This window comes from Eulemur rufifrons, chromosome 24 (assembly GCF_041146395.1).
Source record: "Eulemur rufifrons isolate Redbay chromosome 24, OSU_ERuf_1, whole genome shotgun sequence".
Taxonomy (NCBI): Eukaryota; Metazoa; Chordata; class Mammalia; order Primates; family Lemuridae; genus Eulemur; species Eulemur rufifrons.
Genome location: NC_091006.1, coordinates 14,970,993 through 15,032,521, shown reverse-complemented (window position 1 = coordinate 15,032,521; position 61,529 = coordinate 14,970,993). Strand labels below are relative to the sequence as shown.

Below are 61,529 nucleotides of genomic sequence, written 5' to 3'. Positions count from 1 at the left end.
ACTCATCCCCACTCCCACCCCAGTATCATTTCCAGACCCATAAATCCACAGGAGCAACTGTTTCTGAGAACAATGATTTAATAAATTATGGGATAGATGGGAAAATATATGCAGATGGGAGGTGAAGGGAGACCTCAGGCAGAGGAACTCCCCCCCCCCTCCCCAGGTCATAGAAGACTGATTTCTTTCTTTCTTTCTTTCTTTTTTAGTAGAGACGGGATCTCGCTCTTACTCAGGCTGGTCTCGAATTCCTGAACTCAAACGATCTGCCCACCTTGGCCTCCCAGAGTGCAAGGATTACAAGCGGGAGCCACATGGCACCCGGTCTTGATTTGTTTTCTTTTCTTTTCTTTTTTCCTTTTTTCTTCTTCTTCTTCTTCTTCTTTTTTTTTTTTTTTTTTTTTTTTTTTTTTTTTTTTTTTTGCGGCAGAGTCTCACTCTGTTGCCTGGGCTAGAGTGCTGTGGCATCAGCTTGATTTGTTTTCTGATGTAAAGGCAGGGCAGGATCCTGCCTGCTCTTGCTCTTTGGGTAGCCAGAATTCCAGACTCTAACTTCTTCCTCCCTCAGCATCCAGGTTCCAGCCTGATTCTTGCTGCATCCCTCTCCCCCAGCTTCCTTCTCCCTCAAAGAACAGGAAAATCCAAGCTACCACCCTTCTCCTACAGCAGCTCTCCCTTCTCCAGACCCCCAGCTCCCACAGGATTCATGAGTGGAAGCAGACCCCTCTCCCCTGGAGAAACCGGAGTTCAGGCTCCCAGCACCCTCCTCCCATAGGGCCCAGGAGTCTGGGACCCCAGTCCTCCACTCCTCCAGAAATCTGGGCTCCTGTGGGGACCCAGAGCTTGAGTGCAGCTGGGCTGCCTGCTCAGCCTTCTCATAGCTTATGCCTCCACCTCCTGGACCTGGATGGCGGCCATGTTCTCGTAGACGAGGTTTGCTGTGTTCTCATACATCACTTCCTCTAGGTCTGAGTCTGACTGTTGGAGGAACCGCAGGATGCACTGGTGCAGGAATACGTACTGGGCCTGGGGAGGAGGCATGGAGAATGAGCGGCACCCTCCCCAAGCCTGGGCTGCTCTGAGCTGCAGGGTCCCACATCCTGCCCCCCACCTTCACCCTGTGTCCCTCAGGGGCTCCATCACCTCTGTCTGCACCATCCACGGCCGACTTTCTCTCATCTTCCTCACAAAGCTGAAGGGCCCTACGAGGCCTTCACACTCCAGCTGCCGAAGCAGGACATCCAGGGCAATGAGGGTGCCAGTGCGGCCCACGCCAGCACTAGTGGGACAAGGAGAGAGGGTCAGACCAAGGGGCTGGGTGGAGTCTGGAGCCCTGGCTGATTAGAGGGTCTGCTTTTGGAGTAATGACAACAACTATGTCTAGAGATCTTTGTGTCCATCAGACCCTGTTCTAAGTGTCTTATGTGCCTTTTTCACTCCTCTCAAGTCTAAGAAGTAAGATCTATTAATATTAGCACACCCATTTTACAGATGGGGAAATGAAGGCTGAGTAAAGTGAAGTCTCACATCCCAGGTTACTTAGCTGATAAGTGACAGAGTTGGGGTTCAAACACAGGAAGATGAACCCCTGAGGTAACAATTTTTAAATTCCTTTAAACATAAAATTAACCATTTTATTTATTTTTTTAGAGACAGGGTCTCACTCTGTCACCCATGCTGGAGTGCAGTGGTGCAGTCATAGCTCACTGTGATCTCAAACTCCTGGACTCAAGAGATCCTTCCACCTCAGCCTCCAAAATAGGTATGACTACAGTCATGGCACACTGCTCCTGGATGAATTTTTTTTTTAGACAGAGTCTCCCTCTGTCACCCAGCTAGAGTGCACTGGTATCATCTTAAGCCACTTCAACCTCAAATCCCTGGCCTCAAACAATCCTCCCTCCTCAGCCTCCCAAAGTGCTAGGATTACAGATGTGAGCCACCGTGCTTGGCCCAATTCTTAAAAAGTTTTTTGTAGAGACAGGGTGTGGCTATGTTGCCCAGGCTGGTCACGAACTTTTGACCTGAAGCAATATTCCAGCCTGGGCCTCTCAAGGTGCTGGGATTACAGGCATGAGCCACTACACCTGGCCAAAAATGAACCATTTTAATATGAAGAATCCAGTGACATTTAGCAGTCACAATGTTGTGCCACCACCGCCTCTGTCTACTTGTAGAACACTCTGATCACCTCAAAACGAGGCCCCATCCCCATTAAGCAGTCACTCCCCATTTCCCCCTCTCCCTTCAACCCCTGGAAACCACTAATCTGTTTCTGTCTCGGTTGATTTACCTCTTCTGGATAGTTCATATTAATGGAATCATGTAATGATATCAGCTCAACTCTGAAATGGGGAGGGGCGGTGGCTCCCGCCTGTCATCCCAGCCCCTTGGGAGGTCAAGGCGGGGAAACTTGCTTGAGGCCACTCGTTTGAGACCAGCCTGGGCAACATGGTGGGACCCTGTCTCTACCCAAAAACAAATAAATAAGTAAAATGGGGAGGAAACTCTTGTCATGCGGGTTGTCCCGAGGATGAGCGAGATGGTGGCTGTTCAATGTTCCACGATGTCCGCTAGCATTGAAACCAGAGCCCTAGTTTCAGAGGCAGTCACCCTGGACAGAGCAAGCTCCCTTCCTCATCCCCCGAGTGTTTGCATTTACGTGAAACCTGACCTAAGGGGCTTCAGCCTAAATATCAGGAGAGCAGTTGATGGGTGCAGCCCAGCAATTGAGCACCAGGGGGCGTATTTCAAATGTTTCAAACTGGCTGCGTCCTGCTCCTGCTCCCCCTCCTCCTCTTCCTCATTCATACCTTCTCTTCCTTTCCCCTTTCATCTTTCGTTCCCGTCTTTTCATCCTTATCTTCCTTCTCTCCCACCCCCTCTACAAGCCCCCCGGGACCATCTAACAACACCACTATCTGATCCCGAGGTTCTCCCCGGGGAAGGGGGTTCCGGCCCCCACCTGCAATGCACAATAGGCGGGCCTCCCTCCACCGCCTGGTCCAGCCACCACCGGAGCATCTTCCAGAAGGCCAGCAAGGGGTCTGGGGAGTGGGGGACACCGTGATCCGGCCAGGCCAGGTAGTGGAACTGACGCACAGATAGGGTCTTCTGCTCCTCCACCTGGATGGGGCGAGGGAGAGCACGTGGGTTCCGGAGATGGCAGATGTGCGTGGGGAGGGCTGTGGGGGTGGTGAGGGACTTACCTGCAAGACCTGTAGATCCCGCACTGCCCAGGTCTCTGTCACCTCCTCACCCACCAGGGTCACCTGCAGGTGCCCATAGGTGCAGGGCTGATCGTCCAGAGGCCAATAATGCTCACACTTCACCTGGGGGAGGATGGGGGTCAGAAAACAGAAGGCGCCTCTGCCTTGTGGCTCTCCTATTCAAATCTTCCCTGCCCTGGCAGGACCCACGGGCCCCTGGTGTAGATCCAAGAGGACCCCTCCACCCCAAGGTTAGTGGGATCCCCTTCACGCCTCATGTGTGGAGCAGCAGATGGCCTCAGGGTGGGAGGGGCCACACTGAAGATGGTTGCAGTCACACTGGAGCAACCAGTGCGGTCTCCACCGGGTCTCCACTGGACCAGTGCCCGGGGCAGGGCCATGGGTTGGAGCTCAGAGGTCAGCACCCAAGACTCTCCTCTCACCCGGCCAGACTCCATGCAGTTGGTCAGCATGACCAGGGTATGGCTCTGCTGTTCCCACACCAGGCGCCAGAAGTCGCCCACGGTGTTCGGCAGGGGGCCCTGGGCTGCAATGAACTCCAAGGGGCTGTGGAGACCCTGGGTGAGGAAAGCAGACATGTCAAGGGGGCCTGTGGATGGTCCCTCTGGCCCTTACATCTCCAGGCTCGCCGAGCACCCTCCGCTCCCAACCACAACCTTACAGGCATGAAGCTGGCGTTGATGTAGTCAGAGCCTGGTTCCCCACGGAGGGGATTCAGGGACACCCGGGACCAGTCATCTAGAAGAGGCCAGCGAGAGCGACACAGAGAGACCAGTGAGAGATAGAGAGGCAGAGACAAGTCGGAGACCCAGGGACAGAGGTCGTGCTGAGATGCAGACAGACACTGGGAGCCATGCAGGGACTGAGAGGGGCTGAGGGATCTCGGCTGGGGGAGGCAGGAAGACTCAAGGGACTCACGGGGAAACGAGTCTCTCACAGGGGGCCAGGGAAGGGGACGGGGTTGGGGTGTGGACCAGGTCGGGGCCGAGGACGAAGGCAGCGGGAGCCGGAGACTCACAGGGCAGCACGTTTCTGTAGCGGTTCTTGGCGTGGTTCTCTGGAGCTGAGGCCACGATCTGAGAGTGGCCGTGGCCCTCCAGGGCCAATTGCTGGGAGTGGAGGCAGAGGGGGCTCATGGTGCTGGGTTTTCTCTACCTCTCCTGGAGGAGACCCCCAGAACCGCCCTTGCCTTCTCTAGCATCACCCCTTGTTTATCCCTTGCACCCTGGGATTCTATAGCACCCAGAAAAACAGAACATAGGTGTGCCACCCACCCTGGGGGCATCTGGGAGGATTTAGGGAGCCATGGGGACTTCTTCACGTAGGTGAGAGAGGTGTGGGGAAAACAGACCCTCGCCAGGGTAGAGGGGGGTTACTTTAGCACTGACCCATCATTATTTTAAGATTTCAAGGAGCTGAAAAATAACCACGCCTGAGAATTTCTGCACCATGGAACAAGACATGCGTTGCTGCTTTTGCTTAAACCCAAAGGGTGCGGGAAGGTCTAGGGTGGGGTCTGGGCCACGCGCAGCTGAGCTCAGCCCCTCCATCCCCACCCACCTGGTACTCCTCTGCAAAGCCCCAATTGCCGTCCCTCTTGTTCCTCCTGACGTGCTCAGCGAAGTCCTTGGCCAGGATGTCCCCTGGGAAGCTGTGGGGTGAGGGGGAGAGGAGAAAAGATTTTAACCTTTAATCCTGTGCTCTTGGGATAAAAGAAAAGGTGTTTTTGATCTATCTGTGCCACTCCTGGGTATATGCCCAGAAGAAACGAGAGCGAGGACTGGAAGAAGTATTTGCACACCCGTATTCGCAGCGACATTATTCATAATGGCCCAAAGGTGGAGCAACCTAAGCATCCACGATGGATGAAAGGAAAACAAAACGTGGTCTCCACGTACAATGGAATAGCACTCAGCCTTAAAAAGGAAGGAAATTCTGACACCTGCTACAACACGGATGAACCTTGAGGACATTATGCTAAGTGAAATAAGCCAGTCACAAAAAGATGATTACTGCATGACTCCACTCACATGAGGTCCCTGGAGTAGTCAGATTCAGAGAGACAGAGAGTGGAACGGTGGGTGCCGGGCTGGGGGCAGGGGAATGGGGGGCTGTTGTTTAGTGGGTGCAGAGTTTCAGTTCTGCAACATGAAAAGAGTTCTGGAGGTGGGCGGGGGTGATGGTTGCACAATACTCGATGCTGCAGAGCTGTACGCTTAAAAATGGTTAAAATGGTAAATTTGATGTTTTTTTTTTCCTTGAGACAGAGTCTCACTCTGTCACCTGGGCTAGAGTGCCGTGGCATCATCCTAGCTCACTGCAACCTCAAACTCCTGGGCTCAAGCGATCCTCCTGCCTCAGCCTCCCGAGTAGCTGAGACTACAGGCATGTGCCACCATGCCCAGTTAATTTTTTCTATATATTCTTAGTTGTCCAGTTAATTTCTTTCTATTTTTAGTAGAGACAGGGTCTTGCTCTTGCTCAGGCTGGTATTGAACTCCTGAGCTCCAATGATCCACCCGCCTCGGCCTCCCAGAGTGCTAGGATTACAGGTGTGAGCCACAGGAGATGGATTACAGGCATGAGCCACCACACTTGGCCGATAAATTTTATATTATGTGTATTTTATCACAATTATATTTTTTAAAAAAGTTTTTAGGCCGGGCGTGGTGGCTCACGCCTGTAATCCTAGCACTCTGGGAGGCCGAGGTGGGCGGATCGTTTGAGCTCAGGAGTTCGAGACCAGCCTGAGCAAGAGCGAGACCCCATCTCTACAAAAAATAGAAAGAAATGATCTGGACAGCTAAAATTATATATATAGAAAAAAAAATTAGCCGGGCATGGTGGCGCATGCCTGTAGTCCCAGCTACTCCGGAGGCTGAGGCAGAAGGATTGCTTGAGCCCGGGAGTTTGAGGTTGCTGTGAGCTAGGCTGACGCCACGGCACTCTAGCCCAGGGAACACAGCGAGACTCTGTCTCAAAAAAAAAAAAAAAAAAAAAAAAGTTTTTAAAAGGAAAAGGTGTTTCTTCTCCCATTTGGGGCCACTCCCTTCTGGGCTCCGAGTCCACATCCCTCCCACCTTCTCAGGGGTTCCAGTGGCCTTTCTTCCCTCCCTTCTCTATCGATACCTTCTCCTTTCCCCCTTTAGCTTGTAAATGTGCTGATCTCTCTTCTGTATTTTTTTTTTTTTAAAAAGTCCTTAGACCTCATATAGCTGCAGCTCTTTCTCACTTTCCCCCCCAAAATGCTGTCCCAACCCAGTTTCGAGGCTGACCCGAAAGGCTGGTCAGTTCCCCTTCTTGAGGGGCCGGTTGAATCCACACCCCAACCCCCACCCCCCCACTGGGCTCTCCCACTGGGGGCTACTGTCCACCTGTCAGCCTCACACCAGGACCACGTGCCAGACAACCTGGCATCTCCCTGTGCCCCAGAGCCCGTGAAATTATTCAAACCAGCCAACCCTAAGCCCATTGCCCCTGCCTCACCCGTTCCCTCCCAAGGAAACCACACAAAGGGCTCCCACCCACAGTTCTCCCTCTCTCTCTCTGCCTCCTGGCCAGCCCTGGTGCTTCCTGGGCGACCCCTCGTGTTGGGACCTGTGAGTATAAAAAGCTTTTTTCAGTGGCAGTCATCTCTCCATCTGTCAGCCTTGCCATACCTAAATGATAAGAAAACCTATGAAGCCTGTAATCCTAGCACTCTGGGAGGCCGAGGCGGGGGGATCATTGGAGCTCAGGGGTTCAAGACCAGCCTGAGCAAGAGCGAGACCCCCTTCTCTACTAAAAAAAAAAAAATAGATATTAGGTGGACAACTAAAAATATATTTATATAAAAATTAACCAGGCATGGTGGCACATGCCTGTAGTCCCAGCTACTCGGGAGGCTGAGGCAGGAGGATTGCTAGAGTCCAGGAGTTTGAGGTTGCTGTGAGTGAGGCTGACACCACGGCACTCCACCCCGGGCAACAGAGTGAGACTCTGTCTCAAAAAAAAAAAAAAACCTATGAAGACACCCCTTTATATTCAAACTTCTCATGTGGGCCAGTTTTCTCCCCTTCCTTTCACCATGTCTCTATGATCTGTAGTCTATCCCCTCCCCTCGGGGAACATCTTTGCCCAAAGTCATCACTGGCCTCCCCATTTAGACGGTCACATCTCAGTCCACGCCCTGCTTGACGGCCCAGCAGCACCTAGCAGCCCCGGCTGTGCCTTCCTGGTCTTCCCAGCTCTGCCCTCTCCCTGAACACCCTCTCCTGGTTTGGCCCCCACCTCGCCGGCTGCTGCCTGTCCACCGCCTGGGAGGGCTTCTCGTCCTCTGTCCATCCTGAAAGGTAAGCGTTCCCCAGAGTCCAACCCCAAGCCTGTTTTCTCGCCGGACACACACTTCTTACAGGGTTTTGTCCACTCCTGTGGTTTCACTTTCCATGTATACCTATTGTGATCTCCAAATCTCTCCCTCTAATTCCTCCTTGTGGCTCTCCTGAGCTTCATAGCTATTTCCTACCTAACTCCTGGACGTGTCCACCTGGATGGCCTAGAGGGCTCTCACGCCAGGACACCCAGGAACACGTATTGGGGGTTGCTGGTCACAAAGTGCCCAATATGTAGACAGGGCCAGACTTCAAATAGAATCAATGCAGCAACACTAGTCAGGCATCATGGCTCATGCCTGTAGTCCCAGCTATTCGGGAGGCTGAGGCAGGACGATCTCTTGAGCCCAGAAGTTCGAGGCTAGAGAGAGCTATGATGAGGCCAATGCACTCTACCCTGGGTGACAGAGCAAGATTCTATTTCTAAATAAAATAAAATAAAATAAATAAGCAAAATACATCTAGATTCTGACCACCTGTTACCATCTTCTGGTCTAAGATGTAATCATCTCTTGTCTGGGTTATTAAAAATCTCTTCCTCATTCCCCCACTTCTGCCTTTGCTTCTTAAACATGTTAGATTGTGTCAATCATTGGTCTATCCAAAAGCTCCCATCTCAAAATAAACCAAAGTCCTTACCTTCATCTACGAGGTTCTATCTGATCTGGTCCCCACCTGCTACCTCTCTGACCTCATTTCTGACCACCCTTCCCCACATTCACGCTGCTCAGTCTCAGACATGCACAATACCATCTAAGTCTCCAGGCGTGCTACTGCCTCCGGGCCTTTGCACTTGCTGGCCCCTCTGCCTGGAATGCCTTTCTCCGGGCATGGGCATGGCCCTTTCTCCGCCTTCCTTTAGGTCTGTACTCAATGACTTCCTCTTAGTCATCTTCTTAGCAAGGCTTTTCCTGGACACCCTATCTAAAATCTCCTCTAATTTTAACACCCAAGCTAAAATACTTCTCTGCTTTGCTTATCCCCTCCTCTTGCTCTGTCTCTAAGTGTGTATCATATTCTTTATTTTCTTGTTTGTTAATGTCTTCTTGTGCTAGAATATAAACTCCATGAGGGCAAGAATCATGGTTTAAGTTACTGTTTCTTTGGTACCCAGAGCAGTGCCTGATACATAGTAGGTGCTCAGTTAGCATTTGTTGAATGATTGAGTGAATGAATGTCCTGGAGCTGAGACAGAATTGAATTCAAAGTCCCTGCCCCAGGCTGCCCAGGGAGCAAGTCACAGTGAAAGGCGCATGGTCCCTGCTGCTGAGGGCATTAGTCCCTCCTGAGACTTATGTGGGTGGATTCACTGATCCGCCCTCTGACCCCTCCAGTGGCCAGCAAACACCCTGACTTGACCAAACAGTGATTCTTCCAGTTGCTCCCCCAAACCGTCCGCTCACCTGAGTACCGGATCATTGGGGGGTGCTTTCTCTTGGCTCCTCCTATTCCTGGGGAAAGGACATGGGGACGAAAGGCTCAGGGAGCGAGGCCGGAACCAGCGATCCTCCTCCTCCTGCTCCCGCCCCCACCTCCAGCAAGTCAGTCCCACGCTGAGTCTCACCTCCTCTTCAGGAAGAACACCAGCAGGCCCACCAGGAGGAGAAACAGGAGGACGCCCACGATGGCTCCAGCAATGACGCCTGCAGGGAGAAGGCATTGGGAGCCTCAGCCCAGGTCTCGTCTACCGATCTCCCACCTCTGTCCTCGCCCGGCACTGGGATCAGAGCCTACAGGGTAGATGCTGAGGCTCGGGAGGGGAAGGGCGAACCCTCTGGCTAAAGCTTCAGCCTCCACTCAGCCTTCCCTCTTCCTCCCTCACTTCCCAGGAACCTGGTCCAAATACACTTGACCCTTGAACAACACAGGCTTAAACTGCACAGGTCCGCTCATACATGGACTGCTTCCTCCTCTGCCACACCTGAGACAGCAAGACTGAGCCTTCCTCTTCCTCCTCCCCCTCAGCCTACTCAACATGAAGATGATGAGGATGAAGGCCTTTATGGTGATCCACTTCCCCTTAATGAATGGTAGATATATTTTCTCTTCCTTATGATCTTCTTAATAACACTTTTTTCCTCTAGCTCAATTTATTATAAGAATGCAGTATATATTATACTACATATATATACAAAATGTGTGTTATTTCGCTGTTTATGTTATTGGTAAAGCTTCTAGTCAACAGTAGGTTATTAGCAGTTAACTTTTTGGGTTTTCTTAATTTATTTTTTTTTATTTTTTTATTTTTTTTGAGATAGAGTGTTGCTCTGTCACCCTGGGTAGAGTGCAGTGGCATCACCTTAGCTCACAGCAACCTCAAACTCCTGGGCTCAAGCAACCCTTCTGTCTCAGCCTCCGGAATAGCTGGGACAACAGGCATGCACCACTGTGCCCAGCTAATTTTTCTATTTTTAGTAGAGACGGGGTCTTGCTCTTGCTCAGGCTAGTCTCGAACTCCTGAGCTCAAGCAATCCTCCTGCCTGGGCCTCCCAGAGTGCTAGGATTACAGGTGTGAGCCACCATGCCTGGCCAGCAGTTAAGTTTTTGGAGAGTCAAAAGTTATACGCAGATTTTTGACTATGTGTGGGGGGCTGTTGTTCAAGGGTCAGCTGTACATCATATGCTCAGGTGAACTCTCCCCTTCCTTGGCCTAGAGCAGTGGTTCTCAACAAGGGTGATGTTGTCCCTAAGGGGACACTGGACAATGTCTGGAGACATTTTTGGTTACTACAACTTGTGGATGGGGGAGCTACTGGCATCTACTGGGTGGAGGCCAGGGATGCTGCTCGATACCTCTCTGTGTACAGTACAGCCCCCCCATGACAAAGAAGGACATAGCCCCAAATGTCTATATTGAGGAAACACATTGCTGGTTAAGAAACCACTGCCTGAGCAGGGCGTGGTGGCTCACGCCTGTAATCCTAGCACTCTGGGAGGCCGAGGCAGGAGAATCTCTCAAAGTCAAGAGTTCGAGACCAGCCTGAGCAAGATCGAGACTCCATCTCTACTAAAAACAGAAAAAACTAGCCAGGCATGGTGGTGTGTGCCTGTAATCCCAGCTACTCGGGAGGCTGAGGCAGAAGGATTGCTTGAGCCCAGGAGTTTGAGGTTGCAGTGAGCTACACTGACGCCATGGCTCTCTAGCCTGGGTAACAGAATGAGACTCTGTCTCAAAAAAAAAAAAAAAAATTATGCTCAGTGAAAGTGGCCATTCACAAAGGACCACATAATGTATGATTACACCTTTATGAAATACGCAAGATAGGCAAATCTTTATAAGTGGAAAGTAAATTAGAGATTTCTCAGGGTTAGGGGCCAAGAAATGGGGGAATCAAGGGGCTGATGGCTAAGGGGAGTGAGTTTTCTCTTTGGAGTATTGAAAATATCCTAAAATTGATAGTGGCGATGGTTGTGCAACACTGTGAATATACTAAAAGTCGTGGAGTTGTAACTTTCAGTGGGTGAATTGTATGTTATGAGAACTGTATCTCAATAAAGCTGTTTTAAAGGAAACAGGAACAAAAGACAAATAAACAAAAGAATCCCGTGGATTCCCTTGTCAGGGCCTGAGGGCCCCCACGGGCTGCTCACCTGCACTCTCCGTGTGGCAGGTCACCGGGGCAGACTGGGCCCTCATTCCGTCCCACACGGTGGTGATGGTGGCTGTGTAGGACCGTGCCGGCCCGAGACCCGACACAGGCACGCCCTGTCCACATGCAGACCTGTCCTGGGAGACCTGCTGATTGCCCACTTCCAACTCGAAGGCCTCGTAGCCCCCCGAGGGGCAGGACCAGGTCAGGATGACCCCATAGCCCCCGGAGGTGCTGGCGCAGGATATGATGGTGACCGAGTCTGGGGCTGGGTGAAGGGAAGTAGAAGAGTCAGTAGGAGCCGTCCAAGAGGGCTTCCCACCACCCTCCACCCACCACCAGCACTTGGCATGCCAGTCCTCTGGGACAAGCCAGCCCTTCCTCCCCCAGACCAAAATACCTCACCTTCCCCCACTTTCCATTCTCCTCAAATTAACACAAATAGGTCCTTGAAAACTATGACTCCCATGAGCCCTTAGGCTCTCCATAGTGCTGCAGCTTATGAGTTCCCAGCCCCACGGCCTGATGGGATTTTTAGTCCATTCATCTCCCATGGCCCTCCAGGTCTGACCTACGCCCAGGCCACCAGGTAAAGGAAGGGTGGGACATCTCACCTGTGGACGCCTGGAGGCTTTGTATGGAACTGGCGACATCATTCCTCACTGCCCACACGTTGAAGTTGTACAGAGTCCCAGGTTCAAGGTCCTCCACCTCGTACCAAGTCTCATTGGTGCTGGAGGTCTGGTTGGCCCAATCTCCTTGGGGGCTTTGCTCCCCCTGGGTGTTTCCCTCGCTGGCCCACTGGACCCAGTATATGTAGCGCTGAGAGTTGGGGTCTGCGGGGGCCTTCCACCACAGGGTGACTGAGTTGTTGGTCTGAGTTCTTTTCTGCAGATCTGTGACCCCACTGGGAGCTGAGAAGTGAGGGTAGAGGCCTGAAGGCAGATATCCTCAAAGACCCTCCTACCTGAGCCTGCTCACCTGCCCCTCACAGCAAAGCTGGGATGCCCATTATCCATGGCTTTGGAAGAGCGAACCGCAGAAAAGAGCCTAGAAACCCAAGCACTGTAGGGACCAGGATCGCCCTGGGTCCTGCCTGTCACCTTTTGGTTCCCAGCGGACATGAGTCCCTGAAACTACAACTCCCATGAGGCCTTGGACTCTCCATCAATGAAACTATAACTCCCAAAAATCCCATTTCCCAAAGGCAGAAAAGAGACCCCATAGTTTGGAAAGCCCTGGTTGCAGAGGAACGATGCTCCCTGAAGCAGGACCTACAAGTTCAAGCTCCAGCGAGGTTGGATAGGGTCAATGGGCACCCATCATCACCCAAGAAGCTCCCAAAGGCCCTTCCTCTTTTTCCTTGCCCCATCCCAATAGGTCCAGAACCAGACTGTCTCTCACCGGTTGCTACAGTAAGGGTCGTGGTATAGCCTCTGACTTCATTCCTCTCTGCCCAGATGGTGAGGTTGTACAGGCTCCCAGGGTTCAGTTCCTTTAGGGTGATTCCAGTGTCTGAGGTGTTTTGGGTCATAGATTCAGTAGTGTCCTCCTCGACCCATGAGACCCAGTAGGTGTAGACAAAATCATCTGGGCCCTCGGGAGCTGTCCAGTTCAAGGTGATGGAGCTGTTGGTCTGGTTTTGCACACTGAGACTAGTCACTGGGTTGGGGACTGGTGGAAGGAGAAGAGAGTCAAGATTTCCATGTTCCCCAGTCCCCAAGAGTCCAGAATACAGTGAAATACCTTGTCCATGTACAGCCCAGCGTGTTAAGAAACACTTCCCAGCAATGGGACCGCGAATGGCCTGGGCTCTTGCAGCCCCATGCCCAGCGGCAGGAGAAATCTGAATAGGTTCTCTGCTTCTGCAGGGCAAAGCCAGTCCCAGGTGCGGCTACGTCTCTCCTGTGGACTCAGGTAAGGGATTGTCCTGGCTCAGTGAAGCTGGGGAGACTATGGATTAAAGGGCCAAAGCATCTTTGCCAGTTCTTAACCTCTCACCAGAACAGAGTGTAGGCATCGAGGCCTCTCACCTGTGGAGATGCTGAGACTCTGCCCGGAGTCAAGCACTCCATTCTTCTCCACCCACACCCAGCATTCATATAAGGATCCGGGTTCAAGTCCGTCCACTGTGACCCTGGTGTCTGTTATGTTTCGGGTCTCACTTCTGCCACCTTCTCCAGTGCACTGGACCCGGTAAGTGTAGTTCTGCGTGTCGGGGCCCTCGGGGACCTCCCAGCTCAGGGAGATGGAGCTGTTGGTCTGAGCCTCCACTGTCAAGTTCCTCACTGAATTGGGAGCTGAGAAATTAGGAAGAAGATCCAAATTGAACAGGGGTACAGAAAAGAGAGGGGGCATGCAGTGGGCATTTTTGGTCATCACAGTTCCCAGTTCTCCCTCAAGTGCTGGTCCCAGTGGATGTAGGGCGTGTGGCTTAGACCAGTGCTTCTCAAACTCGAATGTGCATACATGTCACTAGGAATCTTGTCAAAATGCAGGTTCTGAGTCCGTAGGTCTGGGATGAGACTGGGATTCTGCACTTCCAATCAGCTCTAGAGGGCCACCGATGCTTCCCACACATGGACCATACCTTCAGTAGCCAGGGGCTGGGCCAGAGCTTTCCAACTGAACTTCTGCCATGATGGAAATGCTCTCCCACCTTCCAACATGGTAGGTACAACACCAGTGGAGGATGGAGGGGGGATTGGGAGCCCCTCATTAAGGTACATGAGATATACAACGGAATTTGCAATGCTATGCAATTTGGGTGGACTTAAATTTAAGTAGCCACATGTGACTAGTGGCTACCATATTGGACAACAATGGTGTAGAACAGGAGAGTTACCCAAGTCAGGGTGAGGGAACTGATGGTCTGAGCTTCCATCCTGAAGACAATGGAATACTTTGGAATTAGGAAAAGAGTCAGAGGGTCAGAGTGTCCACATGCCATAGCACATAATCCCTTAGAGCTCAGGCAGCATGCCTTGGTCCCTATACATCCCTGGTCACTAAGAAAAACACACCTTAGTACTATGGTCGAGAAAGCACCCCCCCAGACCCTAACTCAGAGGCAGGAGGGCCTGTGGACACCGTTTTCTTATCTCCTGAACCAAGATATCCCTGGGATATGGCTAGTCTCTCCTGCAGATTGCTGCAGGTCTGGCCCAGTGAGTCAGTCCTAAGGACATTTCTCCCACTGTGCCCAGAGCGGAGGCCAGAGGAATTGACACCTTCTCTCATAGGTTCTCAGCCATGCCCTACCACCTTCTTCATGAAGAGCAAAAGGGAACAGAACAGGGAGCGGATGTAGGTGCTTCTCACCTGTGGCCGCCACGATGGTCAGCTTGGAGCCAGGTACTCCATTCTTCTCCGCCCACACAGAAAATTCATACAAGGTCGCCGACGTAAGTCCACCCACTGTGTCACTGGTACTTGTCATGTTGCGGGTCTCATTTTTGCCACCATCTCCAGTGCACTGGACCCAGTAGATGTAGTTCTGCGTGTCTGGGCCCTCGGGGACCTCCCAGCTCAGGGAGATAGAGCTGTTGGTTTGAGCCTCCACTGTCAGGTTTCTGACTGTGTTGGGAGCTGAAAATCGAGACGGGAAGAGAAATCGGCTATAGGTTTTGGTCCTGAAATTTTTCAGCCCTTCCTTAACCACTGGGCCCAGCAGGGGCAGGCAGGATGGCCCAGACCTGTGCCCTCCACTGTGGCAGCCACAAATTCCACGTGACCTTTGAGCTCTCATGATGTGGGTCGTGGGAACTGAAATTGTGCTATAAGTGCATGATGCACGCTGAGTTTTGCAGAATTAATATGAAATTAAGAATGTCAACTATGCTGTTGATCCTTTTTTATATTAATTACATGTCAAAATGATAATAAATTGGATCTACTGGGCTACTGAAAATATCTCATGATAATTAATTTCACCCGTTTCTTTTTGCTACCTTGATGTGACTGATTGATAGAATATTGAAATTTGTATGAGGTTTTCATTATATTTCACTGGATGAGCTGCCAAGTTCTCCTGTCAGTTGTCACCCACCCCCTTCCGCCTCCCCATCCTTATTTTTTTAGAGACAGGGTCTCGCTCTGTCACCCAGGCTGGAGTGCAGGGCCATCATCATAGCTCACTGCAGCCTTGAACTTGGATGCTCAAGCGATCCCCCTGCATCTGCCTCCCAACGTGCTGGGATTGCAGGAGTGAGCCGCTACGTCCAGCCCCACCTCCCTTTAAGAAAGTTTAAAGCTGCTTCTCACCCGTGGAGGTATTGAGATACTCCACGGCGCTAGGGACTCCATCCATTTCCACCCATACAGAAAATGCATACGAAGACCCAGGTTCAAGTCCGTCCACTGTGATCCTGGTGTCTGTTGTGTTTTGGGTCTCATTTCTGCCACCTTCTCCAGTCCACTGGACCTGGTAGGTGTAGTTCTGCGTGTCGAGGCCCTCGGGGACCTCCCAGCTCAGGGAGATGGAGCTGTTGGTCCGAGCCTCCACTGTCAGGTTCCTCACTGGGTTGGGAGCTGAGAATTGGGAAGGAGGGTCCGGTGTAAACAAGGGGGCAGATCAGAACTGTCCCTCACGCTGCCCTGAGCTCTTGCCCCAAATCTAGAAACAACAGCTCTCATAGACCCTGACACAACCACCAGACCCCCAGAGGGATCCCCCTACAGAGGCTCACGGGCGCTGAGGTCCCACCTGAGTGGGCAATGGATTGGGGCAGGGGTCACTCACCAGTTGCCTTGGCCCCTGTCCAGCTGCACAGGCCCTGGTAAGACCCAGAAAAGAAGGAATCAGCCTCTGAGCCTCAACTCCCTTGACCAGAGTGACACTGGGGCTGGGTGGGGCAGTCACTCTGACAGCTTCTGTCCCGCCCCCCTGAGTCAGCCCTGCAGGAGGAGAGGAGGGAGACAGTGGCGCTGGGCTGTGACAAAGGTCACCCCAGTGTCCCTGGTTCCTGGGGGAGGAGGACAGGGAGAGGTCAGGGGCGGAGCTCCAGGGACCCAGCAGTTGGGTTTGGCTCTAACCGATAAGGCCCAGAGATAAACTTAATGGTTTCGTTTCCCAAAAATACAGCCTTGGAAAAACTGGGGTCTGGGAGCAAGCAGCAGACTGGGAAGAGAGAAAAAGACTGAGGCTGGGGACCCCTGGGTGTGAGGGAGGAGGGGCTGAGGGGACCCCTGGGTGTGAGGGAGGAGGGGCTGGGGGTATCCCTGGGTCTGAGGGAGGAGGGGCTGGGGGGACCCTTGGGTCTGAGGGAGGAGGGGCTGGGGATATCCCTGGGTCTGAGGGAGGAGGGGCTGGGGGGTCCCCTGGGTGTGAGGGAGGAGGGGCTGGGGGGACCCTTGGGTATGAGGGAGGAGGGGCTGGGGGTACCCCTGGGTCTGAGGGAGGAGGGGCTGGGGGGACCCCTGGGTCTGAGGGAGGAGGGGCTGGGGGGACCCTTGGGTGTGAGGGAGGAAGGGCTGGGGGGACCCCTGGGTCTGAGGGAGGAGGGGCTGGGGGGTCCCCTGGGTCTGAGGGAGGAGGGGCTGGGGGGTCCCCTGGGTCTGAGGGAGGAGGGGCTGGGGGGTCCCCTGGGTCTGAGGGAGGAGGGGCTGGGGGGTCCCTTGGGTGTGAGGGAGGAGGGGCTGGGGGGGCCCCTGGGTCTGAGGGAGGAGGGGCTGGGGTCCTGGGTGTTCCAAAGCAGAGCTTGTCTTGCCTGAAGTCAGCGTCTGCTCTCAGCAGACACGTTGTTTCCTAAGAGCACAGATGGAGGTGTGAGACTGCCCCACAGCCTCTGCCAAACCAGAAGCCTCCTGCTTCTCGGGGAATCACCAGCCCTACGGCCTCAGGACCCCAGCTCCCTCACCCTAAGACTGAGGCGTCCTGCTCCGAGTCCATGCCTCCCTTAGGCCCCGACTCTGGCCCTGGGTGGGCACTTACCAGCAGCACCAGGCTCCCCCAGGCCCCGAGGCCCCCGCCAGCCCTGGCCATGTCTCCAGACACTGCCGAGGGACCCAGGAGTCCCAGGCCTGGTCCTTCCACCTGCTGGACTTTAAACCCAAGAATTTCCCCTTTCCCAGCCCACTGGTGAGGCCAGAGGGCAGGGCGGGAAGGGGAGGAGGAGGAAGTGGAGGCTTCAAGCGTGAGAGCCCAGCTCCCAGCCCTGCCCCGGCCCTCACCTTCCTTCCTCACCTCTGCTTCTTGCCCTGCTTCTTGACACTGGAGACTCCTCTGATCTCGTTCCAGCCCTGCTTGACTCCTCGGCCCCCAGCCCACCCCACTTTGTCCCACGAGAGCTCCCTCTGCCTCACCCAGTAGGTCCCCACCTCCCGGCCTTTGCAGACTCTGTCTCCTGCCAGGTGCCCATGCCTGCCTTCTCCCAGAGCCTCCTGCTCCTCCTCCACTAGGATTCCTCCCAGATGTCCCCCCCCCCCCCCCCCGCCCCGGCTGCGTCAGAGGCCTTCTTAGCCCCGTCAGGCCCCTGTGCTGTGTCTGTCCCTGTGGCACACAGCAGACTGTATTTGCATATCCACCTTGCCACGTTCTACCTGGGACCTTGACCAAGTGACTTAAATTCACAGTGAATCAGATCCCTCATCTGTAAAGAATGGGCACAGCTCCTTGTAAACGTGCTGCAAGGAGTGGGTGAGTCGGTATGTAAAACGTCAGAGGATGATGCCCGGCCCATTTTAAACACTCAATAAATCTTAGTCATGTTTTTTGGTTCATCCTGGACTTTCAGCAGGGGCCTGGCGCTAGGACTTTTCAGGGTGTTTTTGTTGCCTTACTGATTACACACGCCCCCAGGCTGCCTTAACTTAACAGATACTATGGAAGTTAAGAATACAGATCCCAGCTGGGCACAGTGGCTCACTCCTGTAATCTCAGCACTCTGGGAGGCTGAGACAGGGGGATCGCTTGAGGCCAGGAGTTCAAGACTAGCCTGAGCAAGAAAGAGCAAGACCCTATCTCTACAAAAGATAGAAAAATTAGCTGGGCATCATGGTGGGTGCCTGTAGTCCCAGCTACTGGGGAGGCTGAGGGAGGAGGATTGCTTGAGCCCAGGAGTTTGAGGTTGCTGTGAGCTAGGCTGACACCACAGCACTCTAGCCTGGGCAACAGAGTGAGACTCTGTCTCAAAAAAGAATACACTGCCTGTGTTTTGGTTCTTACTTATGTGATCTTGAGCAATTCATTCAACCTCTCTATATCTCTGTCTCTTTGTTTTATAAAATGGACTTCAAATACTATCTACCTCAGATACAAAGCAGCTACCTGCTTCTGGCCAGTTCTGGAAACATAGATATCTCCAGGTCCCCAACTGGAAAAAACGTTGCCCCTTGGTCAGGTCAGTGGAGTCTGATAGAAGGAGGTAGGGGTCGACAGCCATACCACCCTGAACACGCCCGATCTCGTCTGATCTCAGAAGCTAAGCAGGGCCTGGTTAGTCCTTGGAAGGGAGAAGGAGGTGGGGGCCTCTCTGGGGTTAATTGTTACTATGTATCAAAGGGTTTGGAGAACAGTGATTGACATGGGAAGCACCTTCCTGGTTTATGAAAAAAATAGCTCAGTTATGCTCACCTACCACTGCCAGAAGGCTGTTTAGTGAATTACACAGAATGCACTGTATTGTGTATTTGTGCTTCATAAAAAACAAAATGAAAGAGACAAATATGCTCTCTACCTGAAAATGTTATGGTGAGTTATGCTGAGGCCATATATGTTTATTGCTGTGTAATAAACGAGACCCAGTGGCTTAGACGGTAATGAACATTTATTATCTCTCAGGATCCGTGTGCAAGGAATTCAGTAGTGGCCCAGCTGGGTGGTTCTGGCTCAGTCTCTCATGAGGTTGCTGCCAAGACACTGGCTAGGGCTGCTCCATTTGAAGCCGGGCTGGAGGTGGAGGGTCCACCTCCACGATGGTTCACTCATGTGGCTGTTGGCACGAGGCCTCAGTTCTTCACCACTTGGACTTTACCACGGTGCATCTTGAGCATCCTCACAACATGGCTACCGGCTTCTCCCAGAGTGGACGACCCAAGAGAGACCCAGAATGCCTTTTATAGCGCCACCTTAGAAGGCACCACGCCATCACTTCTGGTGTATCTTATTTATTACCCTGGTCACCCTATTCAGTGTGGGAGGGGACAACACAAAGGTGTGAAAACCAGGAAGTGAGGGTCATTGGGGCCATCGTGGATGGAGTTAGCTACCAAGACATATTTGCACACAGTAGTCATTCAATAAATGTTTGCCATGTTTACCATTTTCTGCAATATGCACCCCCATTTGTCCAGCACATGTTACAAAGGGGAAGGAAAGAGAAGGAAGTAACACTTATTGCACTGCCCTGGGAGCACCTCAGCTCTTTGACACTGTCCCCACTGCAGAGGAGGAAGCTGGGGCCCAGAGGGGACAAGGCAGGAAAATTCAACTTTTGCCTCCAGGGCTAGACTTTGCTTCCCCCATACTCTGTCCTCTTACACATCCCCTGAGATGTGTGGATTCATTTATCAGCACACATTACCTCAGGGCATTCCTGAATTTTTATTTTTTCTTTATGTTTTTCTCTGATTTAAAATTTTCATTAGATAAGCACATTTTGGCTGGGCATGGTGGTTCACGCCTGTAATCCCTGCACTTTGAGAGGCCGAGGTGGGAGGATCGCTTGAAGCTGGGACTTTGAGACCAGCCTGGGCAACATAGCAAGACCCTGTCTCTACAAAAAAAATTAAAATTAGCTGGGTGTGGTGGCACACGCCTGTAGTCCCAGTTACTTGTGAGGCTGAGGCAGGAGGATCGCTTGAGCCCAGGAGTTTGAGGCTGCAGTGAGCTATGATGATGCCACTGCACTCTAGCCTGGGCGACAGAGTAAGGCCCTGTCTCAAAAAAAAAAAAAAAAAAGCCCCAAAACAAACAAAATGAATGAATAAATATTTACCTTAACATTTGAGTTCTTGTTGGATCTGCCCGCGTCACCAGCCTCCTCTCCTGTTTTCGCTCCCTCTATACAGAAGTTCCTACTTTTTCTTCCAGGTACTCCAGGCTGATTCAAACCCCAGGGCCATTGCACATGCTGTTCGTCTGCCTGGCAAGTTCTTTCCCACTCAGCCAATGCCTACTTCTGTTGGCCCCAGATACAGCTGGCCACTCCCTTCTAAGTGTGGAGCTTAAGTAAGCAAATCTCTTACTATCATCCTCCTCACTTTGTTTGTGGCTTTGCCTATCTTTCCTTTCTTTCATCAGAGTGGGAACTTCTTCAGGGTAGAGACAAGTCTATTCATCTCCGGGGACACAGAGCCAACTCCACACCCAGGCGCCTATGAAAGCTCAGGAAATATCACTTAATCTGAATCTGATTACACACGTCAGCTTATCAGAGTCCACACCCAGGGATCCGGGTCTGCTTTTTCATGCTCGCTTACTGCGCTCCCACTTTCCATGGAATGGAATCTGGGATCCGATCTTTGATCTCGTGCTAGCGACCCAGTCCTGACTCCCAGCCTGGTTTTCCAGCCTGCCCACTCCGCACCCTGCCTGCCCCACCGCTCACTCCTCCACACAATCCAGCCCCTGTTTTTCTCCTTTCTGCCACGTCTATGGGGAGCCAGGGTGGAGAGAGGCAGGAAGTAGCAGGAGTCCCACGCGTCAGATTGCAAAGGACCCAGTTTCTCCTAGCTCCCTTCTCTCACTGGCTGAAGCAAGAAATGAGGTAGAACTCTGAGGACCCTGGGGAAGGGAGCTTCCTGGTGGTGGGCTGGCCAACGCAAGGCACACTTGGAGTGGTGACGTCACTTGCATGGCGGAGGATGTGCACGTTCACACATGAATAGGAAGAGCCCAGATCTGATGTTGGGGTCTGGACTGGAGATGACCCTGCGTGCCCGGGGGCTACTGCACTCTGAGTCAGGGTCTCAATGGGCTTCCACGTTGACGCCTACGCTCACCCACTCTCTACCCCTCAGTCCCTCCTGCAGCACGTAGTGCTCCCTGGACGTCTATTCGGGGGTTTGAAGGCTGAGATTACAGTGGGGGACAAGGACATGGCAGCCCCAGGCCACAAGCACAGAGACTATCCTGCCTCTGCCCCTTCTCAGCCGCAGCTGAGACCGATCCTGGCCGCCAGGAGCTCCCCCGCCCCGCGCCCAGGTGCTGTCCTTGGTGCTGACCTGGTTCTGAAAGTGGGTCCAGGAAGGCTGGTGTTGCCCCTGATGGGAAAACCCAGCAAAGCCACAAAGTACAGACTCAGGGGAGAGCACAGTACACATCCTTAGCGAGTGCCACCAACCCAGGGCCAAAGCCCCCTGCCCTGCACTCACGGTGAGCCCAAGGGGTGACACAGTGATTAGAGCACAGTGACTGTTGTGGGCTTTGCGGGATGGGCGAGGGTGGGGATGTCCTTAGCATCTCATAGGGGAAAAAATCCCATATTCTTCCAGGCGGGACCATCAAGACATTTTTGAGTCTTGAGTAAAAACTGAGAGAGAATCCCACCCCCAGCTGCTCAGAACCCAGGAATCTGGGCACCGCATGCATTTCCACGAAGACAGCACATTCATTTGCCACAACAAATACCACAGACCAGGGAGCTTTAAAAACAGAGACTTATGTCCTCGCAGTTCTGGAGGCTGCAAGTCCGAGATCAGGGTGTGGGCAGGGTTGGTGTCCCCTGAGGCCTCCCTCCTTGGCTTGCGGTCATCGATCTGTGTGTCTGTGTCCTTGGACACCAGTCAGATTGGATGAGGGCCCACCCTGATGGCCTCGTTTTCACTTAATTACTTCTCCAAAGACCCCATCTCCACAAAGAGTCACATTCTGAGGTTCAGGACTTTAACATAGGAATTTGAGGGGGGCAGAAATTCAGCTCCTTGCAGCAGGGGTGACCTTTATGCCCCCTGAAGAAGACATATTTCTCCAGGTGGGTTCATCCATGGCTTGTTTTTATTCCTTGAGTCTTAAGTCAAAACTATGGCAAGATCCCGCCCCCACCCCACTGCCCAGCATCCTGGGGTCTGGGCTCCACATGGCTCCCCATGGAGGCTTTAGGGACACCTGTCACCCTCTAGGGACCCTCCACTCATAGGCTGTGGCTGCTAATGTGCAGCGTGGCGTGGAGCCTGGCCCCGGGCGTCCTGAGTGCTCCAAACATCAGTGTGCAGACCAGCAGCTGTGTCTGCGGCCTCGTAGATGCCCTCAGCCCTCTCCTCCTGCACCCCACCCTGGGGGCTCGGCCAGTGCCTGCAGCAAGCGCAGGATGCCCCGGGGCCTGCAGGGAAGCAGAGAGGAGGTGAGGGTGGACCTCCACTGGTGGGGAGGTTCAGGAAGGGGGACTCACATGGACTCACCTCGCTTGGGCACTGGATGTGCTGGACCACTCACCTCTCCCTCTCCTTTGTCCCCTGGGCAGAGGCCCCCTGTCCCATCTTCCCTTACTTCCCGAATTCCTTAACCTGAGGGTGGGACCTGCAGAAGGACATGCTGGCCCTTTTAACTCAAGATGACGACTCCAATTTCTTTCTTTCTCTTCCTTCCTTCCTTAGCAGGATTTCAGGCACCTTTATTCACAGCAGATATTTTTGGTCAGGGGAGCCTGCCTTGGAAATCTACTACATAAGGGCTGGGCACGGTGTCTCACACCTGTAATCTCAGGACTCTGGGAAGGATCGCTTGAGGTCAGGAGTTCGAGACCAGCCTGAGAAATAGTGAGACCTCCGTCTTTACTAAAAATAGAAAAAATTAGCCGGGCATGGTGGCACAGGCCTGTAGTCCCAGCTACTCAGGAGGCTGAGGCAGGAGGATCGCTTGAGCCCAGGAGTTGGAGGTAGCTGTGAGCTAGGCTGACGCCACGGCACTCTAGTCCAGGCAACAGAGTGAGACTCTGTCTCACAAAGAAAAAAGAAATCAAAAACAAAAAAAAAGAAGAGCTAAAAGGAAAAAGGCTAACAACAACTATTTGCAAGCTCATGGGGCAAACAGAACTTCCCTGCATTGCTGGTAGGAGGCGAAATTGGTAAACTCCTTTGGGAAACGGTTTGGCAGTAACTACTAAACTAAGGGCACACTTACCATAAACTCAGCAATCCCACTGCTAGGCAGATTCTCGAGGGAAGTAACTGCTTGTGTCCTCCAAAAAAAATACGTACAGAAATGTTCACAGTAGGTTTATCCATAATAGCCCCAAACTGGAAGCAACCAAATGTCCATGCCAAGAGGGATGGATCAATAAATTGTGGTGTATTCATACAATAAAATACTACATGGCAATAAACATGAACTACATGCAACATGGATCGATCTTTTATCCACAATGTTGGGTGAAAGAAGCCAGGCTCAAATAACTCCATACTGTATAATTCTATTTAGATAAAGTTCAAGGACAGACAGTGCTAACCTGTGATGTTAAAGAGCAGGGTGGTGGTTACTGGGGAGGGGCATGAGGGAGCCTGCTAAGGTGCTGACAATATTCTATGTGTTGACTGCCATGTGTATACATGAAAAGAGCTCTGCTGATATGTATGCTTTAAGATTCATGCAATTAAATGGAAGTAAGCTGTATCTCAATTAAAAGGGGATGGGCAAAAAACTAGGGTAGGCTAGGACTCCCGGCCCTTTCCCCTTTTGGATGTGGGAGTTCGGGCTGCTGGGACAGTTCCCTCTCAGGACTCGGGAATCCAGGCCCCCTTCCCCATCCCCACTCAGATCCCAGGTTGAGGGTTCTGGCTCCTCACACTCCCAAGTCCTTTGACACAAAGTTCCTGGACACTGATGTATGCTGGCACAGTTCCAGGTCTGGTCTGTCATACACAGAGCCAGCCACATCCTCATACAGACCACCAGCCTCATCTACATCCTGCCAGATGTTCTCTCGCCAGTTTGCCACCCCAGCCTGGGCCTGTGGTGCTGACGTCGGGAAGAGCAGGAGGATCTCATGCAGGACCATGCATTGGGTTTGTACGAACAGGGGAGGAAAGTCTGGGTGAAGGGCTGACCCCATGTTGGGAGGCCCTGCTGGGCACGCCACTCAGGGGACAAAATTCTGAACCTGCCTTGGCCATTTTCCTCTGTTCTCTTTGACTCTGTGGTCTGAGCCTCTAAGCAGTATTCCCTTTCTCTAAACCTTCTATTCCTGTACCTAAGGATGGAGCCCGCTTTGGGGTACATGGGCGCAGGGCGAGAAGGTTTACAAACTCCTTGGTGACTGGGGATGTTAGATCATTAGAGATGGGGTTCATCGTTGTGTACTTTGCCATCACAGAATCCACGTTACTTGGGTGTTAACCTGGAGTATTTCTGATATGAAAACCCCTCTCCTGGTACTAATTCCCAGAATCCTTTCCAGAACCTCTGGATACCTGGGGTGGACTGACATGTACACCAGCCTGGGTGCCTGGATGTCTGGGGGTGAACATAACAGTGTCCCACAACCCCGGAAGTGAGCAGGGGCATCCACCAGACCCACTTGGAGACAGTCGCCCACAGCTCCTGCCCCCGGCTGGAGAACAACACCCGAGCATCTGTGATGAGCCGTGTGTGGTTACGGTCATGGGGGAAGCAGAGCTAGGCTCGGAGGGACTCTGGAAAACATGGTTTGGTGAATGAATTAACCACACCCAAGGAGGTCTGGCCTTTGCCCTCAACTACTGGGAAGTGATGCCTACACCCCTAGAATGTCCTGCCTCATAGGAGTGTCCTAGCTTTCTGGGAAGCCTTGGGCCACACCTGACAGTCTAACAATGTAACTTATGACGGAGGCTTTGGGTCACGTGGCATCTGCTCTGCCTCCACTGAGGACACTGAGCTCAGCCAAACAAAACGTCAACCACGCCTATGTGCTCACGTGCCCAGCAGATGCTGGGCGCACGGCTGGGGGGGTTGCGGGGGGGGTGGGGGGGGGAGCTTCCCTGGCAGGCAACGCTCTCTGCGCTGTCACACGTTGCTGCCGGGAGGAGCTAGCGCCACACAGAGAGCACAGCTGGAAGCTCCATGCATGGAACCTTCCTGGACCCTGTGCCCTGTACCTATTACCCTGGCTGATGTCACTCTGTCCCTTCTCTGTAACACACCATCACTGTGAGTATGTCCGTTCTCACTGAGCTCTGTGAGTCCCAGGGAATCGTCACATATGAGGACAGTCTTGGGGACCTCCTGGTTCGTAAATGGTGTCAGAAGTGAGGGGGGGAGTCCTGTGGACTACTGCTAACTTTGCAGGTGGTTATAAATTTCAGAGAATATATATATATGTAGAGAGAGAGACAGAAAGAGAGGGAGAGACAGAGAGACAGAGACAGAAAGAGCCCGCACAGATACCAAAATCCAAAGATGCTCAAGTTCCTTATATATGATGGTGTAGCATTTGCATATGACTTACACACACCCTCTCACATACCTTAAACCATCTCTAGATTACTTATAATGCCTAATACAGTGCAAATGCTATATAGTTATTGTATTGTTTTTAAATTTTTATTGTTGTATTATTTTTTATTTTTCACATATTTTCAACCTGCGGTTGGTTGAATCCACAGATGTGGAACCCACGGACACGAAGGGCCAACTGTACCTGTGTGTGTGTTCAGAATGCACCCGTGCACACCTGCACGTCTCTTTGCTGCGTCCCCCCATCAGTAAGCTCCTCAGAGGGAGTGTGGCTTGGTGGTCAAGAGACCTTGGTCCAGTTATAAACCATCCAAGCTGGAATTCAACTCCAACCACTTCTGAGACGTGTGACCAGACGTGTGACCAGATGACCCAGCCCCTCTGGAGGCTGAGCTCCCCCCAACCGTGTCCCCCAGTCACCTCTGGCACCGTCCCAGGGAGGCTCCTGGGGAGCAGACAACAGGGAGGCGAGTCAGACGAGTCAGACAGGGAAGGCCAGGCCGAGCCGGGGACAGGAAGGCAGGCTTCCTTTCTATTTTTCCTCTTCTTTCCTTTTCTTTTTTAATTTTTATTTTTAAAATAATTATCCTAGAGAAAGTGAATTTTTTTCTCCTTATGGCATATAGTTGTATGAATTTTAACCCATGTGTAGATTTGTATAACTACTACCACAGTCAGGATTCAGAACTGTTAGATCATCCCCCCCAAAAAAATAGTCCCTCAAAAAGCAGTTTTTGTTAAACCAAAGCAAAGTATCTAAGAGGAGGTGGCCATAGACTAACTCCCGGGCAGGGACGTTAGTGGGAAGCTGACGGCACCCGGGTGGCTGCCCCATCCCACCCCAGCAAGAGTTACCAGGGAACACTGTGAGATCTGGCTGAGGTGGAATCTGTGGGAGGTCACAGCCGGCAGGGGTGCAGGGACAGAAGTTCCAGCTGTGTAACAAGGACGCCACCTGTCCTGCTACTGCTCATGGGTTCTGCTGGAACCACCACCAGCCCTCGGTGTCCTGAACCCTGACTCCTTAGGCCCAGGACAAGGGAGACAATAGGGCCCAGCCCCTCCTCCCTCAAACCCAGGGGTCTGGGTTGTCAGCTCCTTTCTCCAAACTCATGAGTTTCAGGCTGCAGACCCCCAGAGGCTGGTCCCGGGTCCGTGGGGAACACTCACCAACAGCACCACGCACCCCCAGAACCCCCTCCTGTCTGTCGGCGCTGAGAGCCCCTGGCATCCGCACTCCCAGACCCCACCATCCCTCCTGCTGCACTTGACGCTGCTGAATTTCCTCTTTCCCAGCCTTTTCATGAACTCTGAGCGCAGGGAGAGTAGGAGACTAGGAGGAAGTGGAAGTTTCAAGTGTGAGAAGCCAGCCCTTCAGACCTTCCTCACCTCCTGCTCTGACCCTTCCTCGGGGAAATCCCTCAGCTGCCACCTCCTCCTCACGCCAACTGTAGACCCCAATCCTCACCTCCACTCCTGGCCCCTCCCCCAGACTCCCCACCTTCCCCTCCTACCCCTCACACCTGCAGGAACTCCACTTTCCTCTTCGCTGTATTTAAATCCACATCTGAGGCACCCCGAGGCTGGGGTGCGGTGGCTCACGCCTGTAATCCTAGCACTCTGGGAGGGCGAGGCAGGAGGATTGTTTGAGCTCAGGAGTTCGAGACCAGCCTGAGCAAGAGCGAGACCCCGTCTCTACTAAAAAAAGAAAGAAATTATATGGACAGCTAAAAAATATATAGAGAGAAAAATTAGCCGGGCATGGTGGTGCATGCCTGTAGTCCCAGCTACTTGGGAGGCTGAGGCAGGAGGATCGCTTGAGCCCAGGAGTTTGAGGTTGCTGTGAGCTAGGCTGACGCCATGGCACTCACTCTAGCCTGGGCAACAGAGTGAGACTCTGTCTCAAAAAAATAAATAAATAAATAAATCCACATCCAAACTGTAGCAGTTTCCTCTCTGCTGTAAGAGTCCCTAAAGGCAGCTCGTGGGTGCAGAAGTCAAGTAGGGTCTCGGCAGCTCAGACCTGTCATGTCCTCAGAGGCAGAACCTGAGGCCCCAAGAGCAGCAGCTTGAAAAGGTCACACAGCCAGAGGACCACAGCTGGGTTTGTACTTCCTTACCACTCAATTTCCACCCCTTGTTACCTACCCCTCGTCTGAGGTCCCTTCACCTTCTGGTCCCCTCACCCCCTCCTCCCATACCACCCACATGTGACTGGGAGTCGGTTGAGCCGTGTCCCTAAAAAGATGTGTCCAAGTCCTAACCCCTGGTACCTATGAATGTGATGCTATTTAGAAATAGGGTCTCTGCAGATGTAATTAAGGATCTTGAGAGGGAGCCATCCTGACTTGGAGTGGGCCCCAAACCCGCGACAGGTGCCGAGAGGAGCAGAGGGCAGAGACGTGGGGGAGAACCAGGCAGACGGAGGTGAAGACGAGCAAGTGACGCAGCTACGAGCCAAGGAACGCCAGGGCTGCCGCGACCACCAGAAGCCGTGGGTGGGCAAGGATCCCCCCGGAGCCCGCGCAGGGAGCGTGGCCCTGAACACACCTCGACTTTGGGCTACCTGAACTATATGAGAGTAAGTTCATCTTATCTCACGGGACCCGGTTTGTGGCACTCTGTGACAGTAGCCCCGAGAAACTACTCCAGTGACCCGTCTTGTCTTGGTCTCAGTTCTGTACAATCCTCGCCTGAAACAGGGGCCCTGGGGAGGACCTGATCTGCCACCAGGCCTAGTTCCCGGGGAGGTACCGAGAAACGCTTGCCGTCACTAACCCTGATCGTGACAAGGAAGATCCTTCCCTGACCCGTCTCCCAAAATAATGGCAACACAGACATTTCCACACCCCCTTTACTCAGGCAACGAAAAACAGACCGGCAGCAGTGGGGAGGGGCTGGCCGACCACAGGGCCGACCGGGAACATACAAGCAGGCAGGAGCTGGGGAGGGCCCAGGGTGGGCCTAGCTGCGGAGTCTGGAATCTGGAGTCAGAACTGAGGGAGCGTGGCCAGAGCCTGGCAGCGGACTTTGAATTCCACAAATGGTCCCCAAATGTCTTGAGATGGCCCAGTGCCTGCAGACAGGAGTCAGGAAGCTTCACGGCCGGCCAAGGACACTTCACAGGCGGGGTCGGCGTGGGAGTCCTGCAGGAGGGGAGGGGGTGGCCGCCAGCCTGGCTGGCTCCCGGGTCAGTCGGTCTTGGGTCCCTGGCTCCCAAGGGCTGACAGTGTGATAAGGAGTTGGGCGGCATAGTAGGTGCTCATGGTCACCAGGTGGCCGTGGGGCAGGGGCTGGGCAAAGGTATCCCAGGCCAGCACAGCGTCGGAGACAGCGAAGAGCAGGGCACCCCAGCCAGCACTCCCGCCCCGGGCCAGGCCCCGCCACAGCATGACGCTCAGGACCAGCTCGTAGGCTGCCACGGGCAGGACCATGTCAGGCTCGAGGTGTGGCTGCAGGAGGCTGTGGCACAGGACAGCGGCCAGGACAACGAGCAGCAGCAGGCCTGGCTGCAGGGGAGAGAAGCCAAAGGCCCAGGAGTAGAGGACGTGGGCCGTGGCGAAGGCAGCCATGCCTGGTGGTAGAGAGGGAACAGTGAGGGCTTTGCTGCTTCTCTGTCTCAGCCACCACTCAGGACCTGAGGGAGGGACTATCCCCAAGCACCAGCCCCCACCCTGGCAGAGCCTCCCAGAGCTGCCCTCAGCTTCCCAAGTGGCTTAGAGCAGTGGGTGTGACCTTTGAATGCAGTGTCTGTCCTTGCTCTGTGCAGAACCCCCACATCCTGTCCTTACTTGGCCTCCACAAGACCCATGCCCTCCGCCTGCTGGCCACTCTGCTCCGGCCACCCTGGCCTGTTGGACACGCGCACCCACCCTACTGCGGGGCCTCTACGCATGCCACAAACGCCCTTCCCCAACGTGCACACGCACCTCCTTCCAGACTGCCCAAACCTTACTTGCTCAGCGAGGCCTTCCTTGACCACCGTCGCCTTAATCTTCCTCCACACCGCCCCCCACCCCTCGCTGGACTGTGAGTTGCCTCAGTCCCCGCTGCGTCCCCAGGGCCCTGGGCCAGGAGCTCCAGCGGAAGCCTCCCTGCACCCCAGGCTCCTCCATGTGGACAGCTGGGATGCTTCACAACAAGGTACCTGCTTACCAGGGAGGAAGGCCCTGGGCCAGATTAGGCAGGCGTCCCCCACGGCTGAGCACACAAGGGCTGCCTGGAGGAGCAGGACGGTGTCCGAGGACACAGCCCACAGGAACGCGGCCAAGCAGAGGACGGGCAGGCACTTGACCAGGGCGCCGACCCAGGACGGCTGGTCCTGGGGAATCCAGAGTAGGAAGTAGATGAGGCAGGTGAGGAAGAAGGGGCTCAGCCACCTGCAGATGTTCAGGGGCTTTGGGGGGAGGAGGGGGTGCTGCTGAGCCACTGAGCTCAGCCCCCCAGTTTTTGAGGGTCAGGCCCCGCCAGATTGTAACTCAAATCTCCTGGCTTCTGTCCCACCCCCACCCAGGACCCGAGCTGCTCAGGCTGGGCCTATCCAGGGACCAGGCTCTTCCGTCTCCTCAGCGACCCAGTCACCGACCCAGTCACCCAGCCTTCTGGGGGCGCCAACCAACTCTCCAAAGACAGAAGCCCCAGGCTGCCCGGGTGCCCAGGCCCCAGCCGCCCCCCACCCACGGAAGCTCTCACTTGGACTAAGCGGTGATTCCTCAGGGGCAGCCCCTCCTCGCCCGCGTCCATGTTGGCCTGTGACAGCCCCAGAGCGGCCTGTGTCTGGGAGTTGCTGGCTTCCGGGGGTGGAGGAGTGTGCTGCGGACTCCCTGACTGATAACAGGGAGATGTCACGCCCACCCCAGGATGGCCTCGCCTGACACCCGCTGATAAGGCACCTGTCAGGACCCAGGGGTTCCTGTGCCCCAGCACACTGGGATGTGGCTTCCTCCTGTCTGCCTGGGGGATGAGGCCCACAAATGCCCTCCCACTGTCCTGTGCCCAGCCAATCAGAAGGGACAGGGCGCAGAATTCCAATGGCTGCCCCTTCTGGGGAGGCCAGGAAGGGAAATGGCCAGCAGGACCACACTCGAGGGATGGGAAGGGGGTCTCCCTCCCTGCTTCAACCTTCCCTCGACCCCCTCAAGAAGCCCTCTGGGCTGTCGGTGACTTCCACCACAAACACTGACTCAGTGGACAAGGACGGACGTGTGAGGGCTGAGAAAGAGATGTAGCTGTTCCTGCCAGCTGAGCCCCAGGCAACCCGCAGTGGCTCCCAAACCAACTGCGGCCCACGGTGATGACTGTCATTGTGCCCCAGGGTAACCAAGACGAAGGTTTCCCAGAACACTACTTACCTGCACCACTCACCTGCACCGCACACCTGGTCTTTACTTCAACCCTCCTGCCTAAGGATGCGGACCTACTGGGTGCAGGTGCCCAGCCTCACCCTCAGGCCTGGCTGCTGGGGTAGGGAGTGGGCCGCTGGGTGCCCACGGCACCCATGAGGCAGCTCCCTGCTTCCCACCGGGGGGCCGGCTCAGGGAGCTGCAAAGCAACCCTCCCCCAGCGGTCCTGCCAGCAGGTGAGAGGTAGGCCTGGCAGGGACCCTCCGCAGCCAGCACCTGGCCCAGCCTGGGGCAGGACATGCCACCCAGTGACCTCCTGGCCAGTTCTCAGCCTACAGAGGGGACACACTGGCTAGGAGGACCCCTCCAACTTGGACGTGTAGCCCAGGCACACCTGGGGCTTGAACAGGGGCTAGAGGGGCCTGGAGTGGCAGCTCACCTGGACCAGGTCCCTTCCTCCAGAAGTCCCTGCCTGGTTTGAACCCAAGTTACACCCTCCCTCACTCCCCCAAGGCCAGGCCTGGGGCAGCCATCAAGATTTAGGAGCAGAGTCCTACAGAGGGCCTAGTGAAGGTCACCAGCGCAGAGAGGGAGCTGCTCTCCCCAGGTGACCTGCGGCAGGCATGGGAGGCCCTGGGGCTGGGGCACAGGCTCACCCCAACCTATCCCAGAACTCAAGGTCTGACCAGCAGGAATCGTAAACTGTCTTCCTTTATTTATATTTGCAATATGAAATAAAAGCTCGGCACGAACGCACACACACTCACGCCAGCCTGGGAGGAGGGAGCTGGGACAAGGCCACTTGGCAATGGGGCTGGGACCCCAGGCCCTTGGGACACAGGGGGACCCAGCCAAACCCCGATTCAGGGCCCCTGGGGATGTTGTCTTGAGGCCCCTGCTCCCCAGAGCTGGCCGGCCTGGGTGAAAGTGCAGGGTCTGGGCAAAGGCACAGCCCCTTCTCGGGCCCTGCTGACGCCCCCATGCTCACCAGGCCATCCCCCAAGCTGGACCTGAGCTGAAGGGCCAGATGTGGGTGTGGGCGTCTGCACCAGAGCATGGGGCAACCAGTGCGTGACGCCAACGCCAACCCCCACTGGGACAGGACAGGAGGGTTGTGCTTCGGGGCCCCGGCCCAGCACAGCGTCCTTGCTCCTCTCTGCGCTCCTCCTTCTCTCTATATAACATATAATATACGTCTCTCTCTGCTTTCTATCGGACTCTCTATATCTTTATTCTAGGAGGCAAACCTCCCGAACTTCTCTTCTCAGTGCAAATGGGGGTGGGGGGCCGTCTCCCTGGCACCAGCCTCCTGGGAGTCCAGAGGAGAGAACGTGGGGATCGGGGCAATGAGGGCGACGGGGGCCGTGGGGGACCCGCCCTGCCCCCACCCAGGAGGTCCATGAGGAGGACGGAGGATCTGGCCGCCGCGGCCAGGCAGCTACCTGGGAACAGAGGGAGATGTCGAGTGAGGGTTTCGCAGACCCATCCCTCTGCCCGGCCCCTGGCCGCGGCCACACTCACTGAGGGCCCAGGGACGCAGGCCCTCCTGAGACGGAGCCGCTGGGCATCGGAGGAGGCTGCAGGGAACTGCCAAGGAGAAAAGGCACACCCTGGAGTCACTTTCTGCCCCACCAGCCCCACCCTGCCCACCTGCTACCCACCTGCTCACCTCTGGCTTTGGGGAGGCCCCACGGACTCTGGGCTCTTCTCCCCCTCTGTGGTCTGGGGGGCTCCAGGGGCTGGGACAGAGGTAGAGGGGTCTCTGGTTGCACTGTGGGCAAGATGGGGTGAGGCTGTCAGCCCCACCACCCCCCCATCCCTCGGCTGACGCCTCACACCCTGTCACCACCTGAGTCATCCCACTCTGGGTGTGCACCTGCCACCTGCCCCACTGGAAGGGGTCTACTAGTGGGGCTGGCCCCGAGTAAATGCTCAGTGACCACACGGGTGTCCACCAGGATACAGATCAGATGGGAGAGCATGAGGGGACTGCATGGCCCTAGGCGGGGGGACAAACAACACCCCCATCATGACTCATATCCAGCTGCCCTGGTTACCCCCCAGGAGCTGGTCCCCATGTAGGAGGCACTTGAGGCCAGCCAGGCACAGCTGCACAGGGGTGTTTTGCACACTCCTCACCCTCCCAGGGGCCATTCCCAACCCCTAGGGCTGCAAAGGGCCCTCTGAGTCCAGGCTACTCAAAAAAACAGCCTAGAGGGTGCAGGGACCCAAAAGAGGCTGGGCCTGGGGGGTCTAGTAAGGATGACCTGGAGCAGCTCAAGAACAGGATGAACCCAGAGTCCACCTCACCAAGGAGGAAAAAGGCTTCTCCTGGCACCAGGTGTCCCTTCAGAAGCTTCCCCACCCCCATCACCTGTCCGAGGAGCTGGGGGCGGAGCAAATCCCATGGAGGGTGGCCTGGAGGTCCCCGACGCTGACCAAGGCCTGGCAGGGGGCTGTGGAGGAGAGACCATGACTCAGCCCCTGCTTCCCAGCAGGCTCAGAGCTGGCCAGGCCACTCTCTGCCTGGGCCACTAGTAGGCAGGATACAAGCAGAGGCTCACCTGAGGGCTCCGCTACTTTGCTGCCATCTGTGGCTTCCTGAGGTGCTGTGGGGGGAATGGGGTCCTGAGACCTGCCAGGTGAGAGGGGCAGCCCAAGGGGGCAGCTGCAGTCAACAGTTGAGCCTAAGAGAGGACCGGGACCCGGCAACAGCTTCCTGGCCGCAGCCACCCGCCAGGTCCCTTGCTCACCTGAGCTGTGGGGCATCGTGGACTGGAGGGCTGGCCAGGCTCTGAGCAGGGAGGCCCTGGGGCATGTCGGGGGGCCCCTGTGGGGCTGGGAGCCCAGAGCACGGCTCCACCTCCCCAGAGATGCGGGGGCCAGCCGGGGCGTCCGTAGGCACTGGGTCCAAGGTGGCTGTCCAGCTGGGGCCTAGGATGGAGCAGGCAGGACAGAGTGAGCTTGGTGGCAAGCAGGCAACCCCGCACCTGGCCACAGCTGCCCCCTGACTCACCTGAGGGCTGGGGGCTGGGGCTGGGGCAGGAGGGGTGGGTGGTCCCTTCATGGGCTGCCCGGCCGTCGCCCTCCTCGTCCACCTCATCCTCGTCCTCTTCCTCATCCTCACTGTCTGTGCTGCCTCCACTCCTGCCCAGAAACCACCTGGTCGGCTGGCTGTGTGAGATGGGCCAGCGGACACCCGCCCTCCACTCCCCGCAGCCCAGGGCCAGCCCCAGGAGACATCTGCTGGGGGCCACGGCACGGTGAGGGGGCCGGGGAGCCCGGGAGTGTGAAGACGCAGGGAGGGGCTGGGAGATGCCAGCAGGTGAGGGAGTTCTGGGCCACATTTGAGAACACATGTGGGCGAGGGCTGCGGCAGCAGAAAGGACGCAGTCACACCCACTCGTCCATGCAGGATGGGCCCTCGCAAGTGCAGGCCAGACTGCAACCTCACCAGCTCTCGGTCACCTCCCGGCCACCACCAGAGCCATCTACCTCACAGGCCTTCCCACCATCTGCACCATCCTCTGCACGGAAGGGCTTACTTTAACCCTCTTCCTCCAGCTAGGCCCTCCAGGAAGGCAAAGACGCTTGGCTTTTGCCACTGCCATATCCTCAGCCCTGAAAACAATGTCTGGCGCCCACAGCTGCCCGAAAACTACTGGCTGAATGCTAACACACAACTTGCAGCCGTAAAGAAAACCCCAAAGAACCTATATATCCATCAACTGGGGAAGGGTTAGGCAAACTTCAGTCACGTGTCACTTAACGATGGGGATCTGTTCCGAGAAATGCACTGCCGGGCAATTTCACCACTATGTGACCGCCACAGAGAGCACCCACACGGCCCTAGCGGGCGCAGCCTGCTGCACACCAAGGCGGTGTGTCCACGGCCTATCCTTCCAGGCTACAGACCAGTACAGCAGGTTACGCAGGGAACACTGTAGGCCACTGTAACACGACGGCAAGTATTTATGCATCTAGACATAGAAAAGATGCAGCAACATATGCTGTTATCATCTTATGGAACCACCGTTGTATATATGGTGTCACTGACCTAAACATTACGTGTGCGTGACGGCACAGGATTGCCAAAATGCTGAACACATGTTGTCTTAACAGTGTTACCGAATACTTTAACTGGAAAATACATCTGTGATTTAAACACCCAACAATCAAGGAATATAAGGGAACTCCCTTGACCTGATAAAAGGCATCTATAAAAACCCACAACCAACAGCATACTTCAATGGTGAAAGCCTGAATGCTTCCCCCTAAGCTAAGGAACAAAACAAGGATGCCCGTTCTCACCACTTCTGTCCAACGTGGTACTGGATGCTGGCCAGGGCACTCAGGCAAGAAAAGGAAATAAAAGGCATCCAGATTGGAAGGGAAGAAGGAAAACTACCTCCATTCATAGGTGACATGATTTTGTATATAGAAAATCCTCAGGAATCTACTAAAACTAACAGAACTCATAAATGAGTTCAGCAAGGTCACAGGATACAAAATCAATATACAAAAATCTGTATTTTCATATACTTGCAACAAACATTATGAAAGTGATTTCAAGAAAATTCTATTTACAATGGTATCAAAAACAATAAAATACTTAGGAATAAACTTAACAAAAGAAGTGCAAATCTTGGCCGGGCGCGGTGGCTCACGCCTGTAATCCTAGCACTCTGGGAGGCCGAGGTGGGCGGATCGTTTGAGCTCAGGAGTTCGAGACCAGCCTGAGCAAGAGCGAGACCCCATCTCTACTAAAAATAGAAAGAAATTATATAGACAGCTAAATATATATATAGAAAAAATTAGCCGGGCATGGTGGCACATGCCTGTAGTCCCAGCTACTCGGGAGGCTGAGGCAGTAGGATCACTTGAGTCCAGGAGTTTGAGGTTGCTGTGAGCTAGGCTAACGCCATGGCACTCACTCTAGCCTGGGCAACAGAGTGAGACTCTGTCTCAAAAAAAAAAAAAAAAAAAAAAAAGTGCAAATCTTATGCTCTAAAATCTAGAAAACATCATTGAAAAACGTAAAAAGACATAAACAAATAGAAAGACATCTCACATTCATGGACAGGAAGATGTACTACTGTCAAAATGGTAACACAGTCCCCAAACTGACCTACAATTCACTGTAATCCCCACCAGCACCCCACATGGCTTTGCTGAAACTGACAAGCTAAGCCTAAGAGTCATACGGAATCTCAAGGGATCCCGAATAGTCAAAATAATTTGGGAAAACAAGGTTGGGAGACTCACACTTCCCATTTTCAAAACTTACTATAAAGCAACAGCAGTCAGAACGGTGTGGCACTGGCATAAAGAGAGATACACGGAGCAGAGGGCAGAAATAATCCCGCACACACATGGTCAAGTGATTTTCTACAAGGGTGCCAAGACTATTCACTGGAGAAAAAACAGTGTCTTCAAAATTAGATTCTAGGAAAACTGATTATCCATATGTAAGAGGATAAAGTTGGACCCCTATCTCACACCATATACAAAAATTAGCTCGCAATGAATCAAAAATCGTAAAACTAGCACCATAAAACTCTTAGAAGAAAACCAAGGGCTAAGTTACGTTGCTGGATTTGGCAATGACACATACTTGTGCCTAAGTGACACAAGTGAGGGTGTTGGCGGCAACCTCGCATACACAGAGGACAACAGGTACTGGGGTGGTTGTGCTCCTGACAGGTGCCCATTTGGCCATATCCTTAGGATGTATACTTATCGGTATGCACGTTACATCAACAAAAAAGTTAAAACACTCTAATTTCCAAATTGAAAGTTACGAGGCGAAGGCTCACAGCTGCAGACCGTGCACTGGTGTTCATGCTGGCAAATCTAGACGCATCAACCCGCATCATTACACTGATTCTGGTGCCAGCCAGTATTAGAAAAAAATCAATGTCACATCTGTGCAAAAAACTAATCACAGCCTAACTGGGGAGGGACAGCATCTCTCATTTTACTGGAATTAGAGGAGAGAAGCTACTTGGGACTACTCCACCCTGCTTTGGGGAAATGTGCATTAGAGCTAACACAGAGAAAGCAGCATAGTGGAGGGACGGAGGGAGCAAGCGGAGAAGGAGATATTCTAGATGCACCTATACCCAGCCATACCTGAAGGACCTGCCCATATTTCCAGCCACAGATAATGCTCGCGTCCTTTTCTTCCTGTAGCTTAACTCATTTCAATTAGATTTCCATCACTCAAAATCAAAAGCACCTTCAACTAATACACACACCAATACATCTTCCTTGTTTTTCTCATTCACTTCAGCCTCGGTCAGCCCTGCTGTGTAGTGGATGCTTGGAAGGGGGCTGGGGGGACTCACTGGACACCAGGGGGCTGGCCCAGGCGGGCCGCCCTTGCTAGCTGGCTGTTCTGCCAGGTGCCGTCCTCTCCATCAGACTCCCCTGAGCCATGGCCCTCCTCCTCGTCCTCCTCCTCCTCCTCGTCGTCATCAAACTGCTGGATGCGGTCCTTGTAGCATATCTCGAGCAGGTTGGCGTTGGGCTGCAGGGAGGAGGCGGGAGGATGCGCTGCACTGCCCGTAGCCCCCAAGCCTCCACGCACACAACCACAGGATGGGGCAGCACTCACGTTCTCGTCATCCGCATTGAGGGAAAAGGTGATGTTGGCTGTCTTGTCAAAAGGTGCGCTAGAGAGAAGGCAGAGGGGTGGTGAGGGGCGGGGCACTTCTGTTCTTTGCTCACTCGCCACATGTGACCTTCACTACCCATGGATTGCGTATCGGCAAATTCACCTACTCCCTAAAATACACGTTACCCCAAAACCAATACCTGCAGTGTCCAGGGTCACTTGTGAACATCTGCAGAGCTGCCAGGTGCACCTTCCCACAAAGGCCACACTGTGCCCTCCGATCTCAGCCTTCTGAAGAACCTGGAGGGTGTGCATCCCACTCTGGCACCTGTGCTGGGCCAGCCGCCTCGGGAGAGTCATTTAACATTTCCAAACCAAGGAAACAATCTACCTCAATGAGAGATGTTTACACATATGCACACATTGTCCCTAGGAGCAACGGTGCAGGTTGTGTCAATCCAGTTCTCACGGCCACTTGATACAACATCATTCACTGCAAAACACGATTCCAGCCAACACCAGCCAACACCAGCCAGCACCTGTTCTACCCCCACACTGTGCTAGGCCTCCAATTACACTAGCAGCCATGTGCAACTCAAGTAGAAATCAAAGAAAAATGCAAGTGAGTCCTTTTTACTTGTCCAAGTCAGGGTGTGTTGATGTCGTGGCTGTTGCCATCTCGTTTTCAGTGACAGCGTGCAGTGCTGGTGATGGTGAGGGGGGCTGTCCGGGCACTACCCTTCTGGAACACAGCTGACTGACCTAGCTGAGTGCTAACACGGTTCGCTGAGTCAATGAAAACTCACACAAGCCAGTGACGACCAGGGCATGGGGCTACGGCATGACAAATCACCTTCCCTAACCACAAGACGCCTGTGTCTGTGGCTGAAATTCTAAATTACAGGCAAGAGAATCACCTTGAGAATGTAAGTGAAACGCCACCACCCCTGGCGCAAGGCAGGGCCCACATGAGGTCCTCAGCACTGAGCTGGCGCAGCTTGTCCCAGGAGCACTGCACCGACACGCTCCACCAATCCTTGCTTCCAGCCTCCCAGCGTCACAAACACGCTGACTTGGGCAGCCCTGCACATGCACCTTTGCTCAATTCTCTTTCAAACAACCTCACAGAAATGCCAATTCTTGGATTAAGAAATTAAATCCACACATTTAACTATCCACACACTCAGCCAAAAAAGGACTCATCAACTCCAACTCCCACCAGCACAGCCGGTGGCTTCGCCACCATCGCCTGCTTGTTTTGTTCTCAGCCTTTGCTTGCTTTTTCCTGGGGTGTTGGTCTTTCTCCTGTCATGGGCTGAGGGCACTTTATGTCTACATGGGGGACCACGCTCTGGCTCATGTGTTAGGGATACTTCCCAAGGGATCACTCTTCTCAAACTGACGAAACATTCCGCCACAAAGATCAATGGATAATGGACGGCTCGCAATTCCCAACTGCTGACTCTAAGCACGTGACAGGTGAGCCCCACAGGGCAGCATGTGCAGCCCCGAGATTATAAAAATATCCATCCATTTCCCACACTAGAACTTTTCCTTGGTTTAGTTTTATTACACTTCAGGTTTTTAACCCACTGGAATTTATCTTGGTGGAGGAGGTGGTAACAGTTTCATCCCAAAAGGGCAGCTGGTCACGCCGACGCCCTCCACCACAGTCCGCCCGTCCCCGCCAGCATGCGGTGGGATTTCCCTTGAGCCTCTTCTCCAGGGGTCTCAGTACTGGCCTCTGATCAACAAGGACCAGCGCTGCCTAAGGCCCCCATGCTGGGCACAGCAGCAGCAAACACGGGATCTCACGTCTGCACCTAGGGGGCCTCTGCCCCAGCTATGGACACAGAGAGGCCACAGCTGACTGCAGCTGGTCACAGTGCCCTTGAACTGTGCTGCACAGGGACCATGGTGCAGCTGTGGGCAGGCCTCAGTCTCCCGGGCTATAAATAGGCGTAGGATCCCTGCAGCCAAGGGCAGTTTCGGGCATGCAATGGGATGGTCCCTGGGAGGTGCCCAGAGCAGACGCAGGTAGCACCCAATGCTCCCTGACTCTGGCCTTCCTCAACCGGCCGCCCACGCCAGCACCTCTGCAAGGTCTCAATACAGGCAGCCTCTGTGCCTTACCCCCTGGCAGCGGTGTTCTTTCACTTTTCCCAGTGACACCGTGGACTTATGCTCCACAAGTCACCGCCCTCACCGAGATGGCACCCTCTACGCTGTTCACCAAGCACCTCCCTTTGGAGCCTCCGGGCAGGGGCCTGCTATGCCCAGCCTCACAGGGGAAGTTCCAGAACCTCACCTCCAGGGCAGACGGTGGCCACACAGATGACCTGCCCCTGGTCAGCGGTGGTTAGCGGCAGAGGCTGAGGAGCCGCACCCATGGCCTGGATGAGCCCAGCCTTCTATAAGGTGCCCACTCGGCCCTGGCCCTGCCACAGCCCTGCCGCCCTCCAACCTCCCACCCAGACTCCAGGCTGTCTTCCCTTCACTGACGCTCCGCTGTCACAAGGTTGCTTGTGCCAATTAATTTACAAAGTATTAATAAATTTTAATTTTTTTATCTAACTGTAAAAGCAATAGATGCTTATAGCAAGAAACTCAGAAAACAAAATTTCACAATCGTAACTCCCAGACCTGAATGATGTTATGTTGTTTGCCCAACAAATAAAAATAGAATTGGTGGTTGAAAAAAAATCTTTTGTCACCCCAAGGGCTCCAGAGGGGAGGAGAGGTAGCGCCCTGTGCTCGGCACATCCGCCCACCCAGAGGGCACATACAGAGGCCAGCTCTGAACCACAGTCCCGTGCCAGAACCCGCAGGTCTGCTTTCCCCCCACTGTCCTATGCACCTCCCCGCCCGGGGGCCCGAAGGCTGAGACTGGGGCTCCGGAGCTGCTCTGAGTCCCCAGCACTGGGGACATTTGTGCCTTCACTGCAGAGAAGAGAGACTCCACAGCTGGGACTCATCTAACAGGAGGCTGTGGCCCTGACACCCCCACCCCCCAGATGACTGGGGCTGGGCTGCACCAGGCACGCAGGTGCATGTACTGACACAGGCAGGAGAGAGCCCTGGCCTGGGGGACACTCACTTCACACTCTCCTCCTGCTCCCCAAACTCCTCGTCATTGAAGCCGAAGTGGTCAATGAAGGATGAGGTCATGCGCTGCATCTGGAAGTCCATGAAGGCCTGTGGGGCGCAGAAGTCAGGGGTTGGAGGGAACTGGGCAGGCTGAGTCCCTCCCCCCAGCACAGCCCCAGGCCCACCTGCTGCAGCACGGCCTCCTCGGGGAAGTTGAACTCCTTGAGCCGGTCATCCTCATCATCACTGGAGGAGTGCAGGTGGTGGGTGTTCACCTAGGGTGGGGGGGTGTCAGGGCCTGCCGGAGCCCCCAGACAAGGGCGGGGTAGGCAGCTCTGAGAAGAGGGAGGCTGAGACCAGGCCAAGAGAGACTGTAGCAAGAGGGATGCAGGAGGAGGAGCCAGGACTCACCAGGTCCACCATGTTCTTCTTGTTGGTCTCTGCCAAGGGCCCTGACACGAATGCCTCCCACCGTTCCTGCTGCTCACTGGGCAGCTCTGCTCAGATAGGGAGGAGCGAGGATGTGGGGTGCCCTTCAGCCTCCAGCCTCCTCCCACCCCCGCCCCAGGCCAGCCCCAGGCCCTCACCCTTTAGCAGCTGCCCCAGCTGCTCTGCGTTGGGCCCCTTCTCCGCATTCTGCACCAAGGCATTGGCCACTCTCGTCAAGTGGCCCATGTAGCCTTTCCGCGGGCCCCCCCCAGACCTGAGAGAGAGTGGAGGCCATAGCTGGACACCAGGGCCGCCCAAGCCCCTGGCCCATCCCCCACTACCCCATTCCCAATGCAGCACAAAGGCCAGTGGTGACTCACTGCACACGGTCGTTCTCTTCCCAGGACGTCAGGATCCGCTCTACCAGGCAGCACCGCTGCAGCAGCTGTGGGAGAGCAGAATGTGGTGCCTTGCGGGGCTGCACATGGGGGATCTCAGCCTGCAGCAGGGTCCCCTCCCAGCAGGTGCCTCACCAGGCCCATCCACACATGGTGGGGAGGGAGGGAGGGAGGCTGGGCCCCCACCTCCTAAGCCTGCCTTAATCTCTGCTGTTTCTACAAGGAGCATGTAGCACACGCACACACATGCCCTCACAGCCCCTCAGCTGCTCACACGCCCACCCCTGCCCCGCCCCCCAGCTCAAGCTGGGCCCTCACACCCCTGCTGCTCCCCAGCCCATGCACACACGTGTTGAAGGGGAGGGGTAGGCCTCAGGGGAGGGTGGCCCACAGGGATGAGCCCCTGCTCACGTGTTTCACAACAGGGTTTTCGATGGGTGTCTCAGGGCTGCTGTCAGGAGGGGGCCCCAAACTCAGCATGGTGCTCACACACCCCTCCACTTGGGCGTGCAGGAAGTTGTTGAAGACGTAGTGGAAGAAGAGGTCCTATGGGGGACACAGGCTGGCACCAGAGAGCCGCAGCCCCAGGCCCAGTCCCAGCCCCTCCCAATCTCACTCCACCCCATACCAGCATGGTGTTGGGCACGTCCAGTGCCAGGAGCTCCTGTGTCAGGGCCCTGTCATTGGCGCTCAGGGCACTGGCTAGAAGCTTGACCACATGCAGGCGCGTGTTGCCCAGTGGTGGGTCCAGGCTGCCCCATGTCATCTGCAGCGGCTCCAGCTGTAGGTGCAGGGAGGTTTGGTTCCCAAGGGCCACCCTCCCTGCCACCCACCTCCCCGAGGACTGTGATTCCCTGGTCCTGACCTTGGGCGGTTCAAGCAAGAGCTGGTGGAAGCAGCCAAGCCGCGGGCGCAGGGCATGCAGGGCACCCACACTGGATGCGGTGCTATCCAGGGCCCCCTGGGCCAAGAGCTCCAGCTGCCCATCCACACTGCTGAAGAAGTTGTTCATGGTCACGGACTCAGACCTGCGGCAGGGCAGGGTTGAGGGCAGAGTGAGTCCCAGGCAGCCTACATGGGAGTGAGCGTGAGGAGCATATCTGGAGGGACAAGGGCACGCCCTTGGGTGCTGCTCTGGTCTGGTGCCCTTTGGACAGGCCAGGCCAGCGGGCAGCGAAGAGCAGGGCTGGCTAAGTGGGGCAGGGACCTGGCCCGGTGGCAACATCCGCAGTCCCCTGTTGGGGGAACAGGTGAGGGGTATGGGGCTGGACAGAGCCTGATGGCTGAGTGCCCTGCACGGTAAGGGTTGGCTCAGGAGCCTCTCTATGCACACCTGGGGTCCCAGCCCCACCCCAGCAGTGGGCAGTGTACTCAGCCTCAGTGTCCTCACTTGTCAACAGGACAGAAAGACTCTTCTCCCACCCGATGCTGACCTCTGAGAGGGAACACACCAGCCAACACGTGGTGAGGCGGCTGGGCACTCTGCACGGCGGACACCACGACCTGCCCTGCCTGATGCTCTGAGGGTCTCAGAGCCTCACCCCAACCCTTGCCCACCCCCACACAGGGCCGGGTGGCCCCTCACCTTGGCCTCCTGGGCTCCAGCAGGGTCAGCAGCACCTGGATCCCGCTGACGAGGACAGAGGGGCTCTGCTCCCCCTCGAACATGTTGCTCAGGAGCTGCTCGATTGTCTCCTGCCTGGGGGATAGGTGTGGTCAGGGTGAGGGGCCAGGGACCCAGGGGTCCCTCAGGACGCTTCCTCTCCTCAGGCCCCAGCACCCACTTCTCCAGAGTGGCCAACAGCTGGTCCGGCTCCGGGCTGTCCTGAACTTGGATCATCTGCTCCCGGCTCAGGCGGATGATGTCGCACAGGGACTGGGACGCATTGGAATGTTGCTGGGAGGAGAGACAGGTGAGGACCCCGGTTGGGCCACTAAGCCCTCCACACCCTGGCGCTGGGACCCGCAATGCACTGACCCTCCAGCCCCAGCCCCTTAGAGAAAGGAAAGGATGGTCACATGTGTGTCATGGAGCACAGCACAGAGGCACCAAACACCAGAACGAACAGTTGCTGGAGACAGTAGGGAAGGACTCTCAGAGAGGAGACATCCACACAAGACCCACCATCCATGCACACAGCAGACTTTCCACAACAGCCACAACATCTGTCGACTGGTGAATGGATAAATCAAACTGGTGTAGCCACACTGGACTATTACTCAGCCATGAAAAACAATGCGGCACTGACACACGCAACCACATGAATAAGCCTCGAAAATCTCACGCGGAGGGAAAGGAGTCAGACACGGAAGATCACGTGGTACATAATCCCACTGATGTGAATGCCCAGAACAGGCAGCTCCATGGAGACAGAGCAGGCTGGGGCTTGCCAGGGGATAAAGGGGGTGGGATGTTGGGAGGGACTGCTAATGGGTAGAGGTTTTTTGTTGTTTGTTTGCTTTTGACCCAGGGTCTCACTGTTTGGCCTGGGCAAGAGTGCAGTGGTGTCAGCCTAGCTCACTGCAACCTCAAACTCCTGGGCTCAAGTGATCCTCCTGCCTCAGCCTCCCGAGCAGCTAGGACTGCAGGTGCATGCCACCACACCCCATTAATTTTTAAATTTTTTTTGTAGAGACCAGGTCTCCAAAGGTGGGTGGGGGAGTAAAAAAAAAAAAAAGAGACTGGATGTCACTATTGCCAGGCTGGTCTCGAGCTCCTGGGCTCAAGTGACCTTCCTGCCTCAGCCTCCCAGAGTGTTGGGATTACAGGCGTGAGCCACCACACCTGGCTGCAGGGCTTCTTTTTGGAGTGACAAAAAATATTCTAAATTCAACACAGTGATGGTTACATAATGCTGTGAATGTACTAAAAACCACTGAATTATACATTTAAGTGGGTGTTGTATGCTATATAACTTCTCTCTCAGTAAAGCTGATTCAAAAGGAAATGAGAGAGGAGTGCAAGCAGAGCTGAGTCTAACCCAACGATCAGCTGCCAGGGCTTGGCCTCGTGGCCCCCAGACCTCAGGGCCCCTCACAGGCACCTGCCACATGGCTCGCAGCCCCCTCCTGCTGCAAAGGCCCGAACAGACATCACCCTCCCAGGGATGGGCCCGCCTGGGGGAGCCCCAAGCCCTGTCTCCGCTCTACAAGCCTGTGAGCCTCTTGGAGGCCAAGACCATCACTAGGACACGCTACTCCCGGTGGCCTCAGAGCCTGAGAAGACCCAAGGCCAGGGGAACACACAGACTCAGGGCCCCTCGAGCCACTGGGGAACAATTGTTCTCGAGAGCAGGGCTGCTGCTGGGTGAGCTGACAGGCAGGAGGTTAACTGGGCAGGGGATTAACTGGGCAGGGGGTTAACTGGGCAGGAGGTTAACTGGGCAGGGGGTTAACTGGGCAGGGGAGATGGAGAAAGAAAGAGCCACCAGGCCCAGCAGCCAGCACAGGCCAAAGTGGGGAGGGCGGGAAGTGAGGCCCAGGGCCAGAGACCCCTTCCCTGAAGGGATTATGTACCAAGTTCCTGGTTCATGGAAGAAACCTTCCACATACACAGAATCCTTTTCACAGAGGGTGTGGACATATCTGGTTCTCAAAGCTCCTTTTTCTCACCAATTCCTCTTTTAAAAGGGGCTCGAGTGGGCATGGGAAATGGACTTGTAGGGGAGGCTGCAGGGGCGCCAGTGACACTCACGTTGTCATCCTTCGAGGGGTGGATCTGCTCGATCAGCCGCTGGACAATCTTCTCCTCGTTGAGCCACTGAGGGTGAGAAGGCAGGGGCTCCATTACTGTCCATCTCCCCTCGCCCCACCCCCATGAAGAGGGGCTGCCCCACTCACGTTGACGACGTCCTGCCGCAGCTGGGGCTGCTCCACACAGGTGAGCAGGCGCAGCAGGAGGTCCATGATGGCCGAGGTGCCAATGTGCTGCAGCAGCAGGTCCACGAAGTCGTCCTTCTTCCGCAGGAAGGACACGAGCTGGGGACACATGGGCAGTGTCATGCACAGAGGCCTGGCCTACACACCCCACTGTGGGCCACGGGCCGGGAGAGCCAGAGCACCTCGTCCGTCTTGCGGTTGATGAGGATGCCCATGACCTTGCTGAAGAAGCTGGCCAGCAGGGGGTTGAGGCTGCCGCTGCTCTGCAGGAAGCCGTAGAGCCGGTTCAGGAGCGACTCGTCGGCACCCAGGGCATCATTGATCTGGGGCACGTCAGAGGTCAGGATCTCACAGGCCACACTGGGGTACCTGGGGGGCGAGTGTGGGGTGGGCGGGAGGCTCCACCCTCTCCCCTGCACCGGGCACTAAGGGAGACCCATGTCCAGGAAGGGGATACAGCACAGTAGGGGTGGAGGGTGGGGCCAGGGAAATGAGGCCCCTGGGCAGGCCTCCTCTATCCCTCCACACCTAGCCGCCCCTCCCTGGGCTCCTCACCACCCCAAGACTTGACCCTAGGCCTGAAGCTCCAGTGTTTTCTGACCCCCCACTAGCAACACCCATCCCTTCTGCCTCCTTGACATCTTCCCAAGTAGCCCCACACACTGCCCCAGCTCAGGCTGCCTCTCCTGGGCCACCTGAGCTTCTCCTCCCCACCCCCCAGCCCCACCCTGGAAGACCTTTCTCAACTTCCACCCTCATCTCCTGCCTAAACACTCACATGGTGCCTGACAGCCCCCACGACAAGAGCTGCCCTGTCCAGCGTGTCAGCAAGGGTCCCATGGGACCACAATCTGCTCTAGGCCTGACTGTAGGGGACCCCACAGTGCCCCCTCCCCTGGAAAGTGGGCTCCTTGGGGCAGGGCACGGACCCCAGGGGCCAGCAGGGCACAGATATCAAAATGGAGGCTCCCTGAGTGTCCTCCTGCTATCTGGTGCACGAGGGCACAGTCCACGGCCCACTGGACGCTGCTCGAGTGAGGGTGGATGAGCAGGACAGAGGCTCCAAGCAGAGAGAGGTCAGAGCAGAGGAGGGAGAGAAGACACATGGGATGGGTGGTGTCTGACAGACAGGGGGAGCACAAGAGACACTGCTGGCCCTGCTGGAGGTGCTGTCAGCAGCAGCAGGGGACCTGCTAGGCCCTGGAGTCCCCACTTTATAAGAGGCAAAGTAGGGAGCAGCCCTTGCCCTGGCCTGGCCGCCATGCGAGGAGCAGCAGCAGGCACACCCTGCAGAGCGGGAGCCCCGCACCAGCAAACCAGGAGGCCAACAGGAGGTTCTCACAAGAGCCCAGGAAGGGCCACAGAGACCAGGGAAGACAAGCCCCAAATCCCTGACAGGGCCCTGCCTGCCTGGTCCCACCTCCCCTGAGGCCAGCACCTGGAGCACACCTGCCCTTACCATGCAGGGAGCAGCAGGCAGGAGGGGGTGGCCATGTGCACAGAGCTGCCCCCATGCCAGGGGCTGGCCAGGCACCAGGGAGCACGGGTGGGCAGACACAAAAGAGACATTCACAGAGAACCACAAGTGAAGAAGATGCTGCCTGGAATGAGGGGATGTGCTTTAAACCGCACTGGGAGCCCCACAGGCCGTTCCACGGTGCAAGGGTGAGTGCTCAGAGCTGAGGACACAGTGAGCTGAGGCTGATCTTGGTGGGACCTAGCTACTTAGTCTCAATGAAAGGAAAAAAATTATCTTTTCATGCAACAGCCTGGATCAATCAGCAGAGAATTATGCTGAGAAAAAAACCAATCCTAAAAGATTACCTATTACATGATTCATTTTAAAACATTTTCAAACAAAACTGCATAAATGGAGAACAAATCAGTGGCTGCCAAGAGTCAAGGCTGGGGTGGGAGGCGAGTGTGGGTCCTTGGGGTCATGGAAGTGCTCAGGATGGCACTGGGGTGGCCGATACGCAAACCCATGAAGGTGATAAACTTAACGTGTACACGCACGCAGAGAGTGCAAGTAAAACTGGAAAACCTTTCAACAGGCGGACAGTATCAACATCACCACCCTGGCTGTGATGTCCTAGTAGTTTTGCAAAGGTACTTGGGATCTCTGTTACTTCCCACAGCTGCCATAAAGATTTCAATTAGGGGGAAAAAAAAAAAACACCAGGGAAAAAAGATGGGGGGAATATTAGCAGATGTAATAAGATTGGCAAAGCACTGCTCCTTGTTAAGGCTGGGTGAAGGGTCCACGGACTTCACTCTCATCCCTCTGTTAGTACTTTGGGAAAATTCCATAACAAGCTTTTAAGAAATGGCATCCTGAAGCGGTCTGGAGCCCAGGCCTGGTCTACACCCAGGTGCTCATCCCCAAACTGGAGGTCCTGGTATCAGCTGTCTCTGTGAGGCGTTCCTGGTGAGTGTGTGAGACGCCGAGATAGCACAGGCCAGCCTGGAGCCAGAGTTTGGGGTGCAGGGTAGGGACTCACTTGTAGCGCAGCCGCTCCTCGCCGCTGGCGGGCGGCTCCTGGGTGACCCAGGCCACCATGGCCTGCAGGTGGGGCGGCTGGAGCAGGAAGTCCAGCAGCTTGCGGTTGACGACCTTGCACTCCTGCAGCACGTCCTCCTCATCCAGCAGCTCAGGCAGGCTCAGGTCCTCCCGCTCCAGCAGCGTGTCCAGGTGCGAGCTTGTGTGCAAGTCAAACTTCCAAAACATGGCGCCCTGGGGGCCCAGGGCACAACCATGTCAGACATGTTCATGGGAGCCCCCACGGGACGAGGCACTGGTCACCTGCCTCGGGAACAGCCTCTCCCCGAGACCTGGTCCTCAACCTCAGGTCAAGCCCAGCCCCAGCCCAGGGCTCAGCACCTCTGTCACACATACACACCAGGCCTCTCCGGCTTCCCCCCAGCCCACCCACCCCCTCCATCTCCAGCCTCCATGCTGCCTCCCCTACGGTCCAGAGAATCACTTCACACCCGAGGCTGACTGTCCTACGCACCCCTCAGCCTCAGGCCTGGTAAAGTCCCCTGGTATGGACTGCACAGGGCCTGCAAGGAGAGGCTGGACACTATGCATAGAGTGACCTCGGGCCCTGTCCCCCATGAGGGCCTTTGTCCACTGTCCCCACATCAGGGCAGGGACATCCCAGGGGCAGAGCCTGAACCTCTGGCTTCACTTCCATCTGTATTCGCTGCACGAATTCAAATGCCCCATGACCTCCAGTGCACGGCTGCTGCCCAGCCCAACAAATCACCCAGGGCTGTGTGGGAGGCTCAGGGTGGGGGCAGGGGGAAGAGAGGAAGTCTGTGCTGTCTCCAGGCTGTGGCTGTTGCCTGGACACCACTTACACACAAACACACCCCAACCAACCTCTCACCACCCAGCACCAGGGCCTGGGACAAGGAAGAGGAAAAGTTGTGGAAGGTGGGGGGCGGGGTGGGAGATGCTCCCAGAATAGCCACTGACCAGGGCCCAAAGGAACCCAGGATGGGATAAGCAGTCTCTGCCTGGGAAGAACAAAGTGGGCTACCGACTCCTGGCTCTGACCCTGTCCCCGACCCTGTCCCCCTCCCCCGGAGGACAGCATCTGGCCCTCACCTTGGCCAAAGCCCCTACCCCGTGCCCACACAGATACCTAGCGGGCAATAAGAGTAGCACATACAGAGCATTAACCACACGCCAGGCAACGCTGTTCTGAGCCTCAGACCTGTGCTCTCAGCTCTGTGCTCCAAGGCTCCGATGCTCCTGGCTCTGCACGTGCACTGTGCACATGACGTCCAAGCTCACCACCGCCCCCAAGAAAACCGTCACCATCCCACCACACAGGATGAGGGGCAACCAAAGCCCAGGCAAGTCAGGTGGCTTCCCAGTTCTTCACAGGCCACCTGGTCCCCAAGGACAGCATTTGTAGAGCTCTCACTACAGGCAAGGGGCTGACCAGAGCTATGCTCCTTACCTGCCTCCTGACAACTGCACAACTGCCTGAGGCAGAGGCCTCTGCCACCCCCAAGTCACCCCGGAGGACACTGAGGACAGAGAAGGGTACAGGAGGTTGGGGTGCCTCTTCCACAGCCCCCACCCGTCACTTCCCAGGCACGCAGATGCTAGTCCATCTCCTACAACACACTTCTGTGCCTTCTCTGCCTGCCCCCTCTTGCTGGGGCCAGCCATGCCCTCTTTGCAGGCCTCCCTGAGTCCCTGACCTGCCACCTTAACACCCACCGGCCACCCCAGGACCAGGACCCCAGGGAACAGACAACCACAGATGGAGCACCAGGCCCAGGGAAGAGACATCAGAGCTCAGGGAAGCAGCCTAGGCTGACGACAGGGCATCCTGAGCCTCCATTCCTCTAAGATGCCACCAGCACCCAGCTCTCCTTCCTGCCCTACCTGAAGCCAGGATTGACACAGAAGCCTCCCCTGCCTCCTTGCTTAGCCACTTCCGCCTGCCAAGGTGATCACCCCAAGGCTTGGCTCGGCTCAGGTCAGCACTGCCGAGATCTTGCTCCCAGGCTGCCGTCTGCCTCAGTGACTCTAAATCAATAATCCTGGTGGGAGGCACTGTGGGTCTCAAAACCCTGGCCAAGGACAACTGAAGGTAGAGTGGAGGGAAGACTTCTGCAACCAGCAACAGCCGTGAGGGCAAGCGCGGCAGGAGGAGACAGTGGCAGACTCCAGGCCTGAGACCGGGGCGGGGGGCATTTGAGAGCCCTCTCCCCTCTGGGGTCTCCTGGCCCCTAGTCCATGGCAAGCAGTGACTCATGCAGTACCCCCACCTGCCTGCTGTTTCCAGTGATCACCCTTGAGCACAAACTTGAGCACCTCGTGTTCATTCCAGCCAAGAGCCCTGCAGCAGCTCCCCTGGTCCCGGCATTCAGGGCCCTGAGGCCCAGCCCCTGCCCACACCCAGCCTCCCCGCTGGCTCAGCCATGCCCCTCCGCCCTCCTTTCAGCTTGCTGACCGACCTCTGCACCAGCTCTGACCCCAGCGCCCTGGGGAGGCTGTGCCCATTGCCACCTCCCCAGAGCAGCCTCCAGTCTCCCTGTGCTCCTGGGGCTGCCCAAGGCACAGGGCTGGGTAAACGAGGGCATTGTCTGGACACATCAGACACCGCTGTCGGCTGCCCTGCACCTCCACTGTGCTGACCACTCCTCCAAGGACCTCACAGTCATTACCTCCACTGCCTCTCATGACCACAGGAAAGAACCGCCACCCCATTTTACTGACAAGAAACTAAGGCACAGAGAGGTGACTGCCCAAGCCCAGATCTGGGGGTGGTGAGCACTGGAACTGGCACTCCGTCCCCAGAGTGAGGAGTGCTGTCCCCAGCACAGGGCCTGTGCGGAGGACGCCGAGACGCTTGTGAGATAGATGAGCAAGCTCCAGCCCAGCTGGCCCCAGCACGTGCCCTGCCTGGGCGAGCAGTTCTGGCCGTGGCCCACCCTGACCTGATTCTCACCCCAAGGACGAGCTTTTCCCTTCCTGGTCCTTGGACTTGGCTGGATGCTAGGCCCCTGGTCCCCCTTGTCCCTGGCACCCAGCACCTACTCAACAGCCCCTGTGGACAGGGGGTCGGCTGCAGTCCTCAGGCCCCTTGAGACCCAGCTATGACAGCACAGCCCATACCCACCTGTCGTTACTGTGAGGCCTGAGCTCTCCCCTCAACCCAACACCACCAGAAATCTAGGGGCTTCCTCAGGGCCTCCCTGCCCCCACCCCTGTTGCAATCCAGGCACTGCCGACGGCCCCCAATAATAACCAGAACCACCCTCCTCTACCCGCACGCCCAGCACCCCAGCAGGCCCTGCCCTCTGTTCACAGGCAGCACACAGAGCTCCCCAGTCTGTGCCCAGGATCCTCCGCAGCCTCTGGCTGCTCTCAAACACCACCTCAAAACCTGGCCTGGCTCCTCCAGCCTCCCTCATGCCTGCCCCGCACTCACCCCGGCCAAGCTGGCCTTCTGTTTCCAGAACACTCTAAGCTTGGGTCCACCTCAGCAACGCTGTCCTAACAACAGATTTCTTCTCATCCTCTGGGTCCCTTGCCAAGTGTTCACCTTGCAGACGGGCCTTCCTTGACCAGCCTGGCCGAAGCAGCCCCCAGGCCCGCCTCCGTCCACCGCTCTCTCATGTCTCCCTGGGACATGCCTTCCGACCTGCACAGAGCTCACCACTGTCCAGAAGCATCTCTAAGATGTAGTAACAACATGCTTGCAATACACATGCGCTGAACAGATAGCTCTACAGCCTTTCCTCTAAACCTTCTTCATTAGGTTACCTCGAGCACCTGGGGCAGCACCTAGCACAGAACCTGGCACTGTGGCCATAAATACTGAAAAATATTACCTGAAAGACAAACCATGTTTTCACAAGGCCTCTGCCCAGGCAGGAGGCTGACGTACCCGTGAGGGCATCCATCAAGTGAAATCACTCCCACCCTGGCCCCAGCCACTCTTACGGGCTCCCTAAACCATGAGGCGGAGGCAGGTGCAAGATCACTATGGCAGGCAGGGGAGGGTGGGCTGGCCTTCAGGCCGACCCACGTGCTGGGTGTGTGTTTCCCACGTGTGGTAGTGAGGACAAAAGCACCACTGCTTCACAAGGATATATGACCTTGTCCCCTCCTTGCTCCGGGAACCTCCTCCAGCACAGTGGTAACTCCCCGCTTGTGCCTAAACGCTAGACCTCCTCAGGGGACCCTTCCCAACTTCCTGTCTCACCTGAGAAATGTGACAGGCTGAGACAGTGCCCGTGTCACACATGAAAATACTAAGACTCAGCAAAGGTGACTCACCATGCACAGTCGGTGGGAAGCAAGAGGCACTGGGGCAGGGCGGGGTGGGGGAGGGGGGGATTTCCTGATCTGATCTGGGTGTACCTGGGACCAGAACCATCTCGAGGGGCAACCACCAATCAATCATGACTCTGCCGAGTTCCAGCCACCGGCTGTGCTGAGTGAAGCATGCGGACATGGGGAGCAGGCAGCCTCTTTCTACATGGGGGACCGTCACCAGGCACAAAGAGCCACACACCATGTTTCCACTTACGTGGAATGTCCAGAACAGGCAAATCCATAGAGGCAAAAAGTAGATTAGAGGTTTTTAGGAGCTGGGAGGATTAAGGGCAGTTTCTTTTTTTTTTTTTTTTTTTTTTTTTTGTTGAGACAGAGTCTCACTTTGTTGCCCAGGCTAGAGTGAGTGCCGTGGCGTCAGCTTAGCTCACAGCAACCTCAAACTCCTGGGCTTAAGCGATCCTACTGCCTCAGCCTCCCGAGTAGCTGGGACTACAGGCATGCGCCACTATGCCCGGCTAATTTTTTCTATATAGATTTTTAGGTGTCCATATAATGTCTTTCTATTTTTAGTAGAGACGGGGTCTCGCTCAGGCTGGTCTCGAACTCCTGACCTTGAGCAATCCACCCGCCTCGGCCTCCCAGAGTGCTAGGATTACAGGCGTGAGCCACCGCGCCCGGCCAAGGGCAGTTTCTTAAATGGAAAGAGTTTCCTTTAGAGGTGATTTTAAATAGTTCTAATATCAATTGAGGCAGTGGTTCCACAACACTGTGACGACACTAGGAACCACTGAGTTGTACACTTTTTCTTATTTCTGAGACAGGGTCTCACTCTCACTCTAGCTGGAGGTGCAGTGATGCAGTCATAGCTCACTGCAGCCTCTAGCTCCTGGGCTCAAGCGATCCTCTCATCTCAGCCTCCCAAGTAGCTGGGACTACAGGCACATGCCACCAAACCCGGCTAATTTTTTAATGTTTTATAGAGACAGGAACTTGCTATGTTGCCCAGGCTGATCTCGAACTCCTGGCCTCAAGTGATCCTCCCACCTCCACCTCCCAAAGTGCTGGGATTACAGGCGTGAGCCACCCACCATGCCCAGCTGAATGGTGCACTTTAAATGGATACAGCATGTGGCATATGAATTATATCTCCATAAAAAACTATCTCCAAAAAAAGAAAAAAGCTGCCCAAGGCCATCATGGCAGGGCCAGGCTCAGGCCTTGTGCCATGTCCAGCCACCCTAGAGCTGAGGAGACACCAGCTGGTCTGGCAGAACGAGGCCACTAAAGCTCCACTCTGGGCAGCTCGTCCAGGTACCCCTTCCCCACTCCTCACTCCCAACATCTCTGAGCTAAGTGAGCCCCCTCCCCAGTGGGGGCAACGCAGGGAAGGTCAAGCCAACATCTGCAAAGAACCCTCCCTGCACCTGCATTTTCAGGCACTTTGTCTCATCTCCCCACCAACACAACAAAGTAAAGAATTCTTACTGTTCCCCTTTGATAACAAAGTCCCATTTGGAAAAGGGGCTCAGAGGGGCAGAGCCAGGACCCTGCCCATTCCAGACAATGTGCCCTGGTTTCTAGACAGGAGGCAGAAGCTCTCAGCTGAGGCCTGCCCACTCACTTCTAAGGCACTCGGTTAAAGGGTGCTGGCCATGGCCCCCACCCTCAAAACCCCCTGCACTTGCTACCATCTCACCAACTTCCCTCCCACAGCCAGCTTCCCAGGAAACCAAGGTGGGGGCTGCCAGACCAAGACAGGAGGATGCTGGCTGGTGTGTGGCATCCAGGAGCCTCCATTTGGGCCTTGGCCCCAAGAACCCAGGCAGCCCCTTGAACTCTCAACCTCAGGTGGCTCCTCTGAAAATCACAAGACGAAAGGATCAAATGTAATTTTTGTTCAACACCCTATAAACATCAGTTCTCAGAGTAAAAACAGAATTAAGATGTAAATCCAGGAGAAAGGAAAAAACAAAAAAAGTGAAAAAACCTTTCCCCCACCACAAACTCTCAATCCACTCCAGCTTCAAGCCCTGATTGTCAGCCTCCATCGTACAACTTTATGAAACTTGCTGGAAACCCCGGGAATAAGGAGAGGTGGCTTTCGTTCTCTCTAACTGGGTGAACCTGGGCTGGGCACTGGTTTCTCTAAGCTTCATTTCCTCATCTGTGAAATGGGGACACAGCCCATCAGGTCAGGTTCCTGCCAAAATGAGCTGAGTTAAAGCAGGTGGTCCTGATACAACAGCTTCTCTGCAGGTGTAAGCCCCTTCCAGTCTGGACATAAGACCACATCGCAACACTTTTGAGCAGGACAGGCAGGAAACAGTCACTATCCTGAGGGTGATGGCACTAAAAACAGAAGAGCAAGAGATAGGCTCTACCCGATCGCCTGAGTGACTCAAGTACTTTTCCTCAGATCACTCAAATACTCTGGCAGGCGCCACACACCCCGCCACCCCCATTCTTTGCAACTTTCAGCAACTTCAAGAAAGCGGAAGTGACTACCACTGGTTTTTAGCGACCGTTTGAAAACCATGACTCTGGCTGCAAACGGAAGAAGGGGAAATTGTAAATGAGAAAGGAAGCCATTAAAAACGAAAACTACCTCTGCTCCCTCGGCCAGCTCTGCACCATCGCCTCTGGTTACTTGTTTTGCTGTGTTGCTCTAAGGCCTTCAACACCATCAGCCCCTTCTCAAACTCAGAGGGGGCCTAACTACAGCTCCCACAGAGCTGTCCCCAGGATTGCTGCTGCCACTGTCTGTCCGACTATCCTAGGAAAGGAGTGAGCCGCTACCAGCAGCAGGCTGGCCAGCACCCAGCTCCTTAAAGGGCCCGAGGTTCAGAGGATGGCAAGACCACCTCCCTCTAACTTCCCCCAACTCAGTCAGCTCTCAGCCACATCTGAAAGGAGGTTGGGAACACTCGATTCCAAGGATGGGGTGATGGTAATGGCAACCCCACTATCTTGAGCAGGACCTATAGTGTGTGCTGGTTGCAGAACCCAACACCACCCCAGCAAGGTAGGCACTGGGGACACCCACATGGGAGAAGGGGCCACTGGGGCCAAAGAAATGGGACCTGGCCAAGGCCAAATAGCTTTGGTCCCATTCTCATGATGAGCTGGGACTCTCCCATGGCTCGGAAAAGCCTGGGGGAGTGTCCCCAATCAGAGGGCACTCCAGGCACCTCCCCCTCGGACCCCAGAACCACACCCTCCCAGGGGAAGTGGAAGCTCTGGTCCAACCCTAGGGGAGGGAGTCATTAGGTAATAAGAAAGTCTAGGGACACTTGGCCAAGGACTGGGGAGGTGGCTTGAGCACTCATACTCAGAACTTGTCTCCTGAATTAGTTACAGATTTAAAGGAAAAGAGCAATGCGCAGATTTTGTAGCCCTTGGATAGACAGAGAGGGGAAGAATGAATGATCCAAAGTCAAAGGCCTGGGTTTGAATCTCAACCTCTCCAAACCGAAACCTCTATGTGGCCTAGACCAAGGACCTAACCCCACAGCACCCGTTTCCTCATCTGGGAAATACCTCGCAGATGAAGTTAATGTAAAGCAGCACTTCCTGCAAAAAGATCCACAAAACCTGTGTGCAAAGGGAAAACCATGGTTTGGCATGGAAAGGAGGGCATGTCCCCAGCAAGCCAGGAGCTGACAATCAGGGAAGGCCTCTCTCACCTCATCTCTTGCTACAACCCTCACCGGGCGCCACACCTGACTGCTCTCAGCCCCGGCAGGGCCGCTCCTCCGCCTTCCCTGGGCTCTCAGAGCCTGACTAGCTCTTCCTGGGTCCTTCAGGCCTCCACACTGCCACCACTTCCTCCAGGAAGCCTCCCCGACTGTGTTAGGGGCCTGCTCCACACCGCTTCCACAGCATCTGGGCCTCAGCTCTGTGACAGGATTTGCCTGTTCAGTCATCTACCTCCCCCTGGAAGATGCCAATCCCCCAGGATCTAGCATAAGGCCAAGCTCACAGTTAAAGATACTTGTTGAATTAATAAAAACTGAAGCCAGAGGAGGAAGGTGATCTGCTAAGGTCACTTGGCCATAGAGCCTTAAAAAAAAAAAAAAAAAACTGGGGGGAGGGGAGGACCAGAAGAGCAAGTTTTCCTATAATGGAAAGAAACAGATGACCCAACAAAAGCCAACCACCAAAAAGACCATAGTAAATCACAATACACACCTCACACAACACAGCTACTCAGGAGTGCAACAGAGCACATAACCCAAAACTATACAAAATACCCAAGCATTAGAGCAGGGTTTCTCCTCAGCACTACCGACATTTGGGCTAGATAGTTCCTTGTGGCGGTGGGACTTTCCTGGGCACTGAACAGCATCCCTGGCCTCCACCTACTACACTGGTAGCATTCCCCCCAGTTGTGACAACCAAAAACATCTCCAGCTATTGCCAAACGGCCCCTGGAGGGACACAATCACCCACGATTGAGGACCTGCAATAGAGAATCTCGAACCAAATAATAATCCTAAACGCTACTGATTCTGGAGCACTTACTGTGCCTTGCATTCTGCCACAGGCACCTAGAAACATTGCACTTAATCCCCAGAACGGCCCTATGAGAGCACTCCTGTTGTTCCCATCTACAGCGAGGAAAAGGAGGCATAGCACACCCGAATAATCTGTCCAAGGTCTCACCACTTGGAGAGGCAGAGTGAGGACTCGAACCCAGGTCCCTGGGACAAAAGGCCTTGCTCTAAACAATTAGCCTGTACTGCCGCCTCCTGATCCCAAGCCCAGGGCCAGAGTCACATGGTCTCATTTAATTTAAGCAAAATGATACATGATAGGCCAAAGTTTTTTTTTTAAGAAAACAGAGCACAACATTCTAAGCAGCACAAGCAACCACCACTCCACCACCACTAAGTGCACACAGCAGGGTGTGGCGAGCATTTCCCTGTGTTTTGTGCAGGTCACTGCACGGGCTCCATACATGACAACTCGTAATGTGTTCTTCAGGCAATCTTCAGTTCTTGCTCCATCTGCCATGGGCACTGATGGTTAGAACCTTGCCCTCAGGTTGGACACAACCCCACTGCAGTTTCCCTACAACTGTGAACCCAGTACCACACCTGAGAGACAACGCAGCTTCCTTTCTAGAAACATCTTGCCTTTCAGGTGGGTGTTACTGGTAACGTCTGCGTCCTCAGCACAGACGCGTGTCTTTCTGTGTATAAAAGAGTGATCAAGAAAGACCCTAACCAGAGATCACTTTGTAAGGCCCTGGACAAGCACCCCAGCCAAGCTATTTTGTCCCCTCCCAACATAACTGCACTCATGGCTCCCCGAATGTCCCCACCTTGACATATTTGCACGTGCTGTTCCTTCCCACCGGAAGGCCCTTCTTCCCACTCTCCATCTGTCAACTCCTACTCATTCTTCCTAGACAGAAAAAGCCACCCATCCAGCCAGTCTCACCAGTCCCTCCCGCTCTGTGGCCTCCTGCAGCGCCGTGAGTTACCTCTATCACCACATACAGTAATTGTGACAGGACCACTCTGCCTTTGTCTCCCCAGGGACCGGCCCCTCCTCCAGGGCAGGTCTGGGGCTGATCCTCCTCCCCTGTGCCCAGCACTGGGTCCCTTCCCTGCCCTCAGCAGGCCTCATCTCACTAAAAAACAGGATCGATTGGTGGCTGCTCCAGAGAACGCTGGCACCCAAAGTCCCTCCTCACAGCAAGCCAGAGGCAACTAGGGGCAGGAGAGCCACAGTCAAGGTGAAGGGAAAGCCCCACTACTCCAGTCGGCCTGCCCCAGGGGTGAGGCAACGGAGCCTAAGAAGGCTGGTGAGAGTGAAGGGGTGAAGGGGGCAAGAGGGTAGGGTCTATGGAGGAAAAGAAGAGGGTAACCAAAGGGCAGGAAGACTCCTGGGGGGGCGGGGGCAGTCGGCCAGAGGAGTAAGAGAGAGGAGCTGAGTCTGAGGGTGTAAGAAGGGGTCCATGGTAGAAAAAACAGGGAAAGGGAGGCTGGAGGGAGAATGGGGGTGGCAAAAACCGAGAGGGAAAAGACTGAGAGACTTGGGGGGACTGAGAGGAACAGACTATGAGACTTGGAGGGGAGTGAGGGGAAGAGTCCGAGAGACTAGGGAAGACTAAGGGGGGAGAGACGGGGCAGGGCAGGGAGAGGGGAACCCCAAGAGAGGAGGGAAAGGATTCGAAGGAGAAAAGACTGAATAGACTCGAAAGGACCGGGAGAAGGAGAACGAGGGGCCCGGACTTCTAGGCAGGGTCCCTCGATGAGGGCCGCTCACCTGCGAGGGGGGGCGGCGGCTCCTCGCACTCGGGGCTCATCGGGGCACCCCCCCCGCCCCGCCGCAGCGGCTCTGGCCCCCGCTCCGGGACCCGGTATGTGGGGCGGGGGGTGGCGTCGGGGTCTCGCGCAGGCGCCGGGGCTAGCGGGGCCCGCGCACGCGCCCACGGGTCGGGGAGGCCTCGCGCGCCGAGTCTCGCAGAGTTGCTTGCTAGTGCGATGGGGATGTCACGAGACCCGCAAAGGCGCCTCCGGGGTCCGCACCGAGGCGGCTGAGCTAGGTCGCGAGGCCCGCGCAGGCGCCTCAACGGGGAAGGACGGGGGAAGTCGCCCCGGTTTCCCCAGCTCAGCCCGGCGCCGTGCGGGAAGGGAAAGCGTCCTTCTCCGCAGTCCGAGCAGGACGCAGAGCTGAACAGCGCCCGACGTAAGCGGAGGCCTCCTGCTTCAACCGCCCGCTTCCCCAAACCGAGCAGGTCTCCGGGCTCTGCGGTCCGCCTCAGGGCCTCCGACGCCCGGCTCCCTCCGCCACTATCCCACAATCCCCTGAGCGCAGGAGACAGGAGGCCCCGCCCTCCCTCGGCCGTCTCGGTGCGCAGGTGCGACAGGGGCCGTGCCCATGGGCCCTGCAGTACGCGTGCGCGCTGGGCCCGGGCGCGCCCACCCCGGAACATCTCCTCCGTAGATGCGCTTGCGCCCGTTTGTGCCAACGGTCTCGCCCGGAATAAACCCAGACGACTTGGTGCGCAGGCGCCGCTGCACGACCGGCGGCCAGTTTTTCTCCGACTTCATTCCGCTGTCCAGTGAGCATCTTGCTCCGGAATTTCTCTTTCCCATTCACTTCGTTTGGAAAGCCTTTCGCTATTCTGTCTCCTCCAATCACATTCCTGCCTTGGCGCCAGGATCGAGCTCCTGTAGAATCCATCCCTGGCTTTCCTGCCAATCAGTGCTGGCGCTTTTGTTCCGCTGCCGGTTCCTCTCTCCAATCTTTTTCTGAGCCTCAGAGGGACCTCAGTCCCACCTCCAGGCCGTTGACCTGGCTGTGTCGCTATTGTTGCCGGTTCTGCACAGAGTCTACTAATAACATCAACTGGAAGGGTCCTCCTAGACCTTAACATCAATATTCATTAAGGTCCCATCTGGCTCTGAACCTCAGTTTCCCCAGCTTTCATAGCTCTTCTCCCTGCCCATGTTAGAGGCCTACTGTAAGGATCAGATGAGTAATTGGCGTGTGAGGACCTTCATTACAGGGACATTTTCTTGAATTATATATTTGAGTATATTTTCCTGTTCTAGTTTTCTGTTCTTTCAAGGATGCCAATCATGCATTGCTCTTCACATCTGTTAGCTTCTCTTTCATTGCTTTAATCTCTGTCATCACCAGCATTCACCGATTAACACTTGTCAATGATTTGACTTTTTTGCCATGTTTCTTGTGGTCCCTTTTAGTCTATTTGTTGCACGTGGGGGTGTCTAGTTCCTGTGTCGGTTAGCTATTCTGCATGACAGACAACCTTGGTGGCATGTATCATGTCACAGTTTGGAGTCGCAGGTGTAAAGATGGGTTAGACTGGTTCCTGCTCCCCATATCGCTCATGCACCATTGGACTACCCAGGGCACCATCTCATAATGAAAGGCAGGCACATCAGCCCAACTGTGTTAGCACGTTTCAAGTCTCTGGTCGCTTCACATCTGCCGCTGTCCATTGGTCAAAGCAAGTCACATGGTCAAGCCTGAAGTGAATCGGCAGGTGCATACACTCCACCCGCCATGGGGTGGGAAAGTATGTTTCTCTCATGAAGGTGGAATGGGACGAAGAGAATATCTGCTGCACAATCTAGTTTACCATAGTCCTCAATGTGTTTCCTTAGGTTTGCTAGTCTTCTCTTTTCATCTTTGAGATCCTGTTTTAAAGTGGACCCAGGTTCCTAGTGTTATATAGTTTGAAGCAGCAGTGAGTGTATTAGTCAGGGTTCTCCAGAGAAATAAAATCAATAGGATATATGTAGGTATATAAAAAGAAATTTATTTTGAGGGATTAGTTCTTGCGGCCATGGAGGCTGAGAGTGCCACGATCTGCTGTTTGCAAGATGGAGGCTCAGGAAAGCTGGTGGCTAGGAAACCAAGACACAAGGAAGAGGAGCACACTTTGGAATTAGCCCAGGTTTGAATCCTGGCTGTGTGAACTTAGCCAGGGATTAACCACCCTGGGCACAGCTTTCTCTCTTGAAAAACAGCATCAGGACTCTTGGCTGCAAATGACGAAATTCCCTTTAGCTAAACAGAAAAGGAATTTATTCACGGAGATGAGGAAGACTCCCCCAAATCTTTGAGAAAACTGCTGAGTCGTTTTGGTGCGTTGCAGTCAGGAATGAAGCCCACGCTCAACCACAGGCCTGCTCTGGGACACAGAGCGCCTCCATCACCAGCACTGGGCTCAGACACTACCACCAGAATCTCTGCCTACCCTCTCCAGAAGCCACGTGTATCTGCTTCCACCCTGTGCATAACGGAGCCCTGGGCCGAGGGCTCTTGTATGGCTAGCTCCCGTAGCCAGACCACTGGTGGGTTCTGATTGGTGGCGCTTAAGTCACATACCACTGCAAGGGAAGCTGGGAGAGAAAATGGCTTCTACCTTAGAGAGGCTCGACTCTAAGGGAATCCATGACGCCAGGTGGCCAAAAAAGACAGATGCCCCCCCATACTCCCTCTCAGGAAAGGCCAGGAAGATTAAAGGAGACAACGGCTCTGTGGATGACAAAGAGCAACACTTTTTTATTCCTCTAGTGACTCCCCAAGTCCCTTAAGCTCGTGTCCCTCCCACCCTCCCCCATGCACCCTCCAGAGGAGGGGACAAAGGCGGCAGTGAAGGAGGAGGAAGAGAAACACCTTTATTGGAAGAGTAGTGTGGACATCAGAAGGGATAAGAGTGAGAGAGCAGGGGCTGTGGGGGTCCAAAGAGCTGGTGCCTTTCTCAGCGCCCCCTCCAGGGGGCTGTGCAGAGATGAGCTGACACATCCTGGGCCAAGTCACCAACGAAGCCCTGTGATCCCTTGGGAGAGGACCTCCTCCTGGGTGGAGAGGGAGGCAGGAGGCCTGGGGTTCCCACGGAGCGGGTAACCAAGAAGCCACCTGGTTT

General features: G+C 55.1%; 4 protein-coding genes across 7 annotated transcripts in view; all 4 read right to left on the bottom strand.

Moving 5' to 3' along the window:
• Positions 1–882: 882 nt before the first annotated feature.
• On the bottom strand, positions 883–17,173 carry PTPRH (protein tyrosine phosphatase receptor type H). Its single transcript, XM_069456938.1, has 18 exons — positions 17,123–17,173; positions 15,932–15,965; positions 15,454–15,720; positions 14,512–14,778; positions 13,224–13,490; positions 12,595–12,864; positions 11,805–12,104; positions 11,192–11,458; positions 9,165–9,243; positions 9,004–9,051; positions 4,791–4,881; positions 4,249–4,339; positions 3,892–3,968; positions 3,653–3,787; positions 3,210–3,332; positions 2,966–3,126; positions 1,144–1,279; positions 883–1,026 (listed from the first exon to the last, which is right to left on the bottom strand). Exons 1-18 carry the CDS (start codon positions 17,171–17,173, stop codon positions 883–885), a joined length of 2,808 nt encoding a protein of 935 aa, XP_069313039.1.
• An 11,246-nt stretch (positions 17,174–28,419) lies between these two features.
• On the bottom strand, positions 28,420–30,304 carry TMEM86B (transmembrane protein 86B). Its single transcript, XM_069456936.1, has 3 exons — positions 30,254–30,304; positions 29,717–30,017; positions 28,420–29,135 (listed from the first exon to the last, which is right to left on the bottom strand). Exons 1-3 carry the CDS (start codon positions 30,302–30,304, stop codon positions 28,753–28,755), a joined length of 735 nt encoding a protein of 244 aa, XP_069313037.1. The 3' UTR covers positions 28,420–28,752.
• A 1,297-nt stretch (positions 30,305–31,601) lies between these two features.
• Positions 31,602–58,912, bottom strand: PPP6R1 (protein phosphatase 6 regulatory subunit 1). Its single transcript, XM_069458200.1, has 23 exons — positions 58,394–58,912; positions 47,814–48,046; positions 45,495–45,681; positions 45,274–45,411; positions 45,128–45,193; positions 43,218–43,330; positions 43,019–43,132; positions 42,299–42,461; positions 42,062–42,214; positions 41,845–41,979; positions 41,416–41,480; positions 41,194–41,309; positions 41,018–41,103; positions 40,792–40,881; positions 40,617–40,714; positions 37,520–37,577; positions 37,251–37,432; positions 33,920–34,050; positions 33,657–33,837; positions 33,468–33,538; positions 33,278–33,359; positions 32,573–32,674; positions 31,602–32,490 (listed from the first exon to the last, which is right to left on the bottom strand). Exons 2-23 carry the CDS (start codon positions 48,038–48,040, stop codon positions 32,421–32,423), a joined length of 2,628 nt encoding a protein of 875 aa, XP_069314301.1. The 5' UTR covers positions 48,041–48,046; positions 58,394–58,912; the 3' UTR covers positions 31,602–32,420.
• A 2,231-nt stretch (positions 58,913–61,143) lies between these two features.
• The window catches only part of HSPBP1 (HSPA (Hsp70) binding protein 1), a 17,125-nt gene continuing 16,739 nt past the window's right edge, over positions 61,144–61,529 (bottom strand). For 2 of the 4 annotated variants that reach the window (XM_069458203.1, XM_069458201.1), the window contains one exon: positions 61,144–61,529. This exon is cut by the window's right edge and continues 74 nt beyond it. In XM_069458203.1, coding sequence (XP_069314304.1) covers position 61,529 — 1 coding nt within the window. In that variant the 3' untranslated portion in view covers positions 61,144–61,528. The other 2 variants (XM_069458202.1, XM_069458204.1) reach the window with 1 other exon arrangement.

What these genes read in the sequence shown, in the direction of transcription:
- PTPRH (XM_069456938.1), bottom strand. Translation starts at nt 17,173, where the DNA reads ATGGCCAGGGCTGGCGGGGGCCTCGGGGCCTGGGGGAGCCTGGTGCTG. An exon ending in GAGTCTCAGCATCTCCACAG is followed by an intron (nt 12,865 to 13,223) that starts GTGAGAGGCCTC and finishes TCCTTCCACCAG; the next exon opens with TCCCCAACCCAGTGACTAGT. An exon ending in CGTGGATGGTGCAGACAGAG is followed by an intron (nt 1,027 to 1,143) that starts GTGATGGAGCCC and finishes CCTCCTCCCCAG; the next exon opens with GCCCAGTACGTATTCCTGCA.
- TMEM86B (XM_069456936.1), bottom strand. Translation starts at nt 30,304, where the DNA reads ATGGACGCGGGCGAGGAGGGGCTGCCCCTGAGGAATCACCGCTTAGTC. An exon ending in GGAATCACCGCTTAGTCCAA is followed by an intron (nt 30,018 to 30,253) that starts GTGAGAGCTTCC and finishes GGCGGGGCCTGA; the next exon opens with CCCTCAAAAACTGGGGGGCT. An exon ending in GCCCAGGGCCTTCCTCCCTG is followed by an intron (nt 29,136 to 29,716) that starts GTAAGCAGGTAC and finishes CTCTACCACCAG; the next exon opens with GCATGGCTGCCTTCGCCACG.
- PPP6R1 (XM_069458200.1), bottom strand. Translation starts at nt 48,040, where the DNA reads ATGTTTTGGAAGTTTGACTTGCACACAAGCTCGCACCTGGACACGCTG. An exon ending in ACGTGCCCAACACCATGCTG is followed by an intron (nt 41,980 to 42,061) that starts GTATGGGGTGGA and finishes TGTCCCCCATAG; the next exon opens with GACCTCTTCTTCCACTACGT. An exon ending in GGGCCTCCCCAAAGCCAGAG is followed by an intron (nt 32,491 to 32,572) that starts GTGAGCAGGTGG and finishes TCTCCTTGGCAG; the next exon opens with TTCCCTGCAGCCTCCTCCGA.